The sequence below is a fragment of the Aedes albopictus genome, chromosome 2, assembly GCF_035046485.1.
Source record: "Aedes albopictus strain Foshan chromosome 2, AalbF5, whole genome shotgun sequence".
NCBI lineage: Eukaryota > Metazoa > Arthropoda > Insecta > Diptera > Culicidae > Aedes > Aedes albopictus.
Genome location: NC_085137.1, coordinates 51,393,210 through 51,465,298, shown reverse-complemented (window position 1 = coordinate 51,465,298; position 72,089 = coordinate 51,393,210). Strand labels below are relative to the sequence as shown.

Here is a 72,089-nt window from a genome sequence, read left to right as displayed (position 1 = left end):
TGTTCACTTTAGAGGTGCGGCTTAAACAGCGTCTGTTTTAGCATCCAACGGCTGAGTGTAGAAACGCGTCAGCTATACCACGGATGGCAGCCCCACTAGCGCGATATGTATAGGTAGCAATCTGCAGCACGTGAATTCAAAGCAATGAATCTCATTGCCAACACTTCCTTTAAATACATACATCATCAACCACAGCGATGGCTAAATAAGGCAGAACATGGAGTTAGTTTCATAGCGCGCGGGAAGCTGTTGAGACGAATTACATGATGGAAACCGGTTAGCGAAGCTACCAGCTAAGCGCCACGCTCAGCTAGATCCAAGGTGGTAGCCCCATCAGCGTTGTCGTCGTATTGGTTGAGACGTTAAACAGAACTGGTACGATGGCCCTCCGGCGAGACAGGAATGTTGGCGTAGGCCCAATAAGCCACCTGTAAAAATCCCCATTGCGAATAACATAGGAGAAAATACGGTTCGATACAATCGGCAAAGACCCCGCGACGAAATAAGGATCAAATACGATTGGAAACTTGGAACATGGAATTGCAAGTCACTTGGTTTCGCAGGATGTGATAGGATAATCTACGACGAACTACATCCCCGCAACTCCCAAGTAACATTTTTTAGTCAAATAGACTAGAAGAGGTTATTAAAGCCATCATTAAACCAAAATAAAAGGTATTAGGTTTTAGGACGGTTGTCAAAACCTCTACAAGAGTAATTGGCTATCAAAATGTTACTTGGGCTTCCACATCGTGGCGTTGCAGGAACTTTGTTTGACTGAACAGAAAGTGTGGAAAAGCGGGCATCGATCGGCTACCTGCTACCAAAGCTTGTGGCACCACCTATGAACTGGGAACATGATTTTTAGTGTTAGGTAAGATGCGTACGTGTGAACCAGTGGCAGCCGATCAACGCAAGGATGTGCATGCTCTTCAACTACAGCATGCTTCTTCAACTACAGCATCATCAACGTCCACTGCCACTCCACACGAAGGGAGACCTGATGACGAGAAAGAAGCGTTCTACGCGCAGTTAGAGCAAACATACGATGGTTGCTCGCCGCGTGACGTGACGTGTCATTGTCAAAAAACCGTTAAACTGTTTAAGTGATTCCGAAGTGTAAGCATGTACCAAAAACGACACAAAACGAGGCAGTTAAAGTTAGACAAAACATTTGACCAAAAACGTTAATATTTATTTTCCCCCTGAGGAAGACACTATCCCCGTGTCGAAACGTCGGGTGAATAATAAAACTCGTTTTTTGAACCCTAAGACTGCGTAGCCGTTATTCTATAGAATTAGTCATTAATGTGTCGAAGACCAAGTACATGATGGCAAAAGTCTCCAGGGAGGAATCACTGCGCCCGCCACCCCGAATTTATATCGACGGTGATGAAATCGAGGCGGTTGAAGAATTTGTGTACTTGGGCTCACTGGTGACCGCCGACAACGACACCAGCAGAGAAATTCAGAGGCGCATTGTGGCAGGAAATCGAGCTTACTTTGGACTCCGCAGAACTCTACGATGGAATAAAGTTCGCCGTAACACGAAGTTAACTATCTACAAAACGCTGATTAGACCGGTAGTCCTCTATGGGCACGAAGCATGGACCCTACGTGCAGAGGACCTACGCGCCCTTGGAGTTTTCGAACGGAAGGTGCTGCGTACCATCTACGACGTGGCGCGCAGCGAGCTAGGTGGGTCGACCAAGTGGAGGACGATCTGCAGACCCTACGCAGAGTGCGGAACTGGAGAAAACAGCCATGGACCGAGTGGAATGGAGACGGCTACAATGTACAGCAGAGGCCACCCCGGCCTTAGCCTGATCGGTTAGATCACCTAGATCACCAAGTGAATATTGCTGAGATATCAGAATTGAACTCTGAGGCTCTAGGAGTAGCGTAGATTATATTCCGCGAGCATTCGCTGAAATAAAAATATCCTAAGATTTGCAGATATTGCGACCCATACTTCAAAATACAATGGATCCATTTGTATGCAAGTGGAAACCCACTTTCTGCTATAACTTATATAAATTCTCTGAAAATTCCGTTGGAAATTTATTTGAGAAAGCATGGGTTAATTTCCATCGATTTTTTTTTTCAGCAACTCCTCTGACAATTCTCATGTAATTTAATGCTCTTTTAAATTTCTTTAAAATGCATCTGATAACTCCTCTTTTAATTTACTTGGAAGTTCTCGTAAAAGGTAATTTTGGAATTTTATTTCCTTGCAAAATCCTTCGGCAAACACGTAAAACCATGTGCCTGCAAAAGATCATTCTCAAATTCTTGCCGCTCATATATTCATGTTAATACACGTACCAAAGTGTTAGATGTGTAGATGATAACGAGAGTTACTATTTCATCATCTTTTCAGGAAAGATCATGTGTAATTTTTAGTAGGCCCTGCGGCTATAACAGAGCAAGATCAATAAAGACGACAGTCAGTTTTATTTTGGACTGCACGCTGAATACCTCCCGGTTAAGTATTTTGCTACTCAAATTCATTTGATTCTGAACTAGCACTTGCGAAGCTTAAATTATTCTGATCACTCCATTGGATAATTCAAGCCTTCAAAAATTTTGTACCGACTTTTCGAACCCTCTAACAGAATCTTCGAATGAGTGAAATCAGTTTCGTACCTTATAAATCCGCCCTAATTGCTTATCCTTTGACAGATACGCACACTTATTTTAGAGTCACTTGTTGGGCTGTTCTATTTTCAGTGAAAGTTCGGATTACCGAAATTCAGCACAGTTTTACCGAAGTTCGGCAAATTTTTACCGAACGTTCGGTAAACATTACCGATGATTTGGTAGACTTAACCGAACGTTCGGTAATTTTTGACGAATTTCGGTAATATGTTGCCGAAGTGACTCTAAAATAAGTGTGCGTATCTGTCAAAGAATAAGCAATTTGGGCGAAATTAAAAGGTACGAAGTTGATTACACTCATTCCTTCAAAAATGTTGATACTTAGAATCGTGGAACTCAAAAATCATTGGATCGATCAATTTTTCAATCAATCAATCTGGCAAGCTAAGGTTCCGAATGCGAGAACGTTAGCATGAGTTTAGTAGGACCATAATGCTATCACACACGATTTGGACGTATCGATTACAACTGTTCTCCCTCTCGAACCTCCTACCCTGAGTGAGTAGAAGCAACGCGTTCCGTCAAGTCTGTCAAAACACAGACGGCACAAACGGGATGTAATTCAAATACCAATACCGTATCCCTTCGCAACGATATCGTGAAACGTGATTGTGGGTTTCGTCATCCTGATCATCGTCGATTCATCATCGCATATAGCTGCGGACAAGAGTGCTCCTGCATTCAGTAAGTATTCGGTCCACAATAGGAACACCATACCAATCGTGCTGCCAACTGGGAGATTGTGCTGATACCAACAATTTGGTGGCTCCAGAGAGGAGCTACTACCACCAACAAGTTTCCAAAATCTACTATTCTACTTAGGGACCATTCATAAACCACGTAGACTTTTTGGGGGGAGGGGGGGTCTGGCCAAAGTCTACGCTCCAACAAATTTTAAAATTTTTGTATGGTCGAAAGTCTACGAGGGGGGGGGGGGGTTCTGAGATAGCAATATTTTTCAAATTCGTTTAGAAGAAGGATGAAGGTATCTCCTGATTTTTTTTTCTTGGTGGAAAATGATTTTTGTTTTACCAATAAATTTCCAGTGATGATCCTTGAGCTATTGTCAAAAAAAGTTTCCTAAGAAAAAATTTCAAGAGAATTACTGAAGGTACATAAATCCAAAATTATTGCTGTGGGAATTAACAAAACAAAAATAGCCGTAGCTATTCCGTGTGTACGTGTACTACTCAGGTCATCTCGGGTTGTCTAATAGTCTGAGAAATATGTTTAAAAAATGCTTGAGAAGTAAGAGGTTGTTTTGCCACGAGCATACTTATGACCACAGTTTAAAGTACAGCAGAGGACCGCGCATATAGGAATTAGCATTATTCATACAACGGCATTACATCTCTGGTAGTTTGTTAAGAGATTATTGTATTGTTGAAAAGCTCACATGCACGGGGCATGACCGCGGGTTTGCTGTAAAACTATAAAAATGGAGTACCCAAGGTAGCCTACACAGAATTTTCTCTCGAGAAAAACATATAATATCCGTTATTTTGCTTAAGTATGAAAATGTTAATCGTAGCACTTATTTTATGCTGAACATTGAACTGGGCTATCCTAATCATAGCCATTAGGAGTCGGTTTCGGATGAATATCACCAACAAAACAGTACAATGAGTAAACTGTAGTGTTTATGCGATCAACACGTGACTCTTAAAGGCAACCTATTGCTTAAATAATGTTTAACTTGCACCACTAACGACATTTAGAGAAAAGCAAGTATTATGTTTTGAAAGTAACGACGGACATGCAAGACATTTGATTTTATATGCATTCTGTTTAACAGTTAATGTGCGAAAATAATCAAAAGGCGCGTACGTTTGTCACGTACTACTCCACATTTTCAAATCAGTTAAAACACTACTTAAAATACAAAGTTGACAGCCTTTTTCAGCAATTAAAATTAGACGTGTCAGATATCACGTCACGAACTCACATCCATCCGCGCAATCCATATTCATTAATTCTACAAATAGGAAACCCTCTATGTTGTGTTAATGGGACCTACCCATTTTGCAGATACTAACATGGGGTATGTGTGCTGGCGGGTGATGTAGGTATTAAAAATTAATAGCCATCATTGCAGATTTACGATCCCCCAGAGCGAGTAGGTACCATTGCTTCCCAGTCATCATTAGTGAAGCTCGAGACCTTGCCTATGTGTACATACTGACTGCCATCCAGTAGCAAGCAAACAGCAGTATGTAGTGTTTGTGCGTTCCTGCCTACATTCGGTTTGGTGCGTGGGAGGTCGATGATGAGGTTTTCCTTCCTCCCGCGAATGAGTGGGGTTCATTGAGGGATTTATTGGACTTTGATTACCCGCTACGACGCGACGGTCAGCGGTGAATGAACGGTTGAAGAAAAACCGTATGACGCGAGTGATTTCCCCTTTAACGGAAACGGTCAATACTTGCACCGATTGATTGTGTGAAAAAGTAGTGGTTATTGAACCACTTCAATCCGGTGTTTTATTCCCTTTGATTGGCTGTCAGGGAAACAGAAGCAATTTCTTTTTTTGCAAATGCTTTTAACACCGACTGTCATGAAAGTAAAACAGGGTATAATCTTGCGAGATTTTTACAGCTTTTGTGAAGTCATGCTGTTTTCCTTCCCCTTTATGGGTGTTCCGTGGAGCTCTTTTCACTCAGAGAATAAAAAAAGGAAAGCCAGAGGCACTAAGGGATGAGTTAAATTTGCACCGTTTGAGCGTTATTGTTCGTTCCATTTGTTTCAGTTTTTGCTGCTTTTTAGCACTTGCATTTAACTTTTACTTGCACCCATTATAGTAGAAACGTTGCACAATCGCAAAGACCATCTACTTCAAAGGTACCAGCACGATGCAAAACGCGCCATTGGAAATAGCAACCACCTGCTGATGGGATAAGATGATGATGAGAATGCATGCAGATCTTGTAAAAATATCTGGACAAATGCTGAAGAAATCTTTCCAGGAACTGCACAGGAAATCTTTTGTGGGACTCTTGTAGAAATACTCGAATGATTAGTTTGTTTGGTAGAATAATATTTTCAGTACTGGAACCCTATGCTTTAGTAACGTACGTACAGTGTATCAAACAATTGTCCGTACAGCAATTTTATAGTCAAAATAATTTTTCATTCAAATGATTATAACTTTTTTATACGTCAATTAAAAACTCTGAAATTTTGACCAATCATAAACCATATATTGAAGCTCCATTCGTAAAATTTTGAGCGAGATCAAATAAGTTTTCTGGAAGTTATAGAACTTTTAGTAAAAGTTTTAAGATTTTTGAACACATTTTTAAAACATTATATCTCAGTATATACTCGATGAAACTTTTTCGATCTTTTTTGTGTTACAGCTTATACCTAAGGCTTTCATATGCAGCTTCGTTTGAGGTTTTATATTCACCACAAAAAATATGAAAAATCTGTTTATGTTCAGAGTATTATTTGGAAATTTATCATATTTTGATCAATAAAAGTGCCAAGTGTTTTCAACTTTTTTAAACTCTTTTTATGTAATATTTTTATACAGGACCGACTAAACTACATATGAATAGTAGGTCCTATGTATTTTTCGTTCAGTTAATGCACTTTTATTGGTGGAAAACGTTTGGCAGATTATATGTGCAAAATATGGTAATTTTTTAAATATCGTCAACTACATAAGCACATTTTTCATATTTTTTGTAGTGAATATAAAATTTCAAACGTAGCTGCATATAAAAGCAACAGGTTTAAGCTGTGACACAAAAAAAATTAAAAAGTTTCATCGAGTATATATTGAGATATAATGTCTTAAAAATATGTTCAAAAATATTATAAGTTTATAAGTTAATAGTAAAAAGTTCTATAACTTTCAGAATACTTATTCGATCTCGCTAAAAATTTCACCAATGGAGCATTATTATATGTGTCATGATTGGTCAAAATTTCAGAGTTTTTGATTGGCGTATAAAAAAGTTATAAACATTTGAATGAAAAATTATTTTGATGAAAAATTTGCTGTATGGACAATTGTTTGATACACTGTATGTTGGATTCGCCAGTGACAACGTCGAACGTAAAACCTTTTTGTTGTTATTCAATCAATTCAATAAGAATAATGACGGATGACAGAGTTAAGTCTCAATAGGTCATCAACAAGAACTGTTGTGAGTATGTACTAGCAATGCAACAATTCTCCTTCTTCAACCATCGAAAGCTAATTGACTCTTGAAGTTGAATCTTTATCAGTTCAGTACATATCACTTTACCTGCAACAAAAGCTTAATCCTAAACCAATGAACGAGCAGCACATAAAAAAAAACTTTCAATCCGCTCAAGCGATTATCCTTTCTTTGGTTATGATAAGATTTCCACCCTATTGGCATAAAGCTAACAAGCAACTAGTCTTATTTTAATATTCTTTCAGAACGAGCATTTTCAATTATCTTCACAGTTTCGCTTCCTATTGAGCAATGGGTCAAAAGAAAAAAAGATCTTGCACCCACACACACACACACACTGCGGGCGGGGGAAACTTTCAAGCAGCAGCACAAACTTTTTCTCACGAAGCACACCCACCACCGCACCGGTAGCAAGGAGTTAAATTTTATTCACAAAGCGTGACTTCGCAACGATCAGGCCAATTCGAGGTGGCCGTGTGGCTATCCCATTTCTCTGACGCAGCAACCAGCATGGTTGAATTGAAACGAGTATAATGTGCTTCACCGCCCCGCCTGGAGGTTGGTTGAATGCACTGAGAGCTGAGATCTGAGAACGTACGAGAGGTGTGATAAATAGTTCATTGTTTCCAGAGAAAGTATATGAGCAAGTTGGGTGGGTACGTGTGGTATTGATTGCATTGCAAGACATGACCGGAATAAAACGCATGGTTGATTCTAGATAAGGGGTTGGTCATGATATCTGCTATTTGTTTGGCGGTGTTTTGGCAAATTGTAGCCCAAACATTTCGGAGGAAATGAAATGTTGCTAACGTAGAATCCAGCAGTGGAACACGGAGTAAGCCGATTTGCTTGAGAAAGCGAATCTTTAGTGTGGTTGCCGCGTAGTGCGTAGCACCCCATGAATACAAATTGTTTTCCAATTAACCATAAATTAGAACTGGTGGTTGAATGAAATAATAGAAATCTGATTTTTATGAGTTCTATTCTGTAGATTAGTAAAATCGATATATGGCCACTCAGGCTTCACACAACCTTCGCGAAACTCTGCATACCTGTAGACATACTTTACATACACTTTGCAAACCTCCACAAATATGAACACACCATTTCAAACATTGAAACCTCCTAAGACGTTAGGCTAGGCGATAGCTAGGATGGCGTAGCGTACGTTCAGTGAACCTGTCTGCACACTAAGATCATCTCGGTATTTTCCCCATCTTTTTACTGAGTTCTCAACAGCAGATTTAACTCGGTACGCTCGGTTGTCTACTTTGCGGATATTCTGTAAATAAGTTACAAAGCTCAGCTAATAAACTGTCAAAAGTTACTGATGTACGGTAAAAACCGTTACTGGTGAACGGTAAATACGATTACCGAGTGTATCGAGATAAATCTGCTGTTGAAAACTCAGTAAAAAGATGGAAAAAATGCTGAACTCAATGAAATAATTACTGAGCTGGAACATCTCAATCTTAGTGTGTGGGTCATAAATATTTACCCAACATCCTACTAGACTGAAGTGTCCTCATCAGCATAAATTCGCTCCGTGGATCTCTAACGATCTTCATACACAGCAAAAAATTCTGAAAACTACACCCGACGTAAAATAAAATAACGTACGAATTTCTATAGCATTTCATTGATGTTTACTTTAAAGAATTTCTTGTACGGAATGGTTCTCGCCGAAAGAAATCGATGAACCACCAACACATCAATTCGCGGCGATTAAACCATCCAGACCACTATTATGGATCGTCGCAGCTTCGTTGATAATCTAAACAATCCTTTACTGACTCTATCATCTCGCATCCTTGCGGACCTTAGACATTTATGGACGTTTGAGTTGATGTACTTCAGTCTTCGTGAACTTTTACAAACGTGATAATACTTTCATAGGTCTTCACGGATTTAGACGTATTTTTTTGAACTTCCTTGAGGTTTTCAGAGCTTTTACAGATCTTTGCCTATTATTTTTCTTTATTTGTGCCGCGGGCCGCACAAAATGTCCTCGCGGGCCGTACGTTGGGCAGCCCTGTACAAGACCCTACATTTTTATAGCTATTCGACGTTCAGTACCCTTCGATGTTCGGCCCATCTCAGCAAAGTGACGTAGCATGTAATTATGATAAGATCCAAATGTATCTAAATGTTGAATGTCGTAGAACTTCAAATGACACCACAGTTTGGCTCATCAACTTTCTATTTCGCTAACAATACTCATGTAGATTAGTGTCAATGCCATTCCCAGCAGAGCAGATTGATTGTCGAATTGATGTCGTATATCAGAACAGTTGGACTGTACGCAACATGGAACATCACAGTAGAACTGTAGCGAAGCACCATCTCGCACTGCATGGTCACAGTCGAATTCATCGTGTAGTTCGAACTCCCCTTTACTGTATTTCTCAATGGTCGATGGTTCTGAGTATTAACGCAAAAATCTAATTCACCCATTCCATTCTCTTCATCAGGTCCAATCGGTGCCAGTATCGTCGCCATGTGCCCCAAAAACGTGGGCCTTCACACCAACCCAGCACTGGCCATGTGCAAGCCAACGTTCGAGGTGCGACCTCCGGTGATCAACACCCTGAGTAACCCAGTGGCGCCACCTGCGCCGATGAGCACCAAACCGACGACGACGCTGATCCCCCGAGATGCCAGCATCGGAAAGTTCAATAATAACAATAACAACAACAGTACCATGAACGCAAATGGTAACGCCAGCACCGTTACCGGCAAAACCGAAAATGAAAACAACACCAAATGAAGCCAGGCTAAGAGCCTCGGAAAGTTGGTTCGCTCCCTGAAACGGATTCTCCTGCGGATGGGTACACTTTTTCGAAGCTTAACTTTGTACATTCGGCAGAGATACATGTAGCTAGCTTTATGTAAATATCTTGAGAACAACCAGAATCTGTACATATTTCAGCAATCTCGCAGCATTTATAGTCAAATAGTTATGCAGATGTATTCTAAGAAATTTACTACTCATTCTTGGTGGAGTTTTGTCCTTTAAGCGCAATGAGGGCAGTTGCAGTGAGGAAACGCTTTAACTTTCAATTCTTGCTAAAGATAAACAAGGAACTAAACAATTATTCTTATGATCGCTCAATTAGAACGTAACATTTTGGTCCATATTGATTGAACTGCATCGAAAGAAAGACATAATCGGTAGGGGATGACTTTCACCTAGAAACTCGCTTTTTACAGTACAAAGCAAACTGATGATCATATTAGTTGAGAAAGTATAACTTCATTCCACAGGTTTCCCACTTTTACCAAGTTAACACGAAAAGCGAATATTTCCGTAAAACAACTACTAATGCTACGGGTCAGACAAATTTCACGCATTCTTTACCATGCTTTGTTTAGATCAGGCTACATGGACCAAAACCAAACGTGCATACAAACTTCAGATTCAAAACGACTTATGTATCAATCTTAGACGATGAGTAGGATTTCCAATGAAACAGCTTTCCACCATCCTTGGGGAAAGAATCTCATACAAACAATAGAAATATTTTAGTTTTATCTAGTCAGTTCAAACCCATTTTAATCAAAGTCATTTTCAAACAAAGGACAAGAAGCATCAAATGTGATACAAGTAGAGTTACCTAACGAAGTTTGCACTGGAATCGAGGAATTTAACGAAGAAATCGAATAACGAATACGATCAGATCGAAAAGTTGTGCTATTAGCCACATTTTACTCACACAGAAACTGTCACACTGCGTTATCAACAGAGAAATTTTAACGAACCGGTTACGAAAGAATCATATTTAAACCTTAACCGCTAAGCGTAGGATAAAAATCGATAACTAGTACGATTTAAGCCAAAGCCCGCATTAGCTGCTAATACTTTTTGATTTGTGTCAGTCAACTGAAGCTGAATTTTACGTTGCATACCTAACAATCTGAGTGAACAGCACCAATCAAGGAATTAGTACTTAACGGAAAACTTTGATGAACATGGTCTTTCTTTATCTGGTTATGAATGAATAAAAACGCTCATGGCCACCTGTGACAAACTATCGATAAGCTATTTGAAGTGCTTTCGAGAACTAGTGCATCATTTATTGTATCCGAAAATCTTTATTTGCCACATATTCGTGTACGTCGGTTGCAGCAAAACTATCCATCATTTCTTCTTGAATTACACGTGAATACAGTCGCTCTCCAGATACTCGCAGATCTTCCACTGCATGCATGCCTGCATACTGCACCTCATGATCCATCGCCCTCCACTCTTCGTATAAAGGATTGTAGACGACGACACCATGGGAAATTCTAAATAGACATGGCTCTACAGGCGGGTCTTAAACTTTTCTTTGGGGGCATCCACTAAGTACGTCACGTTCAAAGAGGAGAGGAGGGTCGAAAATTCTCAAATTTTGCGTGATGTACTAAATGGATACCCCCTTTAATGTATTTCAATGTGTTCTTTGTTTATTCTCCTGGATCCAAATTATACGGTAGACTTCCCTTGATTACAGCCTATAGTTATCCTTAATTTGTTGCTTGACGAAATCAGGAAGGTCTTGATCCAGCTGGACGTGCTGGTCTTTAGGCCGACTATCGTTGACGTTCGTTAACGTGCAGCGTGAAGTGTGTCGCTCATTACACCCTAAACATAGGGTAGCGAACCACTTGGGCATCGGCCGGTATTATGGGCACTCTTCGCTATAACTCACTCAATTCCTAACCAATTGACTTGAAATTTTGTACACGGCTAGATAGTATACGTATCTCATCGTGTTCCAAAAATTGTGTCAATTTGATCAGAATTGGCTGAGTTCTAGCAGAAAAGTGCAAAAAAAAAACCCGTGCCGAGATGGTTCCACTTCCCTAGCATCTCCGAGGCCGTGGCTTATTCGACTTATCTATTACTTGACTGCTCTTCTAAGTAATTTTTAGGTACGCCGTATGAGTATGTATCGCGAAAGCTTTTATCCTAAATGAGGAATTCCACGGAGTCATGTCAGTCGATCCTGAGCGACCATTTCAAAAATATCTGAAACTTTGCACAGTTTTTCAATTTCATCTAAATTGCCATTTTTCGATATTAAACCTTCATATTCACTCACGACTAACATTTCAAAAGGGTGTATGCGAAAATAGTTCAAAAATATTCTAAAAGCTGTACAGCAAAAACGGATTGTTCGATTGTTATGAATTTTTCAGCAAAGTTAGATAACTGAATGATGATTCCTTAGAAAATATACACTGTAAAAAAATTATTTTTTTACTTTAAAAAAATATGATCTTTGTCACAAAAACTCAAATATCTCAAAACCCTATCTTTTTACCAACGTCATTTTTTTAGGGGAAATGGCCCATTATATCAGCTATCTACCATAAAATTTTGGTGATGGTAAACTGATAAACAAAAAAGTTATGACATTTCAAACATTTCACAATTTTTACATTTAGTAACAAAAAAAATATTTTTTTCTGTGTAAATTATTTCGAGAATTATATTTTGATGCTGATTTTATTGTAAAGGCTACCGCCTGAATTAAACAAGTTGTTTTCATGATATTTTTGTTTGATTATTCATAATTACTATAGTATCTATTTAAAACTTGGACGCGATCCAGTGTTGTGATCAAAAATATTGAGTGTGTCATACTTTTTATTGTACGTGACTGGTGAAATATCCCTAGTGTTGAAAAGCTGTTGATTATAAGAAAAATGGAATTAAACTTATTTTTAAAAATAACCTCTTAGGGAACAGACTTTATGATCGGAAGAATGCGAGTAACTTCAACAACAACAAATGCATGAGAGGTACATACCACAGACAAACAGATGAAACGCCTAGAACAATTTTCGTGAAAATCCATCGCCCAGTTCACACTACCACCACCTGGTGGAAATGTTTCACGAAACACTGCGTTGTGCAATATCGTAATCAGAAGGCGCTAAAGCCTGTAATCCGCAATAACCGGGACACAGAAATATGGCTGTAGCTCTGCAAAAGATACATTAAAATTGCTCAAATTTGGCCTAAAAGCATCTTAAGACGTGTTAATTTCACCTGTAAAGTTTCATGTGAATCGGAGCAGTACTTTTTGTTGTAGCAATGAAACAGTAGAATGCGTGCCATTGAATTTTGTACAGCCCCTAGTTTTGAATTTCAGCGCTTTTACTTTTGAATTCGGCAAAGTAAATGGCAACAATTTTGAACACAAACCTCTCAATTTATATTTCTTGCATAGGCAAAATTTCAAACAAATCGATGCACTATGTACAATTTTATAGCCGAAACATGTTTTGGGACTGAACGTGATTTTAGCCCCTCAGACAGCAATTGGCCAGCAATCTTTATTGTTTCGATTGTACTATTGAAAGTACGATACCAATAATAATCCAATTGTGCAGGCATAATGTACACATAATCTACTACCTTCTGTGAAAATTTCATGAAAATTGGCAGAGAAATTCGAAAGATATGAATAGGCAAACATGGCACATGAGAAACACGAAAAATTTTCACTAACACTCACCTTTATCAACACCAGTAGCTTTCAAACCAATTGATTAATGTTGATGAAATTTTGCAAGAAAGTGTCTCTATAAGTTCCATAATTGCTAACGAAATATCATAATTATCCCCACAGAACTTTGAACTGTAGCGTAAAATAACCATCTAGTATGCGAATGAAAATTGGTCATGATTGTACAAAATGCTTAAAACCACGTCTGTTTGTTTTTCTCCCACAGTTAAAACTAATGCATCGATTTTTATGAAATTTGGCAGAAATAATAAACATACACCGAGGAGTTCTCAGTTAAGTTTTCGGCCAATTTTACCGATTTATTATAGAGCTACTGCCGTACTTCTGTGTCCCGATTATTGCGGAAACAGGCTTTAGTGTGAAACGTCAAACGCAAAGAAACACGATGGGCGCTCATCTGGTTATGAAAGCCACAACCAAGATTCATAATTATCGTTAAAGGCGTGGCCAATGAAAATTTCGTCAGTGTTACGTTTGTTTGTCTGTATACATACCATGACAATGCTCACGAAAAAGCAAAACAAATACTATTTTCTTCAGCCAAGCAAACAACACCAAACTAGTCAGTTAAAACTAATAAATGATTTTGTTTATTATAATCTAACGAACAACATGAACAGTCGCTTTCTCAAAGGTCCTCAACTCAACGCTCTCTTGTAGACCGTTTGATGAAAAACAAATGTTCAAAAGAGTTACGAAATCTCACCGAAAGCACCATAGATAAACTGAAAGGGACTTGTTATGCCCAAATGTCCATATTGAATACAAATTCACGCATTTGCACGTCCTGCCATTTAAACTTCGACAAACGAGCAATCTGTATATCATCGGTAAAGCAGGGCGCAGGAAGTTAGAAAACGACAACAAATGAGAAATTGCCAGAAGTGCTAAGTGCAGAGAGTCATGCCACCGTACCATCAGCGACATCTGTTTAAACAATTTAATCACGCCCCTTTCCAAAAATGCTTTGAAATATTCTTCAACATCTATACCCAGTTCAATATTTTTAACGTTGCAAAACACGCTTTCCACATTCATCTTGAAGAAGAGGGAAAACACTTATCCTCAAATGTAACAGCAAATTAATGAATAAACGACTAATGCGCGGAGGGCGTGATAAAATCGGAACATTACTGTACATATAATATACGTAATCTATATATATAAAAATGAATTTCTGTCTGTCTGTCTGTCTGTCTGTCTGACCGCTATGGATTCGAAAACTACTGGACCGATCGGTGTGAAATTTTGTATGTGAGTATTTGTGGGGCCGGGGAAGGTTCTTAGCTTGGTGCGGGACCTCTCCGGTCTCTGGAACGGGGGGCTCCCATACAGGTGACTTTGCGGGAGACGTCCCTATAGGAGTTGTACGTCAAAAAACACAGTAGGCAGGCAGTACGACGTTTGCCGGGACAGCTAGTACATAATAAAAACAGCTTGTTTTACTCACGCAAGGCCATTAACAATAAAATTAGCAACAAACTGTGATTTCCGGCCGAAATAATTTACACTAAAAAAAATATTACTAAATGTGAAAATTGTGAAATGTTTGAATTGTCATAACTTTTTTGTTTATTAGTTTATCATCACCAATTTTTTATGGTAGATTGCTAATACAACGGACCGTTTTCCCTAAAAAATTACGTTGGTAAAAAGATAGGGTTTTGAGATATTTGAGTTTTTGTGACAAAAATGATATTTTTTCATGTTAAAAAATTTTTTTTTTTCACAGTGAATATTTACTTAGGAATCACCATTTAGCTATCTAACTTTGCTGAACAATAAAATCAGCATCAAACTGCGATTTCTGACCGAAATAATTTACACAGAAAAAAATATTTACCAAATGTGAAAATTGTGAAATGTTTGAAATGATATAACTTTTTTGTTTATTAGTTTACCATCACCAAATTTTTATGGTAGATTGCTAATACAATGGACCGTCTTCCCTAAAAAAATTACGTTGGTAAAAAGATAGGGTTTTGAGTTATTTGAGTTTTTGTGGCAAAAAATATATTTTTTCGCATTAAAAAAGATTTTTTTTCACAGTGTATATTTTCTTAGAAATCACCATTTAATTATCTAACTTTGCTGAAAAATTCACAGCAATCGAACGAACCATTTTGGCTGTGCAGATTTTTGAATATTTTTGAACCATTTTCACATATACCCTTTTGAAAAGTTAGTCGTGATTCAAAATAAAAATTTGATATCGAAAAATGGCGATTTAGATGGAACTGAAAAACTGTGCAAAGTTTCAGTTCAATAGAAAATCATGAATTAAAAAATTTCCTTAATTTTGATGCTGTTGCTTGGAATCGCTCAAATGCGTTCTCCATGGCCTGAAACTCCACTTGATCAAAAATATACGGTACTGTCGACCACCTCGGTACAATTTAGAGCAACTGAAGCGAACGAAGCCTTGCTAAGACGCTAGAACTGTTGGTTCACGAAAAACTGTACATCGCCGCCAAGCCCATAATTTCGCAATACCAGCATGGTTTTGTGAAAAATCGCTCTACTACAACCAACCTGATGGCGTACACTAGCTTAATTAACTCAAGCTTGGAAAGCGCTTGCAAGTAGACAGTATGTATGTGGACTTTTCCAAAGCGTTTGATAAAGTCCCGCATGACCTTACTCTAAGGAAACTCGATCGATTAGGTTTCCCTGGTTTCCCTGGCTTATAACCTGGTTAAGTTCATACCTACGTAATAGATCCGCATATCCGCATATTCGCATATGTTAACATCTCGTTTTCCGACACCTTCAGGCGTCCCCCAAGGAAGCCATCTTGGACCACTGATATTTGTGGTATTCGTTAATGATCTGACCTACCGAATAAACTCACATCACCTTATGTACGCCGACGATCTTAAGATATATCGGATCATTAGCTCGCTGGTGGATTGTGCAGCCTTGCAACAAGATATCGACGCTGTGGCTGCTTGGTGTGCCTCAAACGGAATGGAGCTGAACGCGATCAAGTGTAAGCTAATAAGTTTCAGCAAGTCGCAACGCTGTTGACTTTTGGTTACAGAGCAAATGGGATAGTGCTGGAACGAATTAACTCCATCAAAGATCTAGGAGTAATTATGGACTGCAAGCTAAGTTTTAACGACCATGTGACCTCGACAACCGCTAAGGCTTTTTCTGTTCTTGGATTCGTCCGACGAAATGCCTCTGAGTTCCGTGATGCGTACGCTTCAAAAAGTGTTTACTGTTCGCTTGTCCGAAGTATTCTGGAGTATGCGGTTCAAATCTGGGCTCCGTATAGCGAAACCCAAATCGGACGTATAGAAAGGGTCCAACGGTGCTTCGTTCGCTATGCTTTACGGAGACTTCCGTGGTCTGACCCGCTGCAGCTGCCATCGTACAACGACCGATGTCAACTTATAAGATTGGAGCCATTACGCAAGCGCCGCTTGTATTTACAAAGAATGTTTGCATACGATGTTCTTTGCAACAGGATTGACTGCCCGGAACTTCTTCAGCAAGCGCGGTTCTTTGTACCTGCACGCCGAACACGCCAGCGAACTTCATTTATTACTGCTCGACATCATACAGTTTACGGCCAAAACAATCCGCTGGAGCGATGTTTTAATGCACTTAACGATGTTGAACTTTAATATAAGTATAGAACTCGTTTTAAGAATATTATTAGAAATAGTATGTAGTTTAGCATTAAATCAGTCTGTGCAGCCCAGCTGAAGACGGTGGAATAAATAAATAAAAAATAAAAAATTCAAAGCACGCGCAGAATCTCCAGGCAAGCTTAACAGACGAAGGTGAGCTATAACCAATGCGAGGAGAATCTTTAGAGGGAGGTTCAGGTAGTGTGGGTTAGGAACCACTTCCAATAGCCAGCGAAGAAGGCAGCCATTGCAGCTAAGCCGATCGTCTCTCACGAATCATCTAGACTAGAAAATATTGTCCCGGAGAGAAGCAAAGTGCACATTGCACCCTCAAGGTTAGCTGCGTAGCCTTGCAGTAACAAGCATCATGAAAGGAAATCCTTTGGGAGGCCATCAAGATATCGTACTGGCGCTTTACTAGCGTCTCGGGAACCTCTTCGGAAGGCGGGCAGGGTCGACAACACGCCTGTTTCAAATTGCTCTGCAAATATCAAAAACTAATAATGAGTGCTCCGTCATCTCAAGACTACACAGAAAAAAATATGTAATTAAAATTCAGCGAGAAATCATGCACATAAAGGGAATGCTAGAGTTGAGGATTGTCTCAGAGCCCCGAATTTTTTTTTTACTGTATTAACGAGATTTTTAGCCCTAGGCTAGTTCATCTCAGAACCCACGCTTTACTTAGCTTTCGAAGGAAGAACTCACATTTTGAGAGTTTGTCGGGAGTGGGATTTTATCCCAGGTTCTCGGCGTGATGATCAAGTGTTATAACCATCACACCAGGTCCGCTCCACAGCCCCGAGATGAATTCTCCCAGAATCCTGAGAGGAATTCCAAGAGCGGTTCTTCCACATTCGTGAAATAAATCCATCTAGAATACTGAGAGATTCTCACATAAAAAAAAAAGATTTTTGAAATTCTAAGAAGAATTCCCTAAGAAACTTGAAAAAATGACCCAGAATCCTGAAAAGGGCATCTGAGAACCCTATGAAGGGTTACTCCAGAACCCTGAGAAAGATTCCCTCAAAATACTGGGCGGGATTACCAAAGAATTCTAAGAGAAAAGATTCCCCCAGAATCCTAAGAAGAATTCTTCCAGAATCCTTTTAAGTATTTTCCCAGAGTTTCTTTAAAATCCTGAATGGATTCCTTTAGAATGCTGAGAATAACTCTGCCAGAATCCCAAAAGATGTTTCCCAGAATTTAACTAAGTGATTCCCCCAGAATTCTTAAGAGGGTTTCTTCCAGATTATTGAGAGAAATGTAGCTAGAAACCTAAGAGGAATTTTCTCGAAAATCTGATAAGGATTCTCCTGAAAGGGATTACGAATACTTCTAGAATGGACTTCTCCAGTCTCCTGAGAAGCATTCTCTGGAATTCTGAGAGGTATTCCCAAAATAAAACAGAAAAAAAATCCTCACATTTCTGAAAATCATTCCACCCAGAATCTTTGAAAGGACTACCCTTAACTCCTGAAAGAGGTTGTCCTAGAACTCTGAGAGTGATTCATCAAGAATACTTTAAATTATTACACCAGAATCTCAAGAGTCTTCCCATAATCATGTCATGGATTTTCCCTGATTACCAAAAGGAATTTTCCCAGAATCCTGAAAGAATAAGCCTGAGATAAAGACTAGAGTCTTGAAAAATATAGCCCAAGAATCCCAAAAATTTCTCCAGAATCATGATGACGGTGATTACCACAGAAAGCCGAATTTCCAGAGAATCTTTGGAACTGTACCCGCAGAATACTAAGTGATATTACCCCAGAATCTTAAAAGGATCTAACGCAGAATCCTGAGAAAGATGCCTCTAGAATCTTGTATGGGATTTCAAAATCTTATGAAATATTCCCCCAGAATTCTGAGAGGAATTTCGCCACAGAGAATGCTGAGATAGACTTCTTCCGAATTCTGAGTGGGATCCTAAGTGAAGGTCTCCCAGAATCCTTAGAGGAATCAACCCAGATCACCCAGAAATTTCTTAGAATCCTGAGAGGGATTTCACCCTTGTTAGGGCATCCTAGTAGGGAATACCCCAAAATCATGAAATGAATTCCCATAGAATCCAGAGATTCCCTTGAATTCTAATAGGTATTCCCATATAATACAGCTGAGAAAAATTCCTCCTGAATTTTTAAAGGGACCCTTCCATAACACTGAGGATTCCTCTATAATGCTGTGAAAGATTCTTTTAAAATGCTGAAAATTATCACACCAGCATCCTGACAAAACTAATCCCAGAAAAGAGAGAAAGACTCTTCCAATAGGAATTCTAACTGAATTCTTTTTAGGATTTCTCTAGAAGCCTGGGGGAGATTACTCCAGTTTTCTGAGATGGACTCTCTCAGAATCTTTGGAGGAATTATTCCAGAATCTTGAGGGATTTCATCAGATTCCAGAGATGGGTTCTCCGTGATTCCTCTAATAGATTGCCTCAGAATCCTGTGATAGATTGTCTTAGAATTCGGAGAGGAGTTTTTTTCTCGGGATTCTCCCAAAATGCTTAGACGTATATCCCCAGAACTCCCTGGTGGATTGATTGATTTGTCTTTATTAGAAAGAACTCCCTGGTGGATACTCCTAGAATCCTGACAGAAATTCTCTTGTAGTATAGAAAGACGTCCAGTTAGAGTCCTAAAAGAGATTGCCCCAGAATCCTGAGAAGGATCCTAAGAGGGAATCTTCCTCATTATTAGAAAAAATATCTATAAACCTGATAGGGGATGCTAAAAAAAAAAAATCATAACTCAGAGATGAACTGACCTAGAATCCCGAGAAGGATACGCTAGAACCCTGAAAGGGAATCTCTAGACCACCAGAAGCATTCCTCCAGAATCGTGAACGCATTATCTCCTTTAGCTACATTGTTTTCTCCTTTGTTTCGCGTCCGCGTTATCTCCTTTGGCTACATTGCTAATGTCGAATTCGTTTATTTGCACCGCCTGCACCGCTTTGCCACCGGGCGTAGCAAACTTGCACTGAAACCATTCGTTTATTCGCAGGTACTGTTCTGATTTGACACCCGATTGGCACCGGTGCAAGAAAATGCTACACCCAGTTTGAGCGCGGTGTAGCAGGTACAAAGCTAGTTTTACCAATACATGCATATCGCTGAATGTATCGTGGTTTTGTTTTGGTAGGAATGATGATTTTCTCTTGCGCATTAGGTAAACAGTTTTCTTGGATATTCATTTAACAGCAAATCTGTGCATTTAAAAATTATTTAAACTTGATCGATGATTATCACGTCTTTCAATCAACTTCTGAGGAATCTTTAAAATTTACCGGTAACATGAAATTTCAAAGAGTTGATTCAACGTATATTTTCCCCATTTCTATTTTTTTTTGTTATCGCAAATATGTGGATTACTCCTAATGATTGTAATCATTAGAATTTTCTGTCGCATGGTGATCTATTAATTATGAAAAAAAAAATGAAATAAAAAAGTTTTGATAAGCCCAGAATAACATAAAAATCTATTCATTCAAATTGGACTGAAATATTACTGAAGTAACAAACCGTTAATTCTATTTTTTTTTTCTTACAACAATTACTGGATTTTTGAATCACATTGAAAGCCAAAGAAATGTCACTAACGGCTGGTTAAAGCGTTTAAAATGCATTTATTTATTTTTCTTTTTTCGTTGTAGCTAAACGTTTTCTTTTGAATTGCCTTTAAAATTTTTTGTGTTAAATTTGTGCACATAGATCGTTTACAATTGTATGTTAGCATCCTTTTTTTATTAGGCAGCGGAAATTGTTAAATTCTAAAAAGTCGCTTTTAATTGAAAAATTATGATATTACGAGAATTTGAAGAAGATAAATAATGTAGGAGTGCTAAAACATTGGATAACAATTTTCAAATAACATTTATTATTACTAGTTTACTAGCTGTACCCGGCAAACTTTGTCTTGCCTACTGCGTTTTTTGACGTTTCAAGTTTCTAGCCAAGACCAAGTCCCCGGTCAAAATGTATGGAAGATCGCTTTTCAAAAACTCTCAATTTTTCCATGTTTTTTGCCACATAAACCTTCCTTGGGTTAACACTAAGAGAACAAAACTAAGACGACCAAAATCAGACCTTCCGTTCGCAAGTTATGCGCGGTCCCACGTATGCCACTGCATTTTTATATATATATATAGATCATGTACAAGTGGATTACTGAAAACTTTTAAAATTGTATAATTGGATATAGAAAGTGAAAAATAAAAATAAATAAAAAAACATTGATTATGTTTATTTTTGATATCCTTTATTGTTTTCATTGACACTCTCACGCGCTCTTACTAATACCATCATTAGCTGTCAACAAATTGCACCGAAACCGTTCGTTTTTCCGGTGTCAATTGCTACACCGGTGCAGTGCACCGTCGGGAATAATCGAATTCGACATAAGATAAACGAAGAGAGTTCAAAGTGAGAGGGAACGACACGAATACAAATTAGCATGATACGATGCGAAACTTGTGGTGGAAGCGTTGTTGTTACGCATTGAGTGGCATCAAAAGTGGTGTCCTGGAAGAGGATCAGAATTCATATTGTTATTTGAATTCATACACCACAACTGTTTCTAGGTCATCTTGTACATATGAATAATATGTTTGGTTGAGATTACAGTCAGGTTTTTTTTACGCGGGGGATACGTACCGCGTAAAAAAAAAACTCAGTTCAAAATCCGAAAAACCGCGTAAAAAAAGTCTCTCCATTTCTCGACGAATCATGCAAAAATAAGACGATGAATTTTTTTTTGTATGGAGTTTTCATTTACGTGGCCGCGTAAATGAAAACCGCGTAAAAGAAAACCTGACTGTATTGCTTCCATAGTTAGCATGTCCCAACAAAAACAAATTTGTGGTTAATACAAGCTTTTCTTTCCTCCATAAAACAAATATTAAAACATTATTTACGATTTCAGAGATTAGGATTCGACAGTAGCATCCATTTGTAGCGATAAAAATGAATATGCGATTTCTATCATTTCGTTCGATTCAAATACAACACTAGCATGTCGCAAACGATCAATATACAACATTCTTATAGTTGTACGATTGCACGGATTTTGATCATAAAGCCAGGAAAGCATTTCGATTTATTATATTCATATACGATGAAAAGCGCTGATTTTTCGATTCAAAGTAATCACATATATGATGCTAATGATCATGCAGCTTGACGCTAAAAATGAATGATTTTTCATGATTCTATCGCACCCAGACCCCAAGAAACAGAGGTAGCTGAATAACAGTTTCTTAAGCTAAAGTTTACTTAAGAGTTGTTTGTTCAATTCTTGTACATGCAAAAAGTATGTTGGGACAATACAAAACAAAATCAAAATGGAGGTTTGTTTAGCATAAAATGCAATTTTGCACACTCATTGTTAACAAATATACACATGATTGTACAATTCTGATTCAATACATGAACATATACGATTTTGACCATACAATCATTTACGATAGGGTTTTGACCTCATTTCCGGCACTACAGGTAAGCAAAATTGTTCAATAGGGTAAGAAATCAAACTTTGAACTAGTCAAATTGTAATCTTAATTTGAACCATTTCAAAATTCATTAATACGATATACTTTTTAGGCAATTATTGTCCCGAAAAAGATGTTGAACAGCTTTCCGTAATATAACCTGATAACATGAACTTTAAAAGCATTGAAAAAAGCGATTTTGTCATGAAAAACAGGCAATTGAAAAATCACTGTGATTTCACCCATTTCCCCCCCAGAGAAAGCACATTTTCGATGCACTCGTACAGCTCATGCATCGTATCACACGCAATATGTAAACACGTGTAGCATCCCTAAAATATCGAATAACAGATAATTATAAAAACTCAAAATCTTAACATAACTTTCAGGCGTGATACATGAAACATACATGACAGCAAAACCTTCTTGAAATCCTTATCATTGGCACATACTCGAAATAGTGAAAACTTTCCCACAGTACAAAAATTCCTTTGCATTCAAATAGCTCAAATCATCATTCTCCCATGGATCGTCTTATACGAACCAAGTCAAGTGCATTCACTTCAAATTAATTTATTGCTGACCCATTCTTCGACAGCAACATGGACAACGACCCATGTCATTGTCACCTCGCAACGAACGCCCAAATACGTTCCCAGACAATCGATATGTGCGAGGCGTAATTCGATCTTTCTACTTACGCCTCGTCCCATCATTCCCACAGCACAAGTGTTAACCGACGTTTTCCACTTGGCCATATGAAAATTAACAACTGCAACTATGCAAGAACTGAATGCGCTATGTATCGACGACGCCGCGGTAAGCGCCGCCTTCATGGTAACTCCAAGCACCTCCCACTAATTGAAATTATGTAGAATGAAGAAATATTGTGTAGAGTTTAAGCGATCTGTAATTGATTCTAAACTGAATAAAGATTGATAAACGAACCAGCAACAAAACAACACCTATCATGTTTTCACACGTCAAATGAAAGCTTATTTATCGTAGAATCGATCAACCGAATAATATTCCGCATTATTTGTCACAAAATTAACAAATTTAAGCAATTCTTACTTGGAGAATGTTATCTTAAGTTGAACCATTTGTAATCTAAATTTGAACTAGTAAACGGGGGCGAGTTTCCAGTGTGTGTGTGTGTGCGCTAGTGGTTGTTTTGTTTCCTCTGGGGGGATGAATAATTCCAAATTTAGTTTCCAAGTTCCTGAAGAGTTTAGAACATTCTTAGTTAAAATTCCACTGCCTAATGAAAAATAGTTATGGGAATTAGCAGATCCATGTGTTTTTCTATTGTTCAGCACGAAATTGGCTGTTATGGGAGATGCTCGAGCTGCTGCCGCAAGTAGTTCAAATTAAGATTAAATTTGATTCAAATTATGATTACGATGGTTCAAATTAAGATTAAAATCATTGTTGATGAATAATCGAATTTTTCAATGAAATTCGGTGCAAATACAAACTTTTTATCACTTACCAGAAAGCTTATACCCGTAACTTTCATGTACATAAGATTTTGCATTTGTAAATTATTTCCATGTGGGAGAAAAAATCACTCAAAATTTGCGTTACTTTGGAAAGCAGCAATTTGGTTCAACTTTTACCTACCCTACCTAAATTCATAACGAAACGACTGTTTTCGTCTACTTCTTCCATTCGAATCAGGCACCTTATTGCGTGACCTTGTTGTTAACACTGATTGTTGTGAAGATTTCCTACCGGAAAGTTGATTTTGAACGAGTTTACTGCACCTAGTCCAACGCCAATTCTCGGCACCAGTGCCGAACTTCCAGCAAAATCAAATGCGGCTTCAGAGTGAACGTGTTGCTTATTGAGGGTGGATCTCCCTGCGGAAATGTTGCGGGAGACGGAGACGATTGCCTACAAAAGTGCGTTTGAAAATATGCGGCAAATGATATTTTGATACCGAATGATATTTTGGTGTCGGGAATTGACCCGGGTGCCCAAGTGGTTCAAAACCCTATGCGGTTGGCTGGGAAAATGTATTTTCATTAATAATGACAAGACTACCTATAACATGGCGACCATGACAAGACAATAATGTGCGGTGAAGCAATACAGTGTACAAAATCAAGAAAGCAGAAAATATGCTTTAATATATAAAAAATAATGCCTTTTAACTTTTTTGGCATAAGCCATATGGTTTACTTGATCATTGGTTGAATTATATATAAAAGCTATTCGTATGCTTCTGTCATTACTGGGAATGTTTCGGATATCATTAACGGCAAACTTTATGCTAAGTTTTTACATTTTTCATTTACTGGCAACCACTCACAGCTAATAAATACAAACGCACGCACTCTCACATACTATTGCTAAACCCCGGTTACCCTGCACACGGTAGCTGATTATACCTCAAACAAGCTCCGATGTTATCCTCTGGACTCCCTTTGTCCATACCTTCACCAAAGTGAATCCCCAACCCGAACGGGGTCACCGAAGTTTCCACCCGGCACGGAGAAACCCCCAACGGACACAGAGAGTTCCCGCAATGTACCGGAATGCAACTGGGCAAATCGCCCATCCCGGCGCCGATGAAATCTTCCACTATGCAGGGAAGCGTAATGCGATCCCGACAGTTGGAGATAAACTGCCGCGAATAACCGCCAAACTGTCGGCCTTGCCGATGAGATCCATCGAAGCTTCGATACGAATCGAAAATACTTCGCGAAAAGAACGACGGGAAGAAACTATCGAAAAAGCCTCCTCCACCCCCTCCAGAGCCCTCGTCGGCAGCATCGGGGTCATCTGCCTGTGGCTCGTCAGCTTCAGGCGGGTCAGCAGCCGGTTCATCTGCTGCCGGCTCATCTGCGGCCACTGGATCGTCCGCCGCTACGGCATCATCTGCCGGCGAATCGAGCAATCCTGGACTGCCCTCGCCATCCGCCGCGGGAACTAAATCGTCCACTACCGGAATGTCAGCAGCCGGTGCCAGTGGATCACTTGCTAATGCCGGATCCGAAAACGTTCCTGTTCCACCCGGACCACCAATGCTTCCACCTGGCCCAGCTGAACCTCCAGGACCACCTGACGATCCCCCGGGAAAACCGCCTCCCGGAGAACCACTCCCTCCACCATCCGATAAAGGATTCCCAATCCTGAAAGATTGATCATCACACGGCTCGTATGCAACCGAGCACATGCCTTTCTCCTGTCGAATGCACGCTCGGTAGTTGTGGTTCGCCAAATGCCTTCCGTTTTCGGCAAAATTGAACGTCTGTATGACCCCTTCCAGTCCCGTATAATACTGCATGCATCCACTCGGAGCTCGCTGGCTGAACGGTATCTGTGTAATCTTGATTTCCCACAGTCGCTGTGTGAAGGACCGCGGCGAAAAGTTCATCAGCAGTTCAATCTCCTCGTCGTCCCGCCGCTTCGGGTTCAGGTCGTAGTACAAATGTTGTCCACTGTTTTGACCGCACAGGTCAAACGGTAACACTCCGCCAATTAGTTTGAAAACATCCCCTTCGCAAATGCCCGTCCGTCGATTGGGTTGTCCCTGCGGAATGAAAGCAAACAAACAGATAAATACGGACGGGTTGTTCCACGTTGAATCGATAAATCGTTTAGCTCGTATGTATCAATCACCAGTATTCGTCTAACAAATCCATGAAATTATGACGGATGCGCAAAGTTAGTAGTACGTTAGGCATAATCGACGACTGGCATAGTGGACATTAGGATTACTGGGCGATAGGCATAACTTGTCATTCATTTAACCGCTCTTTACACCTAATATCCATTATATCCAACATCTGTTATACTTGATGAGGTATATTCAAGTATGATACTTATTATCTCCAAATTTTTGATTTGGCATGGAATGACCGCACACACAAATGGTCACAGCATCCGTTCAACAGGTTAACGGCAATGAATCTAATTACGCTCAATTACCAATGCAAAATGGATGAAATCGAATTTGAGTTGGGTGATTTCCTCGCTCATCAGCTTGATCTTCAGCTTGCACAGTGACATATCCCTCGGTACCAACGCCGGGAAGCTCGGGGACACAAAGTACGTAATGTTGTTGGCCATCTCCTGGTCGCACGTGGCGGTGACTGAAATCGTGTGAACAAAAACAAACAAAACGGAAATATTTAAAGGCAAATTAGCTTCTGCAAAGTTCGGCAATAAAATGAATAAATAAACGCTAAATTTCCGCCCAGAACACCTCGAGGGAACAAAACTGAAATTAAGCCTTACAGACGCAGCAAACACCGAAACCGAGCGCACATTGGCCCCGCGCTGAGCCACCCTGGATGCGGCATTCGTACGTGTTCAAACACTGACCGGTCCGCAGTCCGTCCTCCGAGAGACACTCGTCATCCACCGGGACCGGGAAAAAGTTGAGAACTGTGAAATAAACGGCAAGGGGAAAAACGGAAAATTTGGAATTAATTACCGGAGAATCCTCGTGAATGACGGCAGTTGGTTATTGAGTTTGGCAAAGTACAATTTTCTGGACAAACAAGTGTAAACGAGATTAGATCGGTGGTCGGTGTTGCAAAACAAAACTTTATATGGTAGGGTCTCGTCTCAAACTGTTTTTCAGGCTGAATGTCACAAGGAACGTCAGGGATGAATAAATGGCATTCTTTACCTGAATAGTTCACTCTCTTCTTAAATACTTTCCATTGATTGATTGTAACGAGTTCAGTACGTGTTTGCTATAGAAAAAAGTAATGATAGGTCAAGCGGTTTCGGAGTTACGGTCAATTTTTGTGCTCCGCACCAGCGCTTTCAATCCGTGGAACTATTTGATTGAAGATTTGATAATCTAACAAGAAATTTATTGCCACATTCGTATGTGGGATTTTTTTATACCTGGAACCTCTTTTAATGCCATTGGTACATAAATTGCAGAAATATGGAGTTTTGTGCAAAACGAACACAGCAAATAATTTTGTAATGCCCAGGCGCGAAATTTCTGGCGATATATTATTTTTTGAACGGAATTTCACTTGATTACATCGTTTTCAAACTATTATCGCACTCACCTTACCCCATGTACACACTTGTTGGCACCGGAAAGTGTGAACAACCCCGATCCAGCAGATGCTGCGTGGAAAGGATGTACTTTGTACATCACTTTTATGATGCGACTGATGTAAAGCGAAAATAATATGATATCACAAGATTTTTTTTTTTGCTGTGCTGGATATGTGAGATTAGGTCAAAGGGGTTTCCAGGAAGCTCAAAAAAGGAGATTCCAAGGGACTTAATGGTCGTTTGAGGGAGTTGCTTCATGGAAACCTTTTAAAGGCTTTATGTCAGGTTTCGTTGGTGTTTTAGTGGAATTATAGGAATTTCAGGGGAATTTTAGTAATATTAAGGGGATCTCAGGGAGGTTTCATGGGGATTAATGGGCGATTCACGGATGGGGCGTTTATGCCATTAAGGCTAAAGCATCCGTCATCATTTTTCGGAAAATAAAAAGCAGTTTTCTCGCTGCAAATCAAAACAAGGATCATGAAAATATATTCACTGCATTATATTCCTCATGTGGAGTACAGTGAATATATTTTCATAGCATAAACTTTTGTTTTGAACGAAAAAACTGCTTTCAAATGTTTGATTATGACGATGATTTCAATGACGAAAAGTTCAACGTTAATTGGAGTTGAATGGGGTTTTAGGGACGTTTCGAGACATGTCAAAGGCATTTCAGATAGTTTCTGGGGGTTTCAGAAAAGTTTAAATGGTATTCTTAGAGGTTTTGTTTCGTAACATTTGATAGACACATTCTACCGTGACGTTACAACGTTTTGACGCCATTTTGGTCAGATGTTTCACTGTAACTCGTAGATTAGACCGGAAACTCTCAAATATTTTGGCATATTCGGATTCCTCGTAAAATTTCCAATATGTTTAATCTGTTGAACAATTAGTTTTCATTGGAAAAGTATGTTATAAATGGGACTTAGTAGCGCGACGTTACAGCGTTGTAACGTCACGCTACGTATTCCCATTTTTAACATACTTTTCCAATGAAAAGTAACTGTTCAACACATCATACTTATCGGGAATTTTACAAGAAATCTGAATATGCAATAATATTTGAGGGTTCACAGTCGAATTTACAATTTCGAAAAGGCGTCAAAACGATGTAACGTCACGGTAGAATATGTCGATAACATTTCAGGAACGTTTCAAGGGGTTTTAGAGGAATTCCAAATTGATAATGTTGACTTCAAGAGAGCTTCAATAAGATTACGGAGGTTTCAGGGGCCTCTCGAGGTATCCCAGCTAGATGGACATTACAAAATTATAACAAGCTGTGTTATTTTGTTACAATAAATGTTTATAACAAGGGTTGTTATAAAACATGTACCGTTAGTAGTTAAAATAACAAAAATTCTAACAAAATTCCTACAAGAAAAGAACAAAAATGTAATAACTTTTGTTATGATCATAACAAAAATATTACAAAACTTGTTCCATGAAATATGATAGAATTTAACAAAATTATAACAAATTGTGTTATAATTTCTTTGGCAACCTTTTAGGGTAAAAACTAATTTTTATGCTCATTTTTTGAGTAAACATTTTTAAGTGTGTTATTCTATTTTTAGAAAAAGTAGGTAACATAAAAAAATAGTTTCCAATACGTTATAAAATTTTCGGAACCGAACTGGATTTGAACCAAGACACCTACCATCGGTAGCAATCTGACGCCTCTGCCAATGAGGCCATCACAACACTTGATAAGGCCGGTGATAGAAGCTTTACTACTTCTACGTATTTCCAGTTTCCTCATTCAAATCCTTGTTTGTCAGGCGCACACGAGCGGGGTAGTATGACGTCACATTGAGCTGGTTGACGTATAATAGTCTTGATTTGTCGTTAGTGATTTTGTTTTAATCTATCACAATTATATCATATGCAGATATAATAACAGCTGTAGATATAATTTAGTTATATTCCACTTTTTTATTTTAAGCAATGAAATGGAATCTACCACATAAGGGGTCATCCATTAACTTTATCGTCACTTTTGAAGGAGTCAGGGAGGGTTGAAAATTTCCAATTTTATCGTGACGCACTTAATGGATGCTCCCTAAGGTCCAAGCAAAATAGGTAGGATAAACAAATTAAAATTTATTTAGTTCCATTTTTTCTTTCTCCATGTTCAATAACATTCACTACTTGGTATAACTTTTGGGTGAAATTAGAACGGCAGTCCTGCTTTGGTATTTATTGCAATCGATCTAATGTTTTCGCGTGTAAAGATACGTCATTTGTGTAAAATTCAACTCAAAAATATTGGAAGGCATACAAAACGTTGTTCCATGTAACGGAAACATTGTTCGTCCGGTCGCAAGTTGCAACACATGCAATATCCGTTGTTTTAGATAGGATGACTTTGGGTATTATCGACAGGTACGTTCTATTCGTCTTAAGGGTTTTATCGGCCAAATTGCCTGAAACATCCCGGTTAACCAGTGAGAGATTTTCGATATCGATGGATATCGATTTGTATTTAATCGATGGCGAGCACTATCGTCAGATAAAGGAAATCCGAATCTGGTTTATCGGGATGCTCATGCAGAAATGACGCTTGTTTAAAACAATAAAACGCATGATAGATTTACAAACTGAGACTTCACTTATTCCACAGTTGTATTTCTATGTTCTTACTTAGAGTTTATCGATAAAAACAACCCATTATCATCATTTCACGTTAGAAACTTCAATAGTTTCTACAAAATGAAGTTCACAATCTTCCTATAACTTTCGAACTGTTCGTCAAATCAAGTGAGTGATTGTTTTTGGGATATACAAATGTGTTGGAAATAACATAATGTTGTTGATGGATCATCGAATAACTTATGAAAATTGCGCATCGTTTTACATATTGAGAGACTCATGAAGTTAAATTCCGAATACCTCGGAAACGATTACTTTCAGAAAGGCTATTACAGTTCGGTCAGTGCAAGCGGTTTAACTGCAATGCTTTTTAACTGCAAGCACCTCCAAATGTCAAAATGGTGTGCCATGTTATCCCAAATGAACAGACGGATGATGTTCACGTTCATTTAAATTTAGTTGATGGTTTGTTGATACTGTCACGCGTTGGGGCCGTCCATATACCACGTGGACAGAAAATTCATGGTTTTTGACCCCCTCCCCCCTCCCCGTGGACAAGCGTGGATTTTTCATTGACCCCTACCCCCCTCCCCCATTGTCCACGTGGACATCAGAAAAAAAGATTTTTTTCACATTTCTAAAAAAATAGAAAAAGTGATTTTGAAAAGTTTTTTTTTAATTTTTTTTTTCGTAAATCATGTCTTAAATATAATTGAAAACTTTTTAAAATACAAATATTCTATAGCTTTACATAGAATACCAACAAGTAGCACAAAATAGGTACCTACAAGTTTTCAACATTGTTTTTAATTCAGCTTAATGTTTGTGAGAGTGTGGGTTCGATTCTTGCTCCAGTTGGTGAAAAATTTCCGTCAAACGGAAATTATTCATTGGGTGTTTTTCGTGTAATGTCTACACACTAAGATTCAGATCTTCCAGCTCAGTAATTTTTTCACTGAGTTCAGTATTTTTTCCATCTTTTTACTGAGTTTTCAACAGCAGATTTATTTCGGTACACTCGGTAATCGTATTTACCGTTCACCAGTAACGATATTTACCGTGCTTCAGTAACTTTTGACAGTTTGTGAGCTGAGCTCGGTAACTCATTTACAGAATATCCGCAAAATAAATAACCGAGCGTACCGAGTTAAATCTGCTGTTGAGAACCCAGTAAAAAGATGGGGAAAATACCGAGCTGATCTTAGTGTGTATCGCTTAATGGTAGTGATGGTTCAATGTTTAGTCTGTACAGCCTCTGGTTGAAGACGGTGTTTTTTAAAATATTTATTTAATCTATGATTGTCTGATTGTTTTGTTGAGATAAGGTAATTTTAAATCTTAGATTTTTGTTGAGATAAGATTATATTTCTTAGATTCTTACAAAAACCAAAATTTACAGCAACTAAATTGTATTGGTGAGGCTTATACTTCAATATCCATTAGAAACATCTTAAATTTTGAAGGAACCTACAAAAAAAAATTTTTGAGATAAGCCTGCAAATCCCTACATGTATTTTGAAACTTTGAAGTAGCTTAAAAAATTGATATGAAACTTAGATAGCTTCAAAGAAAATTGTCTGACTGAAACACCAATATTTGCATGGTCTACACTCCATTTTAAATCTCCAGTATATTCCTATATAAAGAAAACTAAGTAATTAGAAATTCTGATAATTTAAAACAAATTAGTCCGTGAATCAGCACCATAATTTTTTTCCCTTGAAGAAGTAACTTACAACTAAAAGACAATGTATAATAAAATAAAATGTATCAAAGAACTGTTGAAGAGAATCTCATCAATAATGCGACATAATTTGTTTCGTTTGTTGATTCTTGTTTCCTAATTTATATGTTAATGTTGTCCACGTGGACATTTGACGAACCCCCACCCCCCACTCCGTGGACAAGCGTGGACTTTTCGCTAACCCCCTCCCCCCTCCAAGCTGTCCACGTGGTATATGGACGGCCCCCAAGTGACACAAGTGGATAACTGACACTGAGGAAGATTACAAGTGGTAGTCGAAATACGCGTAGGTAGGAAGGGAGGGAATGTACAAACCGGAAATCGGACGAAACAGCCTGCACGCCGTATCGAATGATAACGGCCAGCGATGCGTAAGCTTTGCAGCCTCCCGTGGACCTTGTAGTTCGAAGGGCTTTGGGACAGAAGGTCGAAGGACAAATGGTCGAAGGACAAAAGGTCGAAGGACAAAAGGTCAAATGGACAAAAGGTCGAATGGACAAAAGGTCGAATGGGACAAAAGGTCAAATTTTAGTAAACCAATTTACCAGCTGGTATTCCTCGCTTATAAGACAAACATTTTTGAGAAGTCTTTGTTGCCGCTCATTGAAAGAAACATTGTAGTGCTGTTATAGAAATCATATGCATTTCAGTCAATAACATTTCCATAGGAAATTTTTCCTTCTTTTGTTTGTAGGCTGTTCTTTCAAGTTCTGTTAATGTAGTATTTATTTAATGGCAATTTAGTTAAGTTTTTTGTTCAGGAATTTTTCCTTCTTAAATTTATAGGCTGTTCTTTTAACTTTTGTTAGTGAAATAATTATTGACTCCTTAGGGACTTATTTTTCAATCAGAAATTTTGCCTTCTTCTTTTCAATATCTGTTCTTTCTAACTGTACTGCAGAAACATTCATTAACTACTTGTGCTTAGTGATCATCCCGTCTTGGATTGATAGGTAGATCCTAAGAATTATACTGTAAAAGTAAACAATTTCATTTTGTTTGCTCATACAGGCGTTAAACCAAAAATTGAGAATTTTCGATCCCCCGCTCACTGTCCTATGGTCCACTGCACGAATTTATTCTGGCCTGCTTACTCTCACAGAAAATTTGACGTTTGAGAGGTGTCGACACCGCTCAAACGTCAAATTTCGTGTGAGAGTAAGCAGGCCAGAATAAATTCGTGCAGTAATCCATACTAACTATATTGCTTGTTACACTTTTGCAAACCACCCTCCCCCTATAATCGTGACGTACTTCATGGATCACCCCTATAATACCCAGAGATTTGTCCTTTTCTAATTTATAGACTGCTTGACTTTATTTAATCGCATTAATGATTGGAATTTCAAATGAGAATATTCCGATCTATGATTCATCCTTCTTCAACCCATAGGCTGTTCTTTCAAGGAATCAGAGATGGCATGCTCCTCAGTGCGAAACGTGTGAAGAGAAAACAAACACTCTACACACGACTTTTAACGAGAGCGAAGGTGAACTACGCAACTCTTTTCACACACAAACCACCCGCTCACCCTCAAAATGAGTGCTCAAACAAATGTTACCACAAACATGTTTTTTTTTTTCAGTTTCTGCGTGCACATTTTGTGCGCGCAGAAAATGTGCACACAAAAATTCGTGTTGAGAGCGCACTCGGTCGTGCTTCCAGTGCAATACTGTGTGTACCACAGGAGTATAAAAGTACTTGCTTGTCTAAGACAACACATAAATCACAGACAAATAGATGTGACACTAACAAAATTTCAATCTCATATATCTCATGATCCTGATTACTTAGAAAGTTGATCCTGATTACTTCGGCAAAGTTGTTTGACTGGTCAAGGACTAACCGATAATAAGATTGAGGATTCAAAATTCCACCGCTAGGCGGTGCTAGTGAGCAAAAAAATTTTGTTTTTCATAAATATCAGGAAAATTTGTCAAAAAATGCAACTAGCGCCGCGTAGCTGTTGAAACTTGAACCAAACGGTAATTATTCTGAAAGCCCTTGATCTACCAAACCATATTGCCGAAGACACCATCTTTCTAGAAAATGAGGATGCTGAGATAAGCGAAATTTAAAATTTGTTTGCTCTCTAGCGCAGAATTTTAAAACTTAAGTCTTATTATCGGTTAGCCCTTGACCAGCCAAACAACTTTGCCGAAAACACCAACTCTCTAAGTAATCAGGATACTGAGATATATGAGATTAAAATTTCGCTAGTGTCACATCTACTTGTCTGTGATTTATGGGATATCTTAGACAAGCAGATGCAACACTGACAAAATTTCCATCCCATATATCTCAGGAACCTGATTACTTAGAGAGTTGGTTTCTTCGGCAAAGTTGTTCAGCTGGTCAAGGGCTTTCAGAATATGGGCCGTGTGATTTGTGATTTCACCGCTAGGCGGCGCTAAATAGCGTACAAATTTTACATTTCACATATCTCAGCATTCTGATTCTTTAGAAAGATGGTGTCTTCGGCAAAATTGTTTGGTAGATCAAGGGCTTTCAGGATAATTATCGTTTGGTTCGAGTTTCTGCAGCTAGGTGGCGCTAGTTGCAATTTTTTGCAAATTTTCCTGATATTTATGGAAAACAAAATTTGTTAGCTCACTAGCACCACCTGTTGGTGGAATTTGGAACCAAAATATTCATCAACTATAAGTCCTTGACCAGCTTAAGACGTCTGCTTGTCTCTGATATCACAGGATTTGATACCCCTTAGCGGGTTTTGGACTTACTGGCATGCTTTCGGTATGCTCACACAACACTGACCCCTTTAAACACACTGCGTGTGCACTGAGTTCTGTTTTTCCTGCGTGCGCGCAGAAATTGCGCACTGGGATTATGATCTGCGGGCTCTCATTGCTCTCACACAGCACTCTAATAACCCGCACAAAAACTCTGTGTGAGAGAAATTGTGTACATTTTATTGTGCGTTTTTTCTCTTTCTCTTTTGTAAGGTAAATGAAGCTGAGAAGTTCAGTGAAAGATGAGCGTAAATGGGCACAATTTCTGCGTGACATGCCATGCAAGGAATATTATTTTCCATATTTAACCTTAACTTAACAATACTTTTCATCATTTATGGGGCATCTATTTCGAAATGTAAAGCGGTAAAAATTGCTGCATATAAGCTATTGCAAGTTTTAGAAGACACTTTCCTATTTTCCAATAATGATTGTTTTGAAGTTGTTGAATATTTTTTCTATCACTCGTTCTATTTTTTGATTGTCGTTTTTCTGTCGAATTCTGATCACGTTTTCATGTCTTCCAATTTGTCTTTAGTCTATTTAACCTCTTTACCCTTTTAGACCTTTTGTCAATTCGACCTTTTGTCTCATTCGACCTTTTGTCCATTCGACCTTTTGTCCATTCGACCTTTTGTCCATTCGACCTTTTGTCCATTCGACCTTTTGTCCATTCGACCTTATGTCTTTCGACCTTTTGTCATAGATTCGTTCGAAGCACCTTCTTCCCCCGCAAAGATATCCACAAAGCCACCCGACCATCAAACAGAAAACCAAATCGAACACGTTCTAATCAACAGTAAATTCTTCTCGGATATAACCAATGTCCGCACATACCGCAGTCAGGCTTGACAGAAACTCCCTCGCGAGAAAATGAGTAAGTAATTTTGGCGATTTTCTGAGGAGTGAAAATAAAACTTAGAAATCACAACGCAAATCCTCAACAGCACCGAGCGCGAGCTTGCCGCGCAGCGAGGAGTTCGTCCAACACTCATAATTGCTTGTTGTGTTTCTCACATCCACTCACACTCAAAAAGCTCTCGCGAGTTCCACTCCCATACAAAGAAAGACTCTCGAGGCGAAAATCGCACTCAAAAACCCGAAATAATCATCGGCTCTTTTTTTCGTTCTCCTCTTCCTCGCTCAGTTTTTATTGCCTCTCTGTTTGGGGTTCGTTCGCTCCCTCGCGACGAGGCAAAAGCAAAACACCGCTCTAGAGCATGTTGCAAAACTCTTTTGATTTCGAGGAGGATTATCAAGCCTGACCGCAGTGTGAATCGGATCACTACTTAGTCGCTGTATGCATGCGCTCAAAATTTTCAACAGTTATCACCACGCGTCGAAGTAAAACGCCGCGGCTCAACACGAGCAGCTGCGTAACGTAGAAGTAGCTCAAGACTACGCGCAGCAGTTAGTAGTGGCCCTACCAACGGAAGAGCATCTTGGCGCAGCTACACTTGAAGATGGCTGGAGGGACATCCGATCCGCCATAGTTAGTACCTCGACTACAGCACTTGGCTGCGCGACTCCGAATCACAGAAACGACTGGTACGACGGCGAATGTGAACAGTTGAAAAACGAGAAGAATGCAGCATGGGCGAGAATGCTGCAACACCGTACGAGAGCAAATGAGGCACGTTACAAACAGGCGCGGAACAGGCAGAACTCAGTCTTCCGGATGAAGAAGCGCCAGCAGGAAGAACGAGATCGCGAAGCGATGGAAGAGCTGTACCGCGCTAAGGACACACGAAAGTTCTACGAGAAGCTGAACCGCTCGCGCAGAGGCTTTGTGTCACAAGCCGACCCAACATGTACCGAGATAATCACGGGAATATTCTCACGAGCGAGCGTGAGGTAATCGAGAGGTGGCGGCAGCATTTCGGTGAGCACCTCAATGGCGAAGTAGCAAGTACCGAAGGTGGTGTGGTAACAGATCTAGGAGTATGTGCACAGGACGAACGATTAGCGGCCCCTGACCTCCAAGAGATTGAGGAGGAGGTTGGCCAGTTGAAAAACAACAAAGCCGCTGGAGCAGATCAACTACCAAACGAGCTTCTAAAGTACGGTGGAGAAGCACTGGTGGGAGCACTACACTGGGTCATTACCAAGATTTGGGAGAAGGAAGTGTTACCGATGGATAGAAGGCATCGTGTATCCCATTCACAAAAAGGGATACAAGTTGGATTGCGGGAACTACCGCGCGATCACACTACTGAGCGCTGCCTACAAGATACTCTCTCAAATTTTATGCCGCCGTCTATTACCGATTGCAAGAGAGTTCGTCGGGCAATATCAGGCTGGATTCATGGGCTACAGCGGACCAGATGTTTGTCATCCGCCAGGTGTTGCAGAAGTGCCGTGAATACAACGTGCCCACACATCACTTGTTCATCGATTTCAAATCGGCGTATGATACAATCAATCGAGAACAGCTATGGCAGATCCTGCACGAATACGGATTCCCGGATAAACTGATACGGTTGATCAAGGCGACGATGGATCGAGTGATGTGCGTAGTTCGAGTATCAGGGACACTCTCGAGTCCCTTCGAATCTTGCAGAGAGTTACGGCAAGGTGATGGTCTTTCGTGTTTGCTGTTCAACATTGCTTTAGAGGGTGTAATTAGGAGAGCGGGGATAAACACGAGTGGAACGATTTTCACGAAGAGATCACTCACGCCTTAGCCCGACCGGTAAGGTAAGTAAGCATGAAATAAGTTTTTGTTTTTGGAAGCAATCAAGGTACTAGTCATAAATTCCAACAATATTTAAGGATCTAACTATAACAATGAAATATTTTCCAATCTCTTTACTGTTTTAACCAAAATTGTTTAAGAATGAGAAAACTGGAATAAACTTCCGCATTATAATTGATTGGATCATAATGAAACATAATAAGACCCCTCGTTTGCAAGTGATTGGATCAAATTTTACTCAACAGCATGTGCTTCATCATTTGATTGAAAATTTTATCGGTTATCTTCCCCACCGAAACAAGGCGTCCATACCGTTTCCCCCACTCAACACAACCAGATTTCCAGATTTGCATTTTATTCTATGCGGCTGCTGTACTGCTCAGATCATAATCATCGTAAAACATTTCACCCTAGATTTCTCCGTTCCTTTTTTTTTCTTGGTGTGGCACCCCATGTGAAACAGTGCTTTCATCTCAGCTGTTGTTTTTTACGACTTTTGATGTCATACCGTGTGTAAGACGAAGCTCACCATTTTGTAAAGATCCTGTTTCAATCGAATCCAAACATGGTCCGGCTGAATAGCTACTCGTTCACCGGCTGAACTAGGTATGCCCCTTCTATTCGCACATCCACCGTTTCAAATTGCCTTCGCCGACATGACAGGCACGTGCATAAGGCTTCCCCCCAAGCTCAACGGTGCGGCGGTGGTATAAATCTGCGCTGCTGTTCGCCACGACCGACCCCACTACTGCCTCAGCCTAGGTGGAAAATGCATATTTTATGCTTCTCGCATTGATGATGCTGAGACTGGTTTCAATGTCAAGATCACAGCAGCCAGCCGGCTGTCAGTTGGATATAGCGCGCGAACGAAATTGGCAGCTGCTGAGATGAAACTTCGACGAAGAAAGCTCTGGGGGAGCATTAGTGGCGGATTTATATCCGTCGGAGGATGGTTATCTAGTTTGTGAATAAAATGGACAAGAAGAAATGCGCATTTCCTAGATGTATTTCAATTCCAGATTTTTCTTGCCAATTTGCGTTATGCGGATGCTGCATTTATACCATCGCCTTACGAAACCAAAATGCATCATACTAAAAAGATTATGCTTTTCAAATGATTTGGATTTGACACATGACGTCATCGAATTCAGGCAAACAGAGAGGAGTAGAGCCAAGGTATTGTGGATGGTGCCTTAATCGGGGGTCAAATTGATCACTTTCAAACAACTTTTGCGGATAACATTAGTTGCAACTCAAATATTTCCAAAATATGTTTTGCTAAAGAAAGTTTTATTGAAATAATCGATTTCCTTTTTTTGATAATGATCATATTTGAACACTTTTGTTGCCGTAGTCGTTAATCAAAACCCGCTAAACTATGACTTTGTGCTTTTAGTAGAGCTTTTTCACTTGAAACCCTGGTTAATATATAACACTTTACTATTACTTCACCTTTGTAAAAGAAAAAATTATAAACTTTTAAAGAATAACTGGAATGGACAAGAAAATTCCTTTTAATTCCACTAATGTGTTTTTCATCGCATAGATAGGCCTATTTCGTCTGCGACTAACAGACTTCTTCAGTGTCGAGTGCTCGACTGTACACAACTTCAGGAGCATTGCCGCAAAAAATCTTCCAGATGATTCACCGGGAGTTCTTTTAGAAACTGCTTGAGGAGTTTTTCCAAAAGTTTTCATGAGGAAGCGGTTATGATAATTCTTTCAGTATTTCTTCTCGTAATTTTTCAGATCGTTGTTCTGGGTCTTTTTACAAAAATTGTTTAAAAAGGTCTTTCAGAAGTTCCTCTGGGAAACATTCCCGGGTATTCTCACGAAAACCCTGAAAAGTTTCTCCAGAAATTATTCCCGATGTTCCATCGGCAAATCAAAAAATAATTTTTCCGGAAGGTTTCCAGGACTTACCGAGGATTTTTTTTTGGGAGTTCTTCTAGAAACATTCTCAGGAGTTCACCAAAAGTTCTGTCAGCAATATCAATAGGAATTTATGCCAGAGTTCCTCCAGATTTTTTGTAATAGTTTCTCGAGCTATTTTTGGAGTTCTTTTAGAAACACTTCCAGGAGATCATCCGAGAATGTTTTTGGAGTTCTCAAGGACTGTGGTATTGAAGGGAATGAAATGACAGACGAGCTTGCTAAAAGTGGTTCCAATATACAGTTTGCTGGGCCAGAACCCCGGACAGAAGGGAATATCAACAGCATAAGGAACGGTGTTATTAACTGAATAATAGAATCGATTATTTTTAAGTTATTAACATAACATATTATGTTATAAACTTATCTGTCATAAGCGGCAAAATAACAAATATCATAACAAAAAAAATGTTCTTGGAAAACCATTTTTATAACTTGTTTTGCTAGTTTCAATAACAACTTCATAACAGTGAATTTGGAAAATATTTCATTAACAAATTTCGATATTAATATGTTATTGATAACACTAGTTTACAGCATTTTTGAACTCGGTAAGCTGATGATCGTTTTTGGTGTAGAATCATGCCCTGAGTTTGAAAACACGAAGGAAAAAATTACAGTAGAGCAGAATTTTTTTCGACTTTCCATACAAGGTTGATGATTTGAAATCGATTTTTGTTCTACTTTTAAGCAAAGTCGCTCACTTCACACATCTCATTCTCCGTAATCAATGCTCCGATTGAACTGAATGTTTTACTGTAACTCGCCTACATATGATATGTCAAATGAACGTTGAGACAAAGTTTTGGATTGTTTTTTTCTTATTGAAAAAAAAAACATTTCTTCATATATTTTTCGAAATTTGGCTAACATTTAAGGAGATTGTCCCTAAAACTCGCCAATATCTTGAATTTCATCAATCTGACGCAAAACCTGAATTCAGATGATCGATTGGTATTGTATTCAACTTTTAATTTATGGAAAAAGATTTGAAATTGGTTGAACAAAACGCAAGATATTTGAATTTCAGTTAATTCCATATTTTCAAAACTCAAAAAACTTCAAACTCGATATTGAGTTTTACAACTAAAACTCAAAAACTGATATACTTAAAATTTTTTGAAGCACGGTTTCGAAATCAAGTGCTAAATTGTGCTTCAAAAATTTTGGTCGTTGACAAAAGTTCACGACTTTCGTTTTATTTTGTAAATAAACTAGTGTAATAATTGGAAAGCAAAATTTGTTATAATATCAAAATCGTAACTAAGAAAAATAAATACGATACTTATTATATAAAATTATTCACTTTGTCTCAAAAAACCACCAATAACATGAGTAACAATACTTTAAATCAGCGGTTTTCAGATCGTGCACCGCGATGCACTTGGTGCACCGCGAAGCCATGACAAGTGCACCGTACCACTTCAGAAAAGTCTTGCATATTTAAGGCGAAACTGGAAGCATTTTCTCATTTTTTCGGTTTTTGATTTTTTATTAAATAACGAAGCAATATTTTCAAAATCGGTTTTTGTGCACATGTAGAGTATAGATCAAGGTATCTCCTGAATTTTTTTGAGGTGGAAAATGTTTTCCGTTTTCGCAGAAACCATTTTTTTGTGAAATTTTGTTCAAAAATGGTTTCTGCAAAAACGAAAAACATTTTCCTCTACAACAAAAATTCAGAAGATACCTCGATCCATACTCTACATGTGCACGAAAACCGATTTTGAAAATATTGCTTCGTTATTTAATAAAAAATCAAAAACCAAAAAGTGAGGAAATGCTTCCAGTTTCGCCTTAAGTTTAAATTTATATTCATTACTCATTCATTACCATTAGAACAACTGAACTATTGTAAGGTACTTCAAAAGATTGAGAGTAATGTTTCCATTATTCCAGCCGGCGAGTTAACCTTGAATCCAGCATAAACCGTCTCAGATATTCGCGAAGAATCATGGAACAAATCTGCCAAATCTTTCCTAATAAATAAATATCATATTTTTCCAAGAACTCATAATGGATGTCCACAAGTACCTACCTTACAAGGCATCTGCAATGTATCTTCAACGAATGCACTGAAAAAAATCTCAGAAAAAATCTTACTTATATTTCTGTGACTTTGCTTAATACCAGAGAAGAAATCTATCACTGATCTCGAAATCAGGTAAACACACAACTCCTTCCGAATTGACAAGAGTACCTGTAAGGAATTTATCAAAAATATTGTCAATATATACCAAAGTTCTGAAAATAAAGCTGCCAAGTGTCTTGCTAGAAATTTTTCAGAAATCCAGTAAAAGTCTTGGAAAAACGTCTATCAATTTTCTAGTGGCGATTTCCTAACCTCAAACCTATCTGTCCAACGAACGTAAATTCTTCAATTTTGTCATCAAATTAACTCGTAATTTGTCGAAAATCACGAGAATTGTCATTTCCGTCCATTTTCAATATGATTCGGATCCTGAATTCTCCGCAAATTCCAGTTTTAGAGTCGTTGAAGAGGTAAAAAGTGAGGTTACGAGACGCTACTGCAGTCTACTTCAGTAGTCTTGGAAGGACTTCACCGAGGTTCTTAAAAACAGAACACCACTAATGCACCTTGGAATTTCTATGAAAAATTCGACAGCTTTTTTTTGACGAATTTGTATTTTTTTTAACAATAATGGACATGTGCACCGCGGAGCGATTTATTTCCAAAAAGTGCACCGCGAGCCGAAATGTCTGAAAACCCCTGCTTTAAATGATCGAAAATACTACATTCAATTTTAAATTCATTCTAAGAAATTTCTTCGAGAGTTCCTCTACAAAATCATTCACAGATTTTCAAAGTAGCATTGTGCAAGTTTGGCTGAGACATCGATTATTGTGAATCGATTTGAATCGGACCACCAATTTAATTGAATGCTTTGAATCGATGTTTTCACATCGATTCGATATTATAAAATGTCGCAGAACCATAAAATGATCAGTTTGCAGCATGATTTATTTGTCTAAATAAATTTAATATCAAAAATTGAGATTTTACATCGCACCGTCTCTGGAGGAATTCCTAGATGAATCCGTGGAGGAATTCCTAAAGAAATTCCTGAGGGAATTCCTACAGGAATACCTGAAGGAAACCCTGAAGGAATTCTTGGAGGAATTCTTGGATGAACTCCTGGAGGATTCCCTAGAGGAAATCCTGAAGAAGAAACATCTTGAGGAATTCCTGGAGGAATTCTTAGAGAAATATCTGGAGAAATTCTTGGAAGAACTCCTTGAGGACTTTTTAGAAAAATCGCTGGAGGAATCCCTGAAGCAATTTCTGGAATAACCTCAGGAGGAATGCATGGAGGACCTTCTGGATAAATTCCTGGAGGAGTCCTAGGTGGAACTCCTGGAGAAATCCCTAGAGGAATTCTAGAAGAAATTCCTCAATGAATCCCTGGAGAAATTTCTGAAGGAATTCCCCGAGAACTATTTCTGGAGGAATTCTTGGAGGAATTTCTAGAGAAATTTCTGAAGGAATCTCTGGAATAACCCTAAAAGGAATCCCTGAAGAAATTTCTAAGGATATTCCTAGAGGAGTTCCCAGAGGAATTACTGGAGGAAACCCTGTAAGAAATCCCGGAGGAATCCCTGGAAAAAATCCTAGAGGAATTCCTGATTAAATTCTTGAAAGAAGACGGAATCCACACAGTTCGAAAGAAACCTGTAAGTTTATGACGGATCGAATGTAACAAAAGGACCCCGTCATATATGATGGAAATTTTTGTGCGATCTTAAAATTCATTGCAGATATCTGTTAGAAAATATAAAGAAAAATTGAGCTCCGAGCGAGAATTGAACTCAGATCCTTGGGGTGTGAGTAGTACGCCCGAGCTCTCTCGGCTATCTCAGCTTGTTGAAAAAGACAGTCAAAGTTTAACTGCTTCTACCATAATGCACGCATTCCCGACATGCTCCGGCTGCTGCAGAGAGTACTGAGAGACACAACGGAGAAACCGCCACAGCTGCGAGCAGCCGTTCGTTTAGCTGCAGCATCATGATGACGAAGAGTGGCTGGCATGATTTATAGCAGATGCATGTAAATTTAAAGCGAATATGCTTTAAAATATGTAAACAAGCCGTCTGACCGGCAGAGGGCTGCTCGGCTGACGTTGAATGTTGGTGATTTACATTTTTCTGCCGCAAATTTCAGTTGATCTTCAATTTACGTGCTGTTTAACTTTAATATTTTTTTGCTGTGCATGGAAGATTTCCTGGAGGAATTGCTGTGTAGCAATTTCCGCTGGAATTCCTGAAGGAGGTTCAGAAGAAATACCTGGGGAAATCCCTGGGCAAATTTTTGGTGGAATTCCCGGAGGAGTTCCTGGAGAAATGCTTGGATGAAATCCTAAAGGAATGCCTGGAGGAATACCTGGAATAATTCCTGGGTAAATCTCAGAAGGATTTCATGCAGGAATCGCTGGAGAAATTCTTGGAATAATTCCTGGATAAACTCCGGGAGAAATTCCTAGAGATTTTTTGGGAGATTGCCGTTGGTGTTGTGGAGGTATTCCTAAAGGAATTCCTGGGGGAATGCTTAGATAAATCCCTAAAGGAATTCCTGAAGACATGCCTGTAGGGATTCGTGGAGGACACTCTAGAGAAATTCCTTGAGGAATCTCTAGAGGAATTCCTGGAGGAAACCCTGCATACATTCCATGGGGAATCCCTGAAGGAATCCTTTGAGAAGTCCTTTGTGAAGAACGACTGGAGAACTTTCAGGAGGAATTCCTGGAGGAATCTGTCGAGGAATTTCTTGAGGTATCTCAAGAGGAATACCTGTAGGATTATTTGGAGGAATTGCTAGAGAAATCTCTAGAGTAATTGCTAGAGGAATTAATGGACGAATCCCTGTAAGAGTTTTTAGAGGAATCCATGTAGGAATTTCCAGAGGAATCCTGGAGGAATTTCCTTGAGGAATTCTTGGAGGAATCTCAGGGAGCATTCCCGAAGAAATCCAAGGATCAATTTCTGAGGAAATTCTAGTAGGAGTTTCTTAAGAAATCCCAGGAGGAAGTACTGATGAAATCGCTGAAACTCCAGAGGAAATCCTGAAGGAATCCTAAAAAGAGTACGCAGAGGAACTTTTGGAGTTATCCCTGTATCGGTAGAGTTCGTGGAGGCATTTTTAAAATAATGCTGGGAGTCTTTCCCGGAAGAATTGCAGAAGGAATTCCCAGTTAAATCCCTGGGGGAATCTTGGAGAAAATTGTTAAGAAACCCCACGATGAATCCCGGAAGCAATCCCATGAGGAATTCCTTAGGGAACCTCACGAAAGCTTTCTTAGCGAATTCCTAGAAGAATTTCTGTATGAATCCCTGGTTAAAATTGAAGAAATCCATGCTTGCAGTGATTTCTAGACAAATTAGAAAAACTTTGATGGACTTCTAATGGATTTTTAAAGAAATTCCTGGATTAATTTTGGAATAAACTCTAGTAAAATGTTCTGAAAGAATTTCTGGAAGAAATTCCTGCAGAAATACATCATAGAACTCCACATGGAGTTATTGGAGCATCTTCATCGGAATTCTGGAAGAAATATATGTAAAAATCATTGAAGAAATCTGCAGAAATTCCTGAAGGAAACCTCGAAAACAGTACATCAACAATCACTGGAGGAACTTTCAAAAACATCCCAGGACAAATCCTCGAAGAAATGTCTGGTGGAATCCCTAGCTGAATTTTAAAGGAATTTCTGGAGGAATTCAAGATGGAATCATTGCAGCAAGCTATGGAAAAAATCCTGGAGGAATTGTTCATACTCATATAGTTCACGAAACTAGAGACAAATCTAAAACAGTCATTTTGATTCCTCAAAACTTCAATGCCTATGTGCATATTTTATATCTGGCACCCACGCCTATTGGACGCAGTGGCCTAATTTCCCCAACAGGGGAGGAAAAAAAGGACTGCTCCAGAAATTCCTCCTAGAATCCCTTTGGGGATTCCTCCATGCAATCATCTGTAGAGAAGATCTCCGGGACTCCTTTAAATGGTTTATCCGGATATTTTCAAGGATTCCTCCAAACAATGTTCCAATAAACCCTCCAGAATCAAACATATCTTCTAAGAGTTCCACCAAGTATTATTACTGAGATTCATCCAGAAGTTCTTTACACCACTTCCTTCTGAAGTTCAAATTCTTTCAAGATGAAAGAGAAGGAACTCTTTCAAAAATTACTCAAAATTATACTCCGGGATTTCACTCCTGAAATTGTTCCAAGATTTCCTACATAAATTTCTCCAAGAACTGTAATAAGGATTCCTCCAGAAATTGCTTCAACTGATTCTTTTTATGCTTTCTCCAAGTGTTTCTTCAAGAGGTCTCTAATGGATTGCTCCGAGAATTTCTCCGGGAGAGATTCTAGAAATAGTTACATGAATACGACCACGGATTTACCCTGAAAACCGTCCTGCAAAGGATCCCTCCAAAGATATCTCCTAAAATCCCTGCATTAATATTTCCGAACATTCCTCCATAATTTCACCCAAAAACACTTCTAAACCTAAAGGAATTACAGGTAAATTTCTTGAGAGAATTTCAAAAAAAAATATTTTAAAGAAATACCAGAGTTATTCTTGGAAGAATTCTAAGAGGGAATTCTCGTAAGAATTTCTGAAAAAAATCTTCGATAGAATTGCTGAGGAAATCCTTGGAAGAATTTTCGGAATCTTTGAAAGAACTACCGATCTATCGATAAAATTTTCTTGAGAAACACCTAGAAGAATTTCTGTAGAAATTCTAAGAAGAATTGCAAGAAATTTTTGAAAAAAAAAACCTGGAAAAGTTTTGACAATTTTCAAAGAATAATCAAACATTCAATTGGAAGAATTTCCGAAAAGAACATAACAGGACTTACAGAAATACTCTACGAGAGTACCAAGCGAAATCCTTGTGGGAAGTATTGGAAAAATCCTCGAATTTTTCTTGAGGAAGCATTTCCAAACAAATTTTAAAGAGAGAATTCCTGCAAATTTTAAAGGGAGAATTCCTGGAAAACCCCTCGAAAGAATTCTTGGAAGGATTCTTGAAACAATTGCTTGAAGGATTTTTACCACTCTTCGTGAATAGAATTAAATAACTCCGTGGAATGATTCTTAGAATAATTCCTGAAAGTTTTTGAAAGGGTTCTAGCATATATTATTTTAGAAGTTCCTGAAATTGTTGTTTGATGAATTCTTGTAGGAATTATTAGACTAATCCCTAAAATAAACCCCTGAATTATGCCAATAGGAATCGCATAACAACACCGGAATGGGTCATTGGAAGAATTCTAGGAGGAGTCCTTGTGCTGCTGCCACTTCACCCAACTAACGAATCGGATTCGTTGGTTGGATGGAGGTTGTGGCTCAACTAGCGGGTTCCGACTGTAGTGGTCTAATAACACTTACCGCGCTCGGCTTAGTTCCATCATGCCGCTCAAAGTGTTGCCACAAATAATGCTAAATTTGCATAACCCGGTTACCTGGCTGGTGAGGCATGGGAGCCTAAGCTTCAACTGTTAATGCAATCAGAGACTACTCAGACTTAGACGTGTGCGATCCTATATATGAAGGATTATCCAAAACGCTCTGGAGAATTCCCTAAGCGCATTTTCATAAGGCCAGTAGGCCTAAGATGCCATTAACAGGAGAAAAATGACAAGATAATATAACCACAGACAAACAGACGTATCACTTGGAACAAAATGCGATAAAAATCATCGTCACGCAAACACAATCGCCCAATGCTAATTATGCTGTGGTACGCAAACCCACTGAGTAGATGGCAGTAGTGAGCAAACGTCAAACAGGTGCAAAAGCGATGCGAGCGCCATGAGCGAGAGATTTGCGAATTACGGTATATTTGAATAATCCGTTAAAAATGGAAACGATGGGAAGTGAGTAGAATGAGACGTCTGTGATAAAATAATATGGTTTATGTAATGCAAAACAATACAACATAACAAAAGAGAACCATTCCAAAACCATTTGATTAAATGTATAGCCGGTAGTGAAATTACAATTAAAAACAATATATTTACGGTAGAATTTATTGTTTGAAACCATACATGTACCATTCAATGTACGGTATATTAAAACCCAGAATAATTCATTTACAATAAAATATATGGTTTTGCAAAAATATATATATATATGGAGAATACTATTTTTTTGTATTGTTACGATAATTATGAGGGATCCTTAGAAGAAGCATTCACAAATATTCCTTGTAAAATTTCCTCGAGATTTTGTTGGGATAATTCCCTAGAAGACTCCTTGAAATAACACCTGGTGGAGTCTTAAGAAAAAAAACCTGAAGATGTTCTAAGAATTCTGTGGGAGTTATAGAAATGATTCCTAGAGAAATCCGTGGAAGTATTCTTGGACAAATCTTAAGAGGAATGTGTGGAACAATCCTTAGAACAATTTCGTGAAGAATTATTAGAATACAGTAATGTTCCGATTTTATCACGGCCTCCGCGCGTCAGTCCATTATTTTTCATTAATTTGCTGTTACATTTGAGAGCAAGTTCTTCCCCCTTCTTTAAGATGAATGTTGAAGGCGCGTTTTGCAACGTTGAAAATATAAAATATGCGTACAGATTTTGTAGAATATCCAAAAGCAAAAGCAGTTTTGAAAAGGGGCGTTATAAAATCGGAACAATACTGTAATCCTAAAAGGAATACTTAGGAGCCGTTCATAAACCACGTAGACTTTGGGGGGGGGGGGGTTTCTGAGATGGCCAATTTTTGGTCTACGTGGTTTATGAACAGCCCCTTAGAATATGGCCTGCAAGAGGAGGGAAATATAGTCGGCACACAGTTCTAATTCGACTGTTATAGCAAAATTAAATCTTGAAATTGCCCTTAACGCCTTAAGGTAGCCAATTTCTTTAGAAATCAACGAGTTCTATCACAATAAATGACCATTTTATTGAAAAAAAAAACAAAACAAGGCTAACTTTTTCTAAAAAATCAAAAATTCACACTCATTTCTAAACATCTATAACAAGATAAGGTAAATAGTTTAAGATCATAACGACGTTTAGAAGTTCCTGAAACGGTACCGAAATATGCAATACCGGGTAGCGATTTTTTTTTTTTTTTTTTTTATTAATGTGTACCTATTTTAACTTAAATGCTAATTCTATACTATACCGGGTAGAGGTGAATAACAAACCAATAACTAAAGAATAACATATTTTCTCATCATATCTTAGTTTGCAATTCTTTAGTTTTTTTATGAATAGTTCAGGATGACACATCAATAACAAAACATGCCATCATTTGCCATCTCGCTCTACCCGGGAAATACTCATATAATTCATCTTTGCAACTCAATTCAAGATTTGTGATAAGATTTTGCCTGTGCTTTTTTTTGTTTTATGTTTTTTTTTTCTAGTTGATTCAAGGATTTCAGCATGTGATTGTATGTAATGTTTCAAAATGTGGTACATAGACTCTTTCAGAATTTTCAAATGAAAAAAGTTGAACCATAAAAATCTATTACACTCACCTTTAGAGTTACGTCGTCTGCTTCGATTGCGTCCTCCCACACCAAAGTCACTGCTCCGATCCAAGTCAAAAATGTCGTTTTCCACCAATCCTTCCATTCCGAAAACTCGACTCCGCCGCCGAAAGGCGGTCCCATTGCGTATGTCGGTGGCCGACTGCAGCAGTGACGACGACGAGCGCGAACCAGGCGAAAACGGGCCTGATAATGATAAATCTGTCCCCCGCGAGACTTGTTCCGCTGGCGTCGTGCCCCAGATGTCATAATTTTTCATCACCGGCCAGGATTTCGCGGCGAGGGACGGGGCCGCCTGACAGCCACTCCGGTGCAGCACCATCATCGACAGCACTGCGGTAACAACCGTCGTCGTCGACACCAGCGACAACAGCGCCGATGTCGCCGCCCTCGGTAATGCAATTAATTCGCGATGATTCACATTTAATTTTGGCATATTTTTCACCAGCATTGTATTTCTGCTCGCTTTTTTCTTCTATCTTTTCTTCCGTGGTTTATCGCATGATTGAGTGCGGTGGATTGCAATCACATGTTTAATCTGGTTCGGAAACTGTGCACCTGATGGATTTACGCGTATCCGGCCGAACACTAATTAATCATTACAGGATACAAGCTGAAAACTGTCCACGATGATTAACAGGTCTGTGACGAATAAAACTACATTTTTTTACTGAACTTGGGTGTCGTCTAATGGAAACAAATTACCGTAAACCGGGGTCAAATTGATCTCTGGGTCGAAATTGATCAGACGGTTTTCTGTTAGATAAAGCATACTTCAAATAGTTTCCAAGTAAATATCGTGTAGTATCGGTTCTCAACTGCACGATACTTGAAAGGAAATTATTTAAAATATGCTGAATCTAACCGAAAAACGTGTGATCAATTTCGACCCGAAGATCAATTTGACCCCGGTTTACGGTACCTCTCACTGATTATGTTAATGAAACCCAAACTGTTTTCACTCACAATTACCGGATAATACCACGTTATTATTCTTTGAATGATGCAAATTTAAAATATCATTGAAGCATTAATTCACGTTTATATTATATGATGCCAAACAAAGCCTGTTTCAGTGAAAATTTTAATTGAAAAGTCCTGTACCTAATGATGTCACATTTGTTTCAATTCTGAATTATAAATCAACTAGACAGCATTGCTTTTGCTCACTATTCTGTCCAAATGTCCACCTAGTTGATGTGAAATATTAAAAGGCCAGTTAAAAAGAATATGTACAATCACCAAAAGTCCAATATTATTTCAGGCTCCATAGAGAAATAAAAATCAAACGCTACCCATAAGTACATGTAAACTGATCCGGAAAAGGATCGGCTTGACAGTGATAATATGAAAGCACGTGAAAAAATAAATCAACAGAAGAGTAAACAAAATGAAATTGCAATACGCACGTGCAACTCGATGCGTTCCTGATTCGTACTTGTGGGTCTGGTAAATATCTGCAATTCTGAACAAATTTACTACTGTGATGGTATAGCACTGGACACACAATGGAATCACGATTCTGGAACAATGATTAATCAAAGCTCACTTTGATCAACGCTTGAGATGCGGCATGGAAATATCAAATTTTAAATAGAGCTAGTGAAATGTTGATTTTAAATCAATAAAGTTAAGAAATTCATTTGAGCATTTATTCAGGAACTTTTCAGGGATTCTTCCAGAAATCCCACAAGGGACTTCACCAGGAGTTTCTCCTTCGTGAATTCTTGCATTGGCATTTTACAGGGTGATGGTTTCAGGGTTTGTTCCATGAAATACTTCAAGAATTCATCCCACGATTCCTTCAGACATTTTTATAGATACTTCTCGATTTCCTCCAGGAATTTTTCCATAGCTTCCTTCAGTGATTCCATTATGTATTACCCCAGAGAATTTTTCAAGTATTCCTCTATGGGTTCCACCAGACATCCTTCCGGAAATTTCTCCTAAGATGTCTATAGAGGTTCCTCCAGTGATTGTTCCAGTTGTTCCAGTGCTTTTTTCGATAATTCCTCCAGAAATTTCTCCAGGGGTTCCCGTCAACAGAAATTCTTTCAGGTATTTCTGTGAGTGTTCCTTCAGAGATTTCTTCTGGGATTTCTCCATATATTCCTTCAAGAATTCCACCAGTGATTGATCCAATAATTTAATCTGGAATAATTCGAAGTATTTCAGCAGGAACATCTTCCAGAAACCCTCACAGGTAATTTTACCAGAGATATGCTAAAAATTAATCCAGGAGTACCTTAAAACATTGTACAAAACATTATTTCGTCCAAAAACTGTTGCGGACATGGATTTCATATTGTTTTTCCTACATAAATTCTTCAAGAAATTTGGCAAGAAAGCTTTCCTGGGATTGCTTCCGAGATTCCTCATGGGGATTCTATGTCATTTCCCGGAAAATCATTTTCCGGAAAGACATTTCCCGGAAAACATTTCCCGGAATGACCCATTTCCCGGAAACCCATTTTCCGGAATGGAACATTTTCCGGAAAACTGTTATCGCTATTCCCAGACTCATTAACCCTCGAGCAGTCGCGTCTTCGACTACCTGCAACGGCACTACGTTCATGCTGTGTATCACAAGCGTGAATTTTTCATGGTGCTTGTACTCAGTACACGACGCAACCGCTCCCGGGTTAAATTTCAACCTTTTTATGAAATGCACAATAATTGGTTGGTATTCATTGAAAATTTAAGCAGGGCTTTGAGCGTTATTTCCAAATATTCGAGAAAACATTAAAAAATATTAGCAGTTATGATGCCAACAGTTTTATCACTACAGTTTAAATGAACAGCCATTGTTTAATGAAGGAAAATTTTCAATGACGATTCTGGCAGCTATAATTCCAAAAGACAACATTCAAAAGAATAGCCTAAACACAAAAGAAAGGAATACAGTAAGGACCTGATTTTGTCAGGCCCATTTCCCGACAATCTCTTTGCTCTCATTATCTTACAGTCAAATTTTAATTAATGTATTATTGTTTATCATCAACCTACAACTGAGATGCAGAACATACAGGGATAAAAAGTTTGGAAAACTGTTTAAGTTTTTGCAGAGAGCAAAATATGTGTTCGGGTTCCAGATTGTTGGGAGTCTTTTAGAGTAAGAGTTGTTAATTCCAGAAGTTATGAAAATTTATTGATATGTCTAAAGGGTGACAAACTGTTGGAATATTTCCTTGCTTGAAAGCGTTTTTATTGCTAGGATCATTTGTCAATTATTGCACATCACTATTTATGATATTTTGCTAATTTTTGTATTTTGTATGTTTTACTGAACCACTTGACACTTCTGTCGCAAAGCCAAAAACAAGCAGATGTGCTTACTAGATAAATATCGGCCTGCTAGGATATGTAGCTTGTGATACCATTCATGTCTCAGGTTCAATACCTCCGCGGTATTGTGCTTCAACCGGCAACTGATAGGATGATGACTGTTATGGTGCTGCAATATTTGCGCAACACAGATAATGAAATGAAAGAGTTTATCCGGTGAGTTTTTTCCCTTACCGCATTTGGATGCTATTTTCATTATTTTATAAGTATCAGACTTTTATCAGAGAAGTAATATTAAATTTGCTTTTGTTTATAAGTATACATATCCTTCATATTTTCTTTCATCATATTTGTACAGTTTGTCACCATGAGTGTCAACTTATAATATAACTTGAAAAATTACAAGCGGACCAAAATAGGGTTCATCTTGCAATTGTGGTTCGTTTTGGTAATCAAGGTTCAGAGATAAATAAGTTTTAGTATTGCAGACTACATCCCAAATTTGACTATCACACTTTTTATGGTTCCCCTAAAAAGTGTGATAAAAGTGCACATTTGCCTCGGATCGTCTCGACGTCTTCGGGGCACTTATTCCTCCATTTACAAGGAATAAGTGCACCGAAGACCTTAATTCGATCCGACGTATCCCTGCGATGTAATCACACTTTGAAGGTGTGTGCACACTATTGTGCCAGTCCAATTTGGGGTGCAGTCAGCAATATATGAAATGACTTTTTGAAATGATCATTTCAAATATCTTTTAAAAATTGCATATTTGCGGCAATTTTCTATTTTTTGTTGTTTTTTTTTTATATAGGCTTATTTTTCTGTACATTTGGGGAAGGGATCATCATATTTTTTCTCGTTTCAGAGAGCGAGTAATGGCGCTTAAACCTAGGCTTTGTAGCCAGGACACATGGAGAAATGCCTGTGCCCCATCCCAGGAGAAGAGACGCCAACTATAACGGAGTGTGCATTAACCTTCTTAGCAGCACCACTCCCAACGATTTTATGCTCATACACTGTTCCCCTAAAACGAAACGGTTGGTACGGTTGTCCCCGTTTCTTCCTTAATTCAATTCAAAAAGGTTTGTCAATCATGTTATTCATAAGTGGATAACCTGATTGCCTTAAGTTTTTGAATTATCTTTCAATCCATTAGTCTGCACAGTGGGCCTGGCCGTTTTAATATTTGTGTCACATCTCAGATGTGCTGCAAATATTAATGCTGACAAGAAAATATCAGAAGCAATTTCGATATTTCCAGGATGCTTTTCAATACTGGCTGTGCAAGCACTAGAATAGAATAGAATAGAATAGAATAGAATAGAGCAAAATATGTGTTCCGAAAAGGGGCTGATAAAATCGGGTCATTTATGTAATATCTGATAAAATGGTAGCGGATGCATTTTTCGCATAGTGCATAACCTGTATACTCTTGGTTTAAAGTTTCCATACTATTTGCGAGCTCTATAGGTGGGTTGCAGATTAGTCAATATTAGCTCAAGCAACGAAAAAGTCGGCTCATCCTTCGACAACACCTCTGAAACCTACACATCAGACGCGACAAAACAAAAATAAAACGTTGAAACGGAAATTTTCAAAAATGGGAAAGTCAAATCTTGAATGACTAATTCGATGAAGAGTATACTGTATTAAATTTATCTGTAGCTCTCACTCTATACCCTCCAAGGATTTCTCCAAGGATTTTCCCAGGGATTCCTTCAGATATTCCTTCGAGGATTTCTCCAGAAATTCCTTTAGAAATTTCTCTAGAAATCCTTCAGGAATTCCTCAGGCAATTCCTCTAGGAAATGATCCAGAAATTGCTCCTGGACATCCTTCAGAAAATATGTCACCAATTTCTCTAGAGTTTTTTTTCCGAAAAATCCTCTGGGGATTTTTTCAGAAATTCTTCCAGGAAATTCTCCAGGATTACCCTCAGCCTTAGGAATTTTTCAGAGATTCCCCAGACGTTTCTCCAGAAATTTCTCCTGAGATTCCTTCATGAATTGCTTCAGGAATTCCTCCAGGGGTTTCTCTACGAATTTCTCCAGCAATTTTCCCAAGGATTCCTCCAGGAAATTCTTCGAAGATTTCTCCAGGAAATCCTCCAGAAGTTCCTCCAAGAACTATTTCAGCAAATCCTCTAGGGATTTCTTTAGAAGCTCTTCCAGGAAATTCTCCAGGAATATCTTCAGGGTTTTCCAGGGATTCTTACAGTTATTCCTCCTGGAATTTCTCTAGAGATTCCTCGTAGGGTATCTTCACAAATTTCTACAAGGATTCCTCCCGGGATTCCTTAAGGAATTCCTTCGTGGATTTCTCCAGGAATTTTTCCAAAAATTACACTAGAAATTCCTCTAGAATTTTCTCAAGGATTTTTTTCAGAACTATGAAAATAATATAAATCTCCCAGAATACCTCTGAAGCTTCCTCTAAAAACTTATCAAGCAAATCTTTTAAGGATTTCTCTAGAAATTTCTCCAGGAATTTCATCATGGCTTCGTCCAGCAATTCCCACAGGAATACCTCTAGGAATTCCTCCACGATTTTATCCAGGAATATCTTCAGGAAATCCTCTAGGAATTTCTCTTGGAACTTCTCCTGAGATTCCATCAGGAATTGCTTCAGGAATTTATCCAGAAGTTCCTCCACGAATTTCGCATGGATTCCTCCAGGAAATCGGTCGAAGATTCCTCCAGGAAATCCTCCAGAAGTTACTCCATGGATTTTTCCAGGAAATTCTGTAGGAATTTCTTCAGAAATTCTTCCAGGAATACCTTCAGAAATTCCCCTAGATATTCCTCCAGGAATTCCTCCAGAGATTTCTCCACAAATTTCTTCAAGTATTCCCCCAGGGATTAATTCAGGGATTCCTTTGAGGATATCTTCAGGAATTCCTCCAGAAATTCTGCTAGAAATTCCACCAGAAATTTCTCAATGGATTTTTTTTCAGAAATAGAAGAGTAACAGAAAAAGAAATAAAACATCCCGGAATTCCTCTGGAGATTCCTCTAGAAATGCATCCAGTAATTCTTTCAAGAATTTTTCTAGAGATTCCTCAAGAAATTTCTCCAGGCATTCCTCCAGGATTTTATCCAGGAACTTCTCCAGGTAATACTCCAAGAATTTCTTCAGGAATTCCTCCAGGAATTTCTCCATGAATTGCTCCTGGACATCCTTCGGAAATTATGTCAGGAATTGCTTCAGGAATTCCTTTGAGGATACTTCAGGAATTCCTCCAGAAATTCCGCTAGAAATTCCTCCACAAATTTCTCAATGGATTTTTTCAGAAATAGAAGAATAATAGATAATGAAATAGAAACCTCCCTGAGTTCCTCTGGAGATTCCTCTAGGAATTCATCCAGTAATTCTTTCAAGAATTACTCTAGAGATTTCTCCAGGCATCCCTCCAGGATTTTATCCAGGAATTTCTCCAGGTAATACCAGTGGAGTCATGGTCGCATTTTTTCCGAAGTCAAGTTCGCAGATTGTGAACAATCCTCGGTACCCATTACGAAATTTATGTTTACCGTCGTGCGGGGTGTCATTGAGCCAAAGTTTGGTGACATTGGGCCATTATTCCGCACGTTTAGAATACGACGAGAATGCATATTGTGTGTTAAACTACTAGAATACATAATTATAAGATACTTTGCATCCACCGTCGGATTCTCTGACTTATATTGAATCCGTGGGATTGATTGACCAATGTCACCTTCTAGGCCCAATGTCACCCCGAACGACGGTAGTCCTTTTCCTGTCAGATCGGTGTAACGCACTAAATATAATTAACACAAAAGGCAATTTACAAGAAAAAAATACACTGTAATGAATATTATTGGGTACCGGACTGGACACACAAAATTTAATGGTTTTCTTTGGTACATCGAGGTCTTGAAATTAATCTATGGTAATACTCCAAGAATTTCTTCAGGAATTCCTCCAGGAGTTTCTCCAGGAATTACTCCTGGACATCCTTCAGAAATTATGTCAAGAATTCCTCCAGGCATTTCTTCAGAGATTCTTCCAGGAAATTCTCCAGGAGTACCTTCTGGAATTTTTCAGGATTTCCTCCAGAGATTCGTCCAGGATTTGCTTCAGGGACTCCTCCAGAGATTTCTCCACGAATTTCTCCAAGGATATTCCCGGAAATTCTTCCAAGGAATCCTCCAGAAATTCTTTCAAGGGTTCTTCCAGGAATTCCTTCTGGAATATCTCAAGAGATTATTTCAGAAATTTCTCCCAGAATTCATTTGGAGATTTCTCCAGGATTTTTTCCAGGGATTGTTCCAAGAATTCATACAAGAAATTTCTCCAGGAATTCCTGCTGGGTCTCATCCAAGAATTATTCCAGGAATTACGCCGGGCATTTGTTCAGAAGTTTCTCCAGGCATTCCTCCAGGATTCTCTCTAAAGATTTTCTCAGGAATTGTTTCAGGGATTCCTCCAGGAATTTCTTCAGAGATTTCTTAAAGAATTTCTCCAAGGATTCCTTCTGAAATTTCTCTAAGATTTTCTCTAGGAATTCCTCAAAAGATTTCTTCTGAAAATGTTCTAGGGATACCTCGCGGAATTCCTCCAAGAATTTCTCCAGAATTTTCTCCAAGGAATCCTCCAGAAATTTATCTTGGATGTCTTCTAGGATTTCCTCATGAGATCTCTTTAGATATTTCTCTAGGTATTTCTCCCATAATTTATACAGGAATTCCTCCAGGTATACTTTCAGAAATTCTTCCAGGGATTCCTCAAGGCATTCCTGTAGGAACTGCTCTAGGGGTTCATCCAGGTGTTTCTTCAGGGATTTATTCAGAAAGTCTTCCAGGATTGCTCCAGGAATTTCTCAAAGGATTTTTTTTCAAAAATTCATTCAGGAGTTCCTCCGGAAATTCCAGAAATCTTTTTAGGGATGTACCCACGAACTTCTCCAGGATAACCTGATGTTTTTTTTTAATTATTTCAAGAATTTTTGGAACAATTCCTTCAGTGAATAGTATTGGAAGACAATTTAAAAATGACTCATACAGGACCCAGGAAATTCTAGGTTAGTCCTCAAAAGAGTTCGTAATTTCCAAAATAGCTCAGCTATATTTTCTCATGAATATTTTGTAGACATTAGCGACAAACTCAGAGCAAAATAATGCACGAGTAAATAAAAATCCTTAATCTAAAATTGGTCACCGCTATACATTTTCATCGTATTGCGTTTAGTTATAAAAGCTAGTAGGTACAAATTTTCTAAAGATGCTTGCCCCCCCTGACCGTAAAGCAGGCTACGCCCTTGGAGCACACAGTTGCATGAGGCTGTGTAAGCATGGCTTTCATTCAATCATTCAAGCACACAAGTTATGCATGTAGATTTGATGACTTATGCTCAAGATAGTTTTCAGAAAACCTTAAACATGAGAAACATATGAAGGTGCATGGTTATTTATGGCTACATTATCCATGTTTGGGATCTTTCAAATATGCCGACTATGGTTAAAAAGAGAGGGGGAATGTAGTGTTACACTCCATTTATTAGGCAAACGAAAAAGCATAGCAGAGAGGGGGAAAAGTATGAAAAATCCGAAAAATGATGGACATAACTTTTGAATGTTTTAAAAAGATTACATTTTGCCCCATGGCAAATGGCCTTTTTTCACCACTTCTTTTTACGAATTAGTTTTTGAAATCACTCAAAATCGACGAATACCCATTAGTTTCGTTGATATTTCTAGGGAAGTACCAAACAAATATTGTTTGGTTGATGTTACCACTTTGAAATTCTACACAGAAAGAAATCTAAATTACAGCCATTCACCGTGAGATGATGCTGTCCACTCAGTAATCAGCCAATCATGCGTAAGCGTATTGTTTACAGATTTTGAGACATCTTCGCTTGAAATTTACATGCAGTAACGTAAACGAGGACAGCCACGCTCAGTCGTCAGCTAATCGGATTGTTATTTCGACTGCCTCGTTACGGGGACGGCTCTCTCTCTGAGGCCGAAGCGGTGTAGCAGTTTGTTCGTTTATGGTGGAAGATGTTTATCTTTGATTGCCATCTCTTCAGCTTGGTGAGACAGCCCCCAGCCAGCAATTTGGTTGCTATATCGAAATTGCAACTGATATAGTCACACATATATAGCACCAAAGAAATCGTATTGCATGCACGAAACAGGCATATACATACTAAAGTGGAGGCCATATCGAAACATATATACGATTACTGCGATTCCATCCAACATAATTTACGATTTCTCGAAAAATTTCTACGATTTCGCCTATCTTATCCGTCTAAATATACGATAATGCATGATCTTATTATGATTGAGAGTATCAATATACGACTCAAAATTTCCAAATAAAAAAAACCAAATGGTGTTCAGTGGGAATCGAACTTAGGTCCTTTGATTGAGAACTGCGCGTTATCTCTATTGGCTATATTGCCAAGTAGAAAATAGAGAGTTCAAAGTGAATGGCATGAAACAAATAAAAATTAGCATGATACGGTGCGAGACTTGTGGTGGGAGCGTTGTTGTTGTGCATTGAGTGACACCAAAAGTGGTGACGTGCAAGAGGCCCGGAATTCACATCGTTGTTGAAATCAATACATCACTTATTGTAAGTCATCTGCTAGTATGAAAACCTATATTGGTTGACATTATTGCTACCATGGTTGGAATGTGTCAACTACAACAAAAATACAAATTTGTGATGAATACCATTTTTTCTTTTTCTCCATCATACAAATATGTAAACAAAACCATTTACGATTTCAGAGATCAAGATTTGACTATTATAAGTGCAGTAACAATCATATGCGACTGTAAAAATGAATATACGATTTCTACGATTTCATTCACTTCGTATACGGCGCAAATGTGACGCAAACGATTAATATACAACATTGTTATAGTTGTATACGATTTTACCGATTTTCACCATACCTTTAGGTAGCAAGCTCGATTTAGCAGATTCATATACGATGTGAAGCGACGATTTCCACGATTCAAAGAAATCATATATACGATGCTAGCGAACTTGCAGCTTGACACTAAGAATGTATGTTTTTTCACGATTCTATCCGATTCTGTGCGATCCTACCCATAGTATCTCGCACCTTTTATGATCGGAGACGACTATGAAACAAAATCGCAATTCAAATTTAATTTGGCATGAAATGCGATTTTACGCAATCATTGCCAACAAATATACATATTATTATACAATTCTGATTCAATATATGAAAATATACGATTTTTCCACACAATGATTTACGATATGTGGTTGGCTGGGCCTAGAGGGGTTAGGTGAAGACTCTCACTCAAAAGATCTGAGTTCGATTCTCGTGTTGAGATGTTTTTAAGTTTCTCTGAAATGTTGGTGCTATAATTAGCACTTTTCTCATCAATCAGCAGTGTAAGTTTAAGATCACACAAAAATTTCTGTCGAACACGATGGAGGTCAATTTGTTACATTCAGTTCGTTATAAATTTACAGATATTGTTCGTACTGTGCAACAAATGAGGCTATCATTGTAAGTTTGAAAAGTGGCATCTTACTCCACTTTACCCCACTGGTAAAAGATTTCATGAATAATTGAACATACACCTAGGATGAATGGAAAACGTAGAAATTCGTAATGGTTGTTATGCCATTTTCACATGTTGGTCTAGAGATAAGATACGAAACTCTAGAAATCCGTGTCAATAGTCATCGACTTTCAATACCACATGGGATGCAACCGAAATACCTCATTCCACCAAAAAAGACAACTGACAATAAATAATGATGATAATTCGTGTGAAAACCGATTAAGTTTACTGCAGTGTGTCAAACAATGATGATTCAATCTCCTGTACTCAGATTGCCCATTTATCTCTCTTACCGCCCCTATAAAGACCGTGCCGAACCCCCTCACTGTTGATGTTGCTAAACTGTGCTGTATTTCGGCACACAAGAGAAAGTGTCGTGCACCGTTCGGTTGTTGTAATATTGACCGAAAAAATAATAATGTTGGAGAACAAACACACGTAGGCATAAGCATGTGCTTTTAAACGCACGGCACTGAATACCTTTATGAAGCTGTTGCTCTTAAAGTGGTTTCAGTTTCTTAACAGCGCGGCGGCGTGGCGAGCGAAGGAGAAATTTTGATTGACAGTAATTTCGGACGGCGGGAGACAGACCGGAACCTGCATTACCATTACCTTGTACGGTGGTGGAGCTGGATGAAAGTGATATTGTCGACGACGAGTTTGAGTGATGAATGAGCGCATTGTGCAAAAAAAACCAAGTCGTGACCTTGTCCAGACGCGCAATCTTCTGTGACAGTAAGTTTTTGGCGTCATTGTGGTCGCTTAAGTAGGATGCTGGGTGGTCGCGCGGGAAAAAGTTAGGGATTTCCATTGGCGACGGCACCGGATAATCCCAGTTATAATCAGATCAGATATGAAGTTTTGATGGAACATTATTTTTGGACACCGTTGGGCACTATCAGGGTGGAGTTTATGATTAATTGTTTTGACTGTTTGGCTTTCAATCACACCGTGATCATGGTGACATGCACTCAAATCTTTTATTATGACCATGTTTCTTTGGCCGATTCTATTTACGTCTACATTTTACGATCGACAGCCTGTATAATCAGAAGCTAGGAGCTGGGCGAGCGGATAAGCGGATAAGTAGTGCGGGAGGTGATCGAAACTGATCAAAGACGACCGGAACGGGTACACGGTAAAAATTCTGCACGCTAGATGTAAGGGAAAAATCCTTTAACTATTCAATGTCGTAATCAACATGATCAGAAGTGCTTTTCCTTTGAGATCGCAATGCTGTCAGTGTTGATTTGAGGACCAAAACAAACCCACCAGAGAAATCAACAGAAAATCCCTTCGATTTCCACTACTGTAAAAAGCAATACGATCCAAAGTGAAAAGTTGTTGATTTGGTAATGACTGTTTTGGGCATGAAAGTAAATATAGATGACAGGCGGTAGAAAGTGCTTCGCTTCGATTCACACCTCTATAACAGATGTGAATCAGTGTAGTGGTAAAATAGTTGATCGTGAATCTAAAGGTCCTGGTATCGAATCTGGGTGCGGCTGTACACATTTTTTTTAATTTTTGTTTTGAAATCAAAACATTGTCAACAACGAATTGATGTGAAGTTACATTCAAATTGAAGAGGCATTGGATGTTCTTTGTCAAATGATATGTAATTGATAACAAACTGATTGAACAGTAGTGCGAATTCAAGTGCCAATCAGTTTATATCACAGTGCAGATTTTTTACCGTGTAGTCCGACTGTGGGTAACGGACAAAAACAAAATGTTGACAGAAGTCAGATGCTGATGTCGCAAGAGTAACCGAAAAACGAATCCACTGCAAATAAGAAAAATGCCATGAAGACATTGTTATTGCTCAGGTGCAACAGAATATGGAACAAAATGATATGCGGAGATTTTACGAAACAGTCAATGGCCAGCGGAGAAATACAGCGCCTTATACAATGACCGTCATTGAAACTTGCTGACAGACAAAATAATGGTGGCTATCAGGTGGAGAGTGAACCTCGAGCTATTGTTGAACGAACGATGCAATCGGAAGATTGAATCGCAGAATTCAAATGAATGGCTTCGTGATGCACCTGTTCATTGTTGTCAAACAATGCAACTTGAGGTTTGTTTAAAACGCTGGAGGGTTTTCATGACTTCCTGACGCATCCACATATCGTTGTGACAGTTAATCCCACACTGATATTGTTCACGCCAGATTTGTTTATAATATTCCTACATACGAGAAACCCACTGTAAAGTTAGAGATATAGATTCTTTGTGTATTTAGCTGTATTCAGTATTTGATCGTCCATGATACAGACCGGGCGCGAATAAAGATTGTATTCCAAGTAACTGGATGTGTAAATTATTCGCGATAAACTGGAAGGAGTCCAAAGTAAGAAAGAACCAGTAAGACGCTCCCTGACTATCGAACAGATATCATTATAATAGTTACACTGCTTTTTTCATTACTTGTCGGAGCCCCTCACTACGCGAAAACCTGTATTTCGACATGGATTACATATTTTCTTGCTGAGAATATATTTCGAAATGTTCCAACATGATCCTCCGGAATGCTGAGTGAGATCTTGTACATTCATATCGATATTACTGTCAAATTATTAAATCATTTTTACCACATTTCTAACGAGTTCGCAAGGTTTTTGATAATATTTTCCCAACACTATCACTGGGTTTCAGGAGAAGAGAGATTAATGACAAATTCCATGCAATTTTGGCATGCTACTGACAAGAATTTTGGAGGTATTCTTTCAGGTTTTCTGGCCAGCTCGAGATAGATACTGTTATAAAGATGAAACACGAAGTTTTGAAACAGTTTTCAATACAATTTGGAAATTTTTCATTCGCCGGAATATTGTTTGAATCAAAAACTATGTGTTTTGGCATTCGTGCTGTTTACCATCATTAGAAAACATCATGTTAACCCGATGTTTCCGTTTGCCACACCCGTTTCAACTTGCCCCGGTGTAGAACGAAAAACAAGTGCGTTCCAAAAATTTCATCCATGAAAGCTTATAAAACTACCTTCTCGAAAATATTTTTTTGAAAATTTCCCGCGAGTTCGGGCTTAGTTTTTCCGGCCTTTCTTTATATATTGCCTCAACGGTGGAAAATTTTGTGGAAAACCTTTTCCTTTTCATATTTTTTTTTTATTTCTAAGAAAATTTGCTTTCATTTTCTAGAAAAAAAATGTTTCCACGATGCTTCGTTCTTGAGTTACGATTTTTCAAAGAAAAAGCTTATATGACACATTTCGACAAAATTGGCCATAACTCAAAAACGAAAAAAAATAACATTCCAAAAATTTCAGCGATTAAAGCTTATGAAATAACCTCCTCAAAAATATTTTATTTGATATTTTTTACGAGTTCGGACATTGTTTTTCCGGCTTTTCTTTACGAATTTTCTCAGCTGTGTAAAATTTTGTGGAAAACTTTTTCCAATTCATACTTTTTTTGGATTTCTAAGAATATTTGCTTTCATTTTCTAATAAAAAACTTTGTTTCTATGATGCTTCGTTCTTGAGTTATGATTTTTCAAAGTAAGTAGTGTCAGGGGAAAATAAAGAATTTCCACCTGAGCTTTTCGGGAAAATATACGACTCTGATTTTTCTCAATATATCCATGAGTGTGGGTCATCGGAACCGTTTTCTCAGATCAAAGCTTTTTTGGATCCATTTCGGGTCCTGAGTATCTGTGCAAAATTTGAGCACGATCGGTTGCGTCTATACTTTGCGCATTGCAATTGAATTTTGTATGGGATTTTATATGGGAAAGCGTACCATTTTTGCTTTTTTGTCATAAGTTGAAAAAGTGTGTCTGAAACTTTTTAACCGATACGATATAGCCTAGGATGTTCTGAAAAACTTAGTTGAAGACCGCGAAGCGATCCGATGCTTGTGAAAATAGTTATAACCAACGAACCGCATGCATGTGTTTATGTTTTAACATGTGAAGGAATAACAATAGCAACAAAATCATGTTGTTTCGCCAAGCAATGCCAACGCTATAACTTTTTTCATAAGCATCTGATCACTTCGCGGTCTTCGACAAAGTTTTTCAGGACACCCTAGGCTATGTTTTCACTTTATCGGTTACATGGTTTTAGAAAAAATCGAGCTTGTCATGAAAGAAATGCAAAAAAGTGTGTTTTCCCATGTAAAATCCCATACAAACTTTAAACGCGATGCGCAAAACGTAGACATAACCGATCGTGCTCAAATTTTACACGCTTATTTGGGTCCTGAAATGGGATCAAAAAAGCTTTGATCTGATGGGGTACCATTGAATTTTTCATTTTTCCATATAAACGATGACCTACTCTAATATCCATGAGCCCTGCCTGTGGAAAAAGTTTCATGAAAATCTGCGACCCTTCGGACCAATCCCGTACGGTAATAAAAAAAACGATCATTATCTGAAAAGTAGATCTGAACTATAAGATGATATCGTTGGACTTTTCATTTCATTCATACTACATCCGATTCTTTTTTTTTACCACGGGTAGATTTTTTGCTATAACTCAGTCAATTTTGACCTTATTGACTTGATTTTTCGTACACGAACAGTACTACCCGTGTCTCCCAGTGTACAAAATTTTATGTCAATTGATCCAAAATTGACTGAGTTATTGCAAAAAGTTTGGGCTAGCTGCTGCTTTGGTGCCGTTGCCTTCGTCGTACACAAAACGAGAAAAAAAAATTAAACTCGTAAGTGGAGTGCAATTGAAACGAGAAATTTCGCGTAACTATTCTAGCTATTGATAGTCTACATTTGATGAGCCATGGGCAAAGGTGAGTTGTAGTATCTGTAATTATTGGCTTTTTCCGATCTTACATGACGGAAATTAACGCATATGTCAAAGTAGATTTCTACCCATTGGGTAGTGCCCTCCTATACTATTTAAACTGGACAGAAGAATAAAGTCAATTTTCTGGGTTTTTATTGAAATTATGTAAATTCTGAAATCCCGGATTTAGCTCAGTATATATTGTACCGAATCCCTGGACATGAAAATTGACCGGGAAATGGACAATCTACGTCTACACTGACTAATATTTACCGAATATATAATAAAGAGGATATCCTCGACGACCTTTTGAGCAAATTGTATTAAAATTGCTGACAAGATATCCTATTAAATCAACGTGAAACTTTGGCGAGAATTATGACAGATTTTCTCACAATTCATTGGAACACTTTTCAATAGGGGCCGTTCATAAACCACGTGGACTTTTTGGGGGAGGGGGGGATCTGGTAAAGTCTACGCTCCACACAAATTTCAAAATTTTTGTATGGACAAAAGTCTATAAAGCGGAGGGGGGGGTCTTAGACGGCCAAATTTTGGTCTACGTGGTTTATGAACTGCCCCATAGTTGTTCCATTGACTTTCTTCGTTCCTGATTTCTATTTATTATATTTTTTTTTTCCAGAAAACTAAAAAGTATGAAAACACCTGCCTTAGACGGACTAAAGCAGGGCGATGCTCTCTCGAACTAACTGTTCAACATGGCACTGGAAGGAGCGATAAGGAGAGCAGGTGTGCAAAGAAGCGGAACTATTTCCACGCAGTCGCATATGCTCCTGGGATTCGTGGACGATATCGACATCTTCGAGATCGATCGTCGGGCCGTGGAAGAGGAATTCTTACCTCTTGAGGGAGACTGCGAGGATTGGACTTACGATTTACACCATAATGACCAAGTACACGATTGTTTATCTTGGTACTATGTATAGTGATGTGCGAAATTATACGGGTAACCCGCGAGGTGAGAAGACGGGTTTCGAACCGCGAACCGCGCCTTTTTTGGTTTGCTAAATCAGATGAAGTCCCGTAGGCTGCAAACAAAGATAAAATTCTTTTCGCTTTATGCGGCCATGAATCATGGTAGTTGAGAGAAATCAGTCGCAGATCCTTTGTAACCTTCGAACAATACTGGGCAGTAAACTGTTGGACGTCATCTGGCGGTGTCACATGAACTATTTATTATATCAAGTATACAAAGAGCTGGATATTGCTAACGCAGCGAATAAAACACGGCAGGCTGCGGTGGACTGGGCACGTAGCTCGTATGCCGGAGGTATTCAGCAGACAATCAGAAATGGGTCGTCGGCTTCGTGGAAGGCCGTGCACACGTTCGCTTGTTGCAGTTGAAGAGGACCTAAGGGCTCTAAACGTTCAGGGCAACTACAAAAGATTGACCCAGGACCGAGACCAGTAGAGAAAGCATGCGCCTCGATCGAGACCAGTGGAGACATTCGGTGTAGACTCACCGCTACAACTTTTAGCTTAACAGAAACCAAGTTAGTTTGAAATAAAGTTCTTATTTCAAATCCGATATGAAAAAGCAACTTTAATGTTTAGCAAAGTTGTTATGCGCCAGAAATGTCATCTGTCACTTCACAACAACATTTTATTGATCTAAAGAAGTTTATCGGTATTTATTCTCCAATTACCACTGGATGATCATTCGAACGATTTCAAGCACTTCAAATATTGAATTTATAACCACAAGATAGGATTTTTCTTATTGCAATTCTGGAATGACAGTTAAATCGATGAAATAACAGTTCGAGCTAAAATACACTATATAAACTACGAAAAATATTTAAAATACTCATTTCCGGAGAGACGAACCAGCCAAGGGCTGAAAGTCTCTTAAATAAAGACAAATCAATCAATCAATCATTTCCGGCTACTTTTTGGGTATTGACTCATTTTTGGGAGGATATCCATATTGTGCAATAATCTGGATAGTGCATACCTCCAAAGAATAAGTATTGTTATTATAGCTTTATTGTCGAGATTTTCAGCCCGTGGCTGGTTCATCTCTCACCCCAAAGAATCCAACGCTTAAGCAATCACTTTTTTAAACTGTTGCTTTAGTATTTCGTTATAAAAGATGCAAAACTAATTTTCAAGCTAAATTTATTTAAATTTTGTGCCTATGTTAGTCCACAAAATTTCACAGATTCCTTTGTAGGTAGTTTCCCAATAAAAGTTCTGATGTTTAAATATTGGTAACAATTCAACGATTAAACCAGTGATTCAATCTCAGTATTAACAATAAAATTTTGAACGCACTTTTTGGGTAAGTTGCATAACATGTACTTCCAAAAAAATGGTTGGATACATTACATATGTCGAACAGCTTATTTGTATGGCGTTCACATATCAAATCAATCTTTTGGAACCACAAATCAATATGTTACCGCAATGTCATATATTGTCGTAAAATGTTTACTTAGAATCTGCACAAACCAAAGTACCGTAATTGGGGGTCAAATTTATCATTTCCAAACAATTTTTGCAGCTAACCATTGTAGCATGAAACTACGTGACAGAGTTTTGTTGAACAAATTTAAAACTAAAGCTAAACAACTTCAAAAAAAATGCTACTTTGGGCCGAAATTGATCAACACACAATTGAACATCAGTAAGAATATAAAATTATCTCCCCACTGAATATTGATCTTCTGAACACGAATAACTCGTCAAAACTCTTACAACTAATGAACTTGGCTGTTAAATTGCAAATTTAAATTTGAAAATGACGATTGTTTAGTACCAACGACGTCGGTTATGTAAGAAACTAATTGAAAAACCCTTAGAAAAGCCATACAAGACTAACTTTTTCTAAAAACTGAAAAATCCACACACATCCCTACACATTAGGCCTGTCCATCTTTTCAAAAACGTTCTCTGATTCTCAAGTCCACCCCCATATTTTGATTGGCATCCTAAAAGAAATAACTGGTCAAAATTTCAGCCATATCTATTGAAATTGAGAAGTGCATCAAATAAATTTTGTGTTTTTCGACTTTTTTTGAACTTCAAAAAATCATAACTACACTAAAACTTGTCAAATCTCAATTCTTTTGGCAGAAATTGAAAGCTATACTTGTTTGCTAAAACTTCTCCGAACAACGTGTGCCATTAAAATTGAAGGAAACATGTGTAATTATCACATTTGTAATCAGAAAAACCTTAAAAAGATGTTTTTTTGATATATTTTGCTCTGAAACACCCTAATATACATAATAAGTTTGATATTTTAAAACGACATCATATTCTCTCATGTTTTTTGGTTATTTGCTTCTTTGACACCAATGCTGTAGGAGTTGAGCAATAAATATTAAAATTCGGGAAAGCCAAATGTGGCCTAAAAACTAGCTTTTTGGAGGCAATCACGCTGTGGCGCGAAATTGTACTGAACGTAGTAGCTTTGCTTCCTTGTAGTTTGCCTTGGCTACCTCCTACCACGGGTGATAACAAACAAGCGTTATGACAGGTGTTGGCTATCATATCAGTGCTGCTGACGCGATGCCACTTTTTGCGCGCCAAAGCGTGATTGCACCCGAAAAGCTTGTTTTGGCTTTCACGAATTTTTGAAATTTTTGCTCAACTCCTACAGCATTGGTATCAAAGAAGCAAATAACCAAAAAACATTGGGGAATATGATGCCGTTTTGAAAAATTCAACTTATTACGTATATTTGGGTGTTCCAGAACGAAATCTATCAAAAAATCAACCTTTTCAGGTTTTTCTGATTACAAATGTGATAATTACACATTTTTCCTACAATTTTATTGGCACACGTTGTTCCGAGAACTTGTAGCAAACATGTATAGCTTTCAATTTGTACTGAAAGAATTAAATTTTGACAAGTATTAGTGTAGTTATGATTTTTTAAAGTTCAAAAATAGTCGAAAAACACAAAATTGTTTTGATGAACCTCTTAATTTCAATGGATTTGGCTGAAATTTTGACCAGTTACTTCTTTTGATACCGATCAAAATATGGGGGTGGTCTTGAGAATCAGAGAACATTTTTGAAAAGGTGGACAGGCCTACTAGACATCTATGAACTAGATGAGGTAATGATGATCATAGCGATGTGTAGAAATTGCTGATATGGAACTACAATTTAGTCCACGAATGATCAATGTCACCCCGCTGATCAATTTGACCCCGGTTTACGGTATCTGTATCTCAGGCATACGGCAGAGGGTTATATGTAGATATCTTTTTTTTAATTTTCTGATTTGTTGAATTCTTGATCTTTTCTCAACATAAATCCACATAACTGTAGTAACTATCATTGAGATTGACACACATATACAACGGATTCTAAGTGTACAATTATTTAGAATAGTTGAATGCATTCAAATAATGACATTTTGTCAAGAAAATCAACATGCTGCCTAACTATTTTCGAAAGCACAATTTCTAATGACCTGAAGCTCCCAAAGCTTTGTTCCGGAAAACTAAAACGTATCCCATTTTCATCATACAACAGAACATTTCACAAATCGAAACATAACACTCTACATCACATATGCAAAACTCCGCATGCACCACTGACCCAACCCCACGAGCACCGCAATCCCTCGCGCAAATTGCCAACGGATGGATCAACGAACTCTGCAATTGGAAGCGAACTCACACCGAGCACTCGCCGCATGGCATAACACTTTCTTCTCCGTATTTAGTTAGCCATACTCCATCGTTGAGTCCCACTCACTAAACCAGCCGGAAACACTCCCAACGATCGTTTCAATTAACACACTTTCCGGTCATCTCCGCCACAGTCCCACCCCGGAGGATCAAAGATGCTTAAACCATTACCAGCTGGATGATAATTGAAAGCAGCAACAAAACACTGATCCGTGTTTTTTTGTGCCGGGATTGATCGGAACCCTTGCACAATTTGAACTTCGAACAGACGAAAACGTTGCGCGTCTGTTAGTGCGCCCGCGCGTGAGTTTTTACCTCGACTTACTCTAGAGAAGAGACACGACCGTACCACTCGGTGGCTTGCGACAAACTCAACGCGATGCTCCAAGTGGTTGCGCTCGAGAAGTACCTCACGCCGCCGCGCCGCGCCGGTTGGCGGCTGCAGTACTTACTTACCGAGGTGATGCTGCTGCGGTGGTAGTGGGAAAGCAGACTGTATTTTTTGCGCGAACAGATGAAGATCCGCTTGTTTTGCACTGCTGAGCTCCATGTGGGTAGTTTTTAAAATTTCAACAATAATGCAAAGAATATGATCAGATGGTACAGCTGGAAGTGTTTAAAAAGCACGAAGAAAAAGCTCCCACATGCCGTCCCGCAACGATCAACATTTATATGAATGATTGATTGAATACAACAAAGTTGGGAAATACCCTAATATGCAGCATCTTAATCAAAATATTTGAATATCTGTATAAATGGGGACTCTGGATAAAGTCTACGCTTCACACAAATTACGAAAATTTTGAATCGACAAAAGTCTACAAGGGAGGAGGGGGTGGTATTTAAAATGGCCAAAAAAGAGTCTACGTAGTTTGTGGACAGCGCCATATTGGTTCTGTTAAAGCCTGTATCCGCAATAATCGGGACACAAATACGGGAGACTTGTTCCCCCCACATTTTCTCGGAATCAAAAAACAGACGGCAATGTTTTGGCTACAATAGATTTTAATTGTGTGTTGCATTATTTTTTAATGGCTGATGATTTATTTTCAGTCTTTCAGAAATCTTTTAGGCGATTCCGAAAAATATCAATAACTTTGTGAAAATTGAACCAAATCGTGTCAAAATTTCACAGCACATAGTATACATGAGGTACTATCAAACTTATTTATTCAAATAAGGTTGTTATATAAATATTTCTATTAATGTAGCTTAGTGTATACAACAGTGACATGGGGAGACTTGATCCCTCGAGGATTACACACACATTTTTTTTTTTTTAATGCGACCCTCCACTCACCCCCACACCAAAAAGCTCGAGTGAGCCCCCTGGTAGTGGACGCATCTTTACTATTTTTTTATGAAAAACAAAACTATATCAAAAAGTAATACAATTCAAGAAATATCTTATCTATAACTATAGCTTGAGCGAGTGTGATAAACGAGGAACAACTACATTTGACTTGGGGATTTCCCAGTGGAACGATGTTCCTTTGAAGGGATCCCTTATAGCACAAAATTAATTAGTTGATACTTAATTTATAATTATTTTAACAACATTTATTTATATAAGGAGAGTGTAGATCTGATATTTGTAAAAAGAATTAAAAAAAAAAAGAGAAACTTAAACAGAAGAAGAGAAAAAACAATCTGGCAGTTACAAGAATTCACTGATTTTTGATTTAAAGTGTTGTTTTAATCTAGTTTTGAATGGCAACCGACTGTCAATGCTTTCAGATAGTTAGGTAAAACATTATAGACCGACGGACCATAAGACGTGATTCGCATTTGTCCCAAACAAGTGGATGCTCTGGAACGCAGTAAGTTATTTGCTTGACGTGTATTATACATATGATTACCAGTTGGAAAAACAAGGTTACAATGTGCTTTTGAATTTTTCAACATATCAAAAACGAACAAACATGTTTGCAGCCTGCAAAGTCCACGTAGTGGTAATATACTGTGTGATGAATTTTCGTACAATTGCCCAGTAGAGTAAAGTCGAGGTAACTTGTAAATGATTTTTAAACATCTGTTCTGCAAAACTTGTAACTTTTGCAAGTTAGACTGGCTAGCATGACCCCAAACAATGATCAGGTATTGTAGGTGCGAATGAACACAAGCATAATAATAGTTCAACAATGCTTTCCTCGGCACAAATTGTCTCACTCGATACATTAAGCCACAAAGTGATGAAACCTTCTTTTGAATTTTTCGTATATGTTCCTTCCAAGAGAGAATAGGATCAAATATCAATCCAAGGTATTTATAGCTTGATACTTCTTCGATTTCGACACTAGAGATTGTTGGATTAGCGTGGCTAAACATTTTCTTCCTTGGCGAATGAAATAACATGTATTTGGTCTTGAGCAAATTTAATAGGGGTACTCACTAAACTGATTAAATTGCTGCGTAAGCCATGATTTTCTGCTTATTTGAAATGTTTCATGATTTTGCGAATGAAATAATCAAAGATTGCCTTGGTGATCGCGACGTTTAATCAGTTTAATCAGTTTACGCTGTTAAGTGAATCCCCCTAATGACAATAAGTTTGTTTCAAAATAATTCATAAGCAAGCGTAGGTCATAATTAATAGCTTCAATGATTGATGATACATTTGAATCCGGATAGAACAATGCTGTATCATCGGCAAATAGTTTTGGAATTCCTTTAAGAGGAAGGTTACCCAAATCGTTGATGTACAACAAAAAAAGTAGAGGACCAACGTTACTCCCTTGTGGGACTCAAATGTTGATTAACCGCGTGGAGCTAAAATCATCTTTCAATGCTACAAACTGTTTCCTATCACTCAAATAACTACGAAAGATTTCGTAAGCCAATCCACGTATGCCATAGCCTTCCAATTTTTTCAATAAGATGTCGTGGTTCAATGTGTCGAATGCTTTCTTAAGATCAATGAAGACCCGACTAGATGGACATTACAAAATTATAACAAGCTGTGTTATTTTGTTACAATAATTTTTTATAACAAGGGTTGTTATAAAACATGTACCGTTAGTAGTTAA

General features: G+C 38.4%; 1 protein-coding gene across 3 annotated transcripts; it reads right to left on the bottom strand.

Moving 5' to 3' along the window:
* Window positions 1-24,710: 24,710 nt before the first annotated feature.
* Window positions 24,711-69,509, bottom strand: LOC134288911 (uncharacterized). Of its 3 annotated transcripts, none has more exons than XM_062854842.1 (5): window positions 69,235-69,509; window positions 48,746-49,399; window positions 26,713-26,862; window positions 26,404-26,567; window positions 24,711-26,005 (listed from the first exon to the last, which is right to left on the bottom strand). In XM_062854842.1, exons 2-5 carry the CDS (start codon window positions 49,206-49,208, stop codon window positions 24,833-24,835), a joined length of 1,950 nt encoding a protein of 649 aa, XP_062710826.1. In that variant the 5' UTR covers window positions 49,209-49,399; window positions 69,235-69,509; the 3' UTR covers window positions 24,711-24,832. The 3 variants fall into 3 exon arrangements, with proteins under 3 accessions (XP_062710826.1, XP_062710827.1, XP_062710828.1); XM_062854843.1 differs by having other exon boundaries at window positions 48,746-49,377; XM_062854844.1 differs by having other exon boundaries at window positions 48,746-49,315.
* Between the last annotated feature and the right edge of the window lie 2,580 nt (window positions 69,510-72,089).

Coding starts and splice junctions, on each gene's coding strand:
- LOC134288911 (XM_062854842.1), bottom strand. CDS start 49,208: ATGCTGGTGAAAAATATGCCAAAATTAAATGTGAATCATCGCGAATTA. Junction 26,863..48,745: donor CAGACGACGTAACTCTAAAG/GTGAGTGTAATA, acceptor TTTATTTCACAG/TTCTCAACTTTTTCCCGGTC. Junction 26,568..26,712: donor TTTCGGTGTTTGCTGCGTCT/GTAAGGCTTAAT, acceptor ACACGATTTCAG/TCACCGCCACGTGCGACCAG.